Source organism: Ictidomys tridecemlineatus, chromosome 14, assembly GCF_052094955.1.
Source record: "Ictidomys tridecemlineatus isolate mIctTri1 chromosome 14, mIctTri1.hap1, whole genome shotgun sequence".
In the NCBI taxonomy this organism is placed as follows: Eukaryota; Metazoa; Chordata; class Mammalia; order Rodentia; family Sciuridae; genus Ictidomys; species Ictidomys tridecemlineatus.
Window position 1 is genome coordinate 50,314,697 of NC_135490.1, and position 72,089 is coordinate 50,386,785.

Genomic DNA, 72,089 nt, shown 5'->3' on the forward strand with positions numbered 1-72,089 from the left:
TCTTGTATAAGCATAGAACTTTTAAGATAAAAGCTACCAGCCTTTCAATTCTCCCCACCCCCCTACCCCCCACCAGGTTTTCTCTCCCAAACTCACCTGTTACCCCCATCTGGTCTCTCAGTTACCTCTGTTGGGTTCTTTTTCATCCAGCAACAAGAAACATGAAGGCAGAGATTGAAGGGAGAGGAAGCAGGAAGTGGACTAGCAGGAGGAGAAGCAGAAAACCTCACTCACAAAGACTGTAGAATTTAACAGTTCTCCCTCCCAGGACCCTTCTATCTTACCTCACAAATGACTCTGCGGAGCCTCGACACCAAAGCGGGCCCTTATGCGATGACGTCAGGCGCACAGCGTCTTCCGCAGCACCACTTCCGCTTCCGGCCTCTGAATTGCTGAGGTGAGCCCTAGTCATCCTTCAGCTCTACCCTTGGCCCGGTGATGTAAGATCCCAGCAAGGACGGTGCGGACCAGGAATTCAGAGGGACTGAGAAGTTTTAGTGACTGTGAAGTTTGAAGACCTAGTTCCTTACTCAGCGCCCCAGCCTCTAAAATTGGAAAGGTAACTGTTAAACTCGAGTTTCCAGTCATGTAAACAAAAAGTAAGGATAAAGGAACAAAGATACCCGGGCCTTACTCTTACAAACCTGAACATCAGAAAATAAATCAGTTACAGTTCATGTGAAAGGAAAAGAAAGAATTGTGATATGAACATGACCAGAAACTATATTACATCTATTTATTTGTTTTTCTTTGGAGAAAAATATTTAACCATATCTTCTGTAACTTAGGAATAAATTTAGACAAAAGAACTCAAGAATGAGGCAATTGTATTTAAAGGCTGGGATAAACCTTGGCACTAATTAAACACAAAGGTATGACTAAAGAATTTTTATAATAATAGATGAAATCAAAATTAAGTATCAAGAATAATCCTGGATGATATACAGTAATCCAAGATGTATATCATAAATGACATTTTTTCTTCCTGTTTTTCTTCCTGCCAGACATGACCTGCAGATGGAGGACTGCCTCCCAATTCATGGTACCCTCCTATCTCAGAAATTGGAAGTAAAATATCTTTGACCTTATTTCCTGTTGTGGTGGTGTATTGAATTTGTGCCTCCCATCTGAAAAACCAGGGACTATCCCAGGTCAAGTTTTCCTCAGGGCACCAAGGGGGATATTGAAGCTGGATGTCAGTGCCAGATGAATCATGATCATATAGGGCCACAAAAGCATCGGCCAGTAGAAACTAGTGCTTTTGTGAGGGACTGTGTTCAGAGGTCTGACAGCTATGCATCAGATCATCCTCCAGGTAAAAGAAATATCCTGTGAAAGGCACACTGGGACCCACCACACCAGTCCCGTTCATTTCCCATTAAGGCCCTGTTTAGCTGTTGTGGTACTGGACTCCCAGTGTAACAGGAGACTCTCAAGACAGGTGTTGACAAATTCAATGTTCCTAGAAGAAGAAAACCATAAGAGACTAATGTAGACTTTTTCCAGTCACTGTATAGTGGTGCTGAAAGCATAGTTTTGTCACCATCTGTGTGGTCCATGTTCCATCTTTCCCTGCAATACTAGGGTGTTCTTTTTATTTTTTCCCATTCTGGTTTATTTACATTAGGGTTGTTAGAAAATTTTGATAATCTATTTGACAATAAAATAATATTGTTTGGAAATTACTGGTCAGAAGAAGTTGAGGAGACTAAGTAAGACAATGGTATAAATTGGATTTTATTTTTACTTGTAGTTTATAAAAACCCACCTCAAGCAAACATAGGTAAAATGGGAAGTGAAATCATGTATTGGATCCCTCATTCTCTCTCTCTCTTTTTTTTAAAGAGAAAGAGAGAGGAAGAGAATTTTTAATATTTATTTTTTAGTTATTGGCGGACACAACATCTTTGTTTGTATGTGGTGCTGAGGATCGAACCCAGGCCGCATGCATGCCAGGCGCCGAGCAGTTAAATGACATTTGAGCTAGAGAAAGGGTTCTAGGTCGACAATTATTTTGGATAGTATTTTTTTTCAAGAACCATATACCTTTTTTTTTTTTTTGGTTAACTGAAAAACATACCCAAAGTGGAAGCTAAGTGTAGCTTCTACATTAAGACTACAGACTTTAGAAGCATGCCCAAAGTCTTTGTTGTCTCTCTTGCCATCAGTCAGGTATTTTGTAGGTTTCTCCCATGTTTCACCTTAATAACTTGGAATATTTTTCTAGCCTGTCAACATTTGGGGATGCCTAGTCTAGTGAATATTTTAGTACATATCCTTTATAGCTCAGCACTGGTTAAATGATCTAAAATATACCATTATCTTCAGCATTTTTATTACTTCATCTTAAATTAATTTTTCATAGACAACTAAATGAACCAACGTCATACAAGGCATAAAAGATGACACAATATTATTAAAAACTGCTTAAACTATTTGTATGCCTTTTAGAAATTGCCATTTTTCAAAAAAAAATAGTAAAGTGGATAGACTATTTTTTTAATGTTACAGCATATGTGTCTATAATTATGTTGACAATTTTCTAATATGTGTGTATGTTTATTTATATATATATGTATGGACCACATTGAAGTCAGAGTATTATATTTTCTTGTGTTCACTAACATAAACCTCTATAGAAGAACTGTAGAGAGAAAACAGGATGCTGGTCTTGAAGTCAAATGGAAAGGTGCTGATTTACATGAAATAAAATTTCTTTAGGTTCTGCCCCACTCAGATATTCTTGAACCATTTTAAGGGCTCTGGGGATCCTGTCTCCTAGGTTCAATCTTTTGTGCTGATAACTGCTCACATCTGAGGCACCTAGGCATGGTGCGTGAATAAGGACAGAGTCTTTAAGGGAAAGTGTCCCTTTCCTGTTTCCCCATAGACAGAGAAGGGGGAGACCCAGCCATTGAGAACAATTTATAGACATATTTAATGCCAAAAAAGTAAATCAGAATTACCAGTAGAGTAGATGGAAGGAAACAGGGGGAGGGCAGTGGGAAGGAAAGGGTAGGTACTAGGAACTGAATTAAAGCAAAGTATATCCCATGCCTTTATAATTATGTCAAAATGATTCCTGATGCTATAACTAAAAAGAACCAATAAAAAGGAAAAGACCCAAGACATATAGACATATTTAATGCCCAAAATATTTTTGGAAATGGGAAGGACATACTTGGAGTAGACAGAAATATGATATAATTTCCAAGATATCAAGGTGGCTATGTACTAGTAATAAAATAAATCCCTATAATTGCATCAAATAAAGGCAAGCAACCCATATGATAGCAGGAAAAAAACATGACTAGGCAATTCATAGAAGATAAAAGTGAAATAGCTGATAAATGTGTAAAAATGTTTAGATTCACTAATGTGCAGAGGAATGCATACTAAAGAATCCAATGAAATTCTACTTTGTTTTAGCCATCAGACTGGCAAATATTAAGAAGAGAATTGATACATAATTCCAATAAGGATGCAATGAAAATCATCTTGGAGAATAGATGTCTGAATCTCTTCAAACACATTTTATTAAATAAATCTTATAATAAATATGTAAATCATAAAAATAAGGCACATCAGTTAATATAAATAGCATTTTGTTTTCTTTGTATTATACAAGGCATCTATATCTATCTCTCTCTCTATATATATATATATATATATCTCCATATAAAGAATAAGTATCATTTCATGTCCAGCAAACAGAAAAAAAAGCTATTACAATATAACAATTACAACATTTAATATGAATAGGAGAAACTACTAGTTAGGAAAAAAAAGGGAACTGCTTATGATATTAACTTAACATTATCTAGTAAAACAATAGCTTCTCATATGCTATGATCCAACAATTTCATCTCTAGGAACAAAATCTATAACATTTGCACATATGTGCAGACAGACATATGGAATGATGTACACTGCTGCTTTGTTGATAATAGTAAAATCTTCTAGCAATCTAAGTTTCAATCAACAGGTGAATGAATAATTAAAAGCTCTACGGAGCTAAACTGAGTGTTTGAACATGAGTAAATCTTAAAAATATCAAGTTAAAGTATAATTTAGCATTAAAAAGACAAAAGAACCCACATGTTTAGGATATGTATTTATGTGTGCATATGTGCATGTACTTAAGTCTTGACATGTATGTAAAGTAATAGGAACTTGAGCAGGCAGGATTTACACCAGATCTGTGACAGCAGCTTTCTGGTTGATAGGACTAGGTCTGAAACCAACTATGTCTTTAGTGTTGTTTCATGAAAACATAAAACATTTCAAAATTGCAGTAGATGGAGTCTTTATGATGTTTATTTTACTGATTTATATGCTTGAAAGTTTTAATTAAAAATGAAATAAATTGCATAACCATGTGTATAACAGTAGCCCATTCTGGTAAGAATGGACATGTTCACCTAAATATCAAATGCACGTATGCTTGAATAAGACTGTGGGAGGGCATATGTCAGATCATTAATACCCTGAACTGAGAAAGGAGCATATATATGAGAAAAAACACTTGTGTAATGTGTAATATATATATATACACACACACACACACATATATACACATATATAAATAATTTATATATACCTATATGCCTATATATATGTATATATGATTTTATGGCTACAAAGAAGATATCTGGGTTTATTAATGAAATAAATTTTAAAAATGAATGAAAATGAGCAAGTAACATAAATAATTCAGAATAGAAGAAATATAGATGACATAAATATTCCAAAAGAGTGCCAAGCCTCATAGTTATTAAAATTCAAATTGAAACTAGAATGTATTGTCTCCCTCCTCCTTTGATTGAAGAAATCAAAAAAGTTATGGAGGAAAAAAAGCACTGGTCTAACATTTCTGAGGGGTGATCTGGAAGTACATGTCATAAGAATTTTAGCAGAATATTTAGAAAACCCTAAAACAATGATCTGTGTGTACATTATCAAATACGCATGATAAAAAAATGAAATAATGTTAATACTTCTTTACAGGAAATGAAAAATAATTATGATTCATCTAAGAAAATACATGTTGTGTGGCCATTAAAAGTTGCAATATAAATAACAATATATTTATGAGAAAAATGACAGTGTGATATTACTAAGTAAAAAATCATTAGATCATTTGAATGATCCTATTCTTTAATAAATCAATAAAATTCATGAATGCTTATTAATAAAACCATTTTAAAGTTTCAACTATATAATGTGATTACAGATTTAATTTAATATCTGTACCTTTTAGAATTTTTTCAAATTTCTTCATAATATGCATATATTCCTTATACTTTATAAATTAAGTATTAATTTAGTGATATGAGAATTAAGTTTAAAGGAAATCTTTTAGGTTTAAGAAAAAATAGAAAATGTGAAAGAAAGGTAAATCACTATGCAAGATATAACCAAGATGTTAGAAATCCACTGAATGAGAGCTATAGGAGAACGAAGACTCAAAGAAAATGAGAAAAACAGCATACAAACAAGAAATCTTCACAATGCAGGAGCATTCCTCCTGAGCTGACGAATAAAAAGTGTTCAAATCAAAAGTTCCCTCCTGACCACCTACCTTCATCAAGTATGAGGAAAGTTATTTATGTGTAGACACATACCGGTAAAATCTGAACACAAGTTGAACAGAAAGTTCACAGATTTGGGGAGGAAAAGTTCAAGCTACCATAGCTTCTGCCTTTAAGTTAAAGAGGGTAGGTAAATGGAAAGCACGTTCTTTTCTCACTTCAGTAAGATTGATGAAGACAAAGGAGAAGAGGCCAAAGGGGAAAAAAATACTGAAACTTCATGGAGAGTGGGAATGGGGAACTGCAGGGAATAAAATAAAATTATGTTATATCACTGCTCTTAGAGTAGAAGCAACAGTAATAAATACAAACACTATATCCTCTAAAGATTTTGAAAAGGAAATGCATCCATGGGGGGAAAAAAACTCAGTGTATTAAAAAGGAAATAAAAAAAAACTTATTGAAATAAAAACTCCAACAGCAGAAATGAAAAATTTAATAAAGACATTGGAAAGTAAAGTTATTAATGTCTCTCAGACCCGCAAGGTAGAATATACAAATAACCTGTGTTTCAATCCAGAAAGTTCACAATCACATAATAAAAGTTATAGATAGAAGAGAGGAAAAAAATGAGGGGAAATTATCAAAGAAAAAAATCTAATAATAAATCTGAGAATTGAAAGGCTCATGATACACAGGTGCATGTGCATGTGTGCACGCACACACACAGAATAAATAATTCTCTTTGAAAAATAATCTCAGAGGAGAAGTCGGGAAGGTGGCGGCGGCGGTGGTTGGCCCGGCCGGTTGGTGTGGCCCGTCAGCGCGCGCTCCGCAGCGTCCACGCCGCGGGGAGCCCAGTGGAGCAGAGCAGCGCTGCGGCCGCCGGGTCCGGCGCGGGCGGCGCGCGCTGACGGAGGGCTGCGGCCGCGGCTAGGGCGGCCCGTGGGACTGCGGGCCCCTGGCGCAGCGCCGCCCGGCTCCCGGCCCTGCCGGCCTCCTCCTTCGGCGCCGCGGCCATGGCGGCCAGCGCGAAGCGGAAGCAGGAGGAGAAGCACCTGAAGATGCTGCGGGACATGACCGGCCTCCCGCACAACCGAAAGTGCTTCGACTGAGACCAGTGCGGCCCCACCTACGTGAACATGACGGTGGGCTCCTTCGTCTGTACCTCCTGTTCCGGCAGCCTGCGAGGGCTAAATCCACCGCACAGGGTGAAGTCTATCTCCATGACAACATTTACACAACAGGAAATTGAATTCCTGCAAAAACATGGAAATGAAGTCTGTAAACAGATCTTGCTAGGATTATTTGATGATAGATCTTCAGCAATTCCAGACTTCAGGGATCCACAAAAGTGAAAGAGTTTTTACAAGAAAAGTATGAAAAGAAAAGATGGTATGTCCCACCAGAACAAGCCAAAGTGGTGGCTTCAGTTCATGCATCTATTTCAGGTTCCTCTGCCAGTAGCACAAGCAGCACACCTGAGGTCAAACCACTGAAATCTCTTTTAGGAGATTCTGCACCAGCACTGCACTTAAATAAGGGCACACCTACTCAGTCCCCAGTAGAAGGTCGCTCTCAAGGACAACAGCAAGAAAAGAAGCAGTTTGATCTTTTGAGTGATCTTGGCTCAGACATTTTTGCTGCTCCAGCTCCTCAGTCAACAGCCACAGCCAATTTTGCTAACTTTGCATATTTCAACAGTCATGCAGCTCAGAATTCTGCAAATGCATATTTTGCAAACTTTGATACATTTGGACAGTCTAGTGGTTCGAGTAATTTTGGAGGTTTCCCCACAGGAAGTCACTCTCCTTTCCAACCCCAAACTACAGGTGGAAGTGCTGGATCAGTAAATGCTAATTTTGCTCATTTTGATAACTTCCCCAAATCCTCCAGTGCTGATTTTGGAAACTTCAATGCTTCCCAGAGTCATCAGACAGCATCAGCTATTAGTAAAGTTTCAGCAAACAAAGCTGGTTTACAGACAGCAGACAAATATGCAGCACTTGCTAATTTTGATAATATCTTCAGTGCTGGGCAAGGTGGTGATCAAGGGAGTGGTTTTGGGACCACAGGGAAAGCTCCTGTTGGTTCTGTGGTTTCAGTTCCCAGTCATTCAAGTGCATCGTCAGACAAGTATGCAGCCCTGGCAGAATTAGACAGTGTTTTTAGTTCTGCTGCCACTTCCAGTAATGCATATACTTCCACAAGTAATGCTAGCAGCAACATTTTTGGAACAGTGCCAGTGCCAGTGGGTGCTTCTGCACAGACACAACCTGCTTCTTCTAGAGTGCCTGCTCCATTTGGAGCTACACCTTCCACAAATCCATTTGTTGCTGCTGCTGGTCCTTCTGTGGCATCTTCTACAAATCCATTTCAGACAAATGCCAGAGGAGCAACAGCGGCAACCTTTGGCACTACATCCATGAGTATGCCTGCAGGATTTGGCACTCCTGCTCCCTATAGTCTTCCCACCAGCTTTAGTGGCAGTTTTCAGCAGCCCGCCTTCCCAGCCCAAGCAGCTTTCCCTCAACAAACAGCTTTTTCTCAACAACCCAATGGTGCAGGTTTTGCAGCATTTGGACAAACAAAGCCAGTGGTAACAGCTTTTGGTCAAGTTGCAGCTGCTGGAGTATCTAGTAATCCTTTTATGACTGGTGCACCATCAGGACAATTTCCAACAGGAAGCTCATCAACCAATCCTTTCTTATAGCCTTATATAGACACTTTACTGAAATGAAACTTTTATGTGGTCACATTACATCTCTCTGCCTCTTGCACTGTTGTCTTGTTTCACTGATCTTAGCTTTAAACACAAGAGAAGTCTTTAAAAAGCCTGCATTGTGTATTAAACACCAGGTAATATGTGCAAAACAGAGGGCTCCAGTAACAACTTTAACCTGTGAATTGGCAGAAAAAGGTAGTGGTATCATGTATATTAAAAATTGGCTAATATTAAGTTATTGCAGATACCACATTCATTATGCTGCAGTACTGTACATATTTTTCTTAGTAATTAGCTATTTGTGCATATCAGTATTTGTAACCTTAACACATTGTTGTGTGAGAAATGTTACTGGGGAAATAGATCAGCCACTTTTAAGGTGCTGTCATATATCTTGGAATGAATGACCTAAATCATTTTAACCATTGCTACTGGAAAGTTACAAAGTCAAAATTGGAAGGTTTTATTCGTTCTTGAATTTTTCCTTTCTAAAGAGCTCTTCTATTGATACATGCCTAAATTCTTTAAAAATGTAGAGGGATACCTGTCTGCATAATAAAGCTGATCATGTTTTGCTACAGTTTGCAGGTGAAAAAATAAATATTAGAAAATATGCTATTGTTTTTGTGTTCTTGCTGCAATGCCTTTACCAAAGTGGCCTTAAATATGAGTAGTGAATTGAGAACATCTTGAATTCTTAAAGACTTCTAGTGACTAACTTTTTATTAAAAGGCCATGTAGAAAATTTATTAAAACTACTAGGATTGCTATATTCAGGAATATGTCAGTGGTAAAGCATTTAAATGTAGCTTGTCAGATTCACCGTAATTCTTCTACTTTCTTTGCAACTTCCTTATTTTGTGAAATTTGTATATAAAGAATTTGCATGTATGTGTTATTTACAAAATTTTTTAAAAGATTTGGAATTTCTCAAGACTGCAAAGGGCTTATTTTAACTATTGATTTTTTTTAATTTTAATTGCATTTGAAAGTATTGAAAGCAAACATGCATTAAGTGTGACATGATTGCACCTCAGTTGTCCCCCACCCCCTTTTCTGGACAAATTGATATTATTGATAGGACATGTGTTTATGTTCATTTTTGGGGAAAAAAGCTGGAACCCAATGTTACCTTAAAGTTTTGGAATACTTTGTTTAAAAAGGCAGTGATACTAAGTTTAGTTATATCTTTTTGTTAATATTCAAATGAACTTGTTTTAATATTTATATATAGTAATGCTTCATTCATCCAGAGTCTCATCAAAATGGAACACAACCAAGAAACTTGGAGTAATTTTTAAAATATGTGTCTGAACAACTTATCTAAGTCATAAAATCTATATGTTAGAGCTTATGCATTTGTTTTTGTGTGAGATTTTAATAATTTTGATTATTTGATTTCCTAGCTCATAGCATATTAGTAGTTCAGAAGTGATGGCTTGAAAGGAAGAAGGTAAAGAAACTGAACAGCATACACTGTTCAGGACTATTTAGTGAGGGGCAGGCAGCCCAGCCTAGAGAACATCAATATATCATTTTCTGATAATTATCTGTTGTTATAACGCTGTGTCACCAAGAAAAGGTGAAATTACATACATAGATATGAAATATATATGAAAAGTTTTATCTTAAAATGATTTTAAAAATTTTAAAAGCAAAATAATAATAATAATAATAATAATAATAATCTCAGAATCTGAACACCATTTGGAATTTCACCAGCAGTATTAGAAGGAATAAGACAATGATGAAGAATCTTTAGTATTCCATGGGAAATTATACCCAGTCAAAACAATGTGATAGGGTAATAAAGATTTTTTTAAAAATATTTTAGTTCTCAAAAAAATCTGCCTCTCATGTACGCTTTCTAAGGAGCTTCTCGAGATTGTCCTGCACTACAACTATAAGTAAGCCAAGAAATACGAAAGACACAGAATTGAGGAAACAGAAATGCTATTAAAGGGGAAAGAAAAAGAATTTTCTAGAAGACTGGTAGAAAGAGATTCCAGGAGGATGATCACATGTTCCTCTACAAATGCATGCCCTGGTTGGATCAGGTGGACAGAAAACCCCATGAGAAGGAGTGGATGTGTTGGTAGGAGGTGGGTAAAAAAATGAAGGAACTTTTGGTGTGTTTGCTTAAATCACCAGGAAATTTATAATTCTTTCAAGGAAGTTGAGACTGAATTGGTGGTAGATGGTAGTATAAACATAGGTCAAAGAGAAGGGAGAATGATAGGGAGTGGAAGAATTTCTACAATAAAGGAAACACAATCATATAATATTGCAAAGCTTAGCTATGGATAATATTTAAATGGTATTAATAAAATATTACACCTAGAGTTAACAATAAGTGTGATACATCTACACAGAAAGCATGGGGGCATTGTGTCTATGCATTGATACTACTTAAGGAAATTTATTAAAAATATTCTGTATTTTTCATACAAAGAAATCAATGGATTAACAGACCTACAACACCAAGAAATGACAACATAAGCATAGTGCTTAGGAATCAAATTCCAGGAGGAAAACCCTTATCAAAAGAAGTGTAATGTGAATAAAACAATCTTAGGGTAATTAACAGGTAGTTAGGTCAGATAATCAATATTCTATTACAAACCTCTAGCTTATTTGGTTTATTCCCTCAAATAAAATATATTTGATAGTCTAATAAATAAATTTAAGGTACTGTCATTGCAAAAAACAGTATGGTATTTCTTCAAGAAAAATAAACAAAGTTTACCATAAGATCCAATAATTCCATTTCTGAGTATAATCCCCAAATAAGTGAAAGCAGGCAGTCTGACAGATATTTGTATACTTATATTCAAAGCAACATCATGACAACAGCTAAAATATGAACACAACAGCAATTTTTATGAACAGATGAATACGTAAACAAAATGTGGTATATACATATGATGGAATATTATTCAGATTCAAAAAGTAATGGGAATGACATGAACTATGAAGAAACCATGCTGAGTGAAATAAACCAGATGCTGAAGGACAGGTATTGTATATTTCTCTTATATGGGATACCCAGAGCACTCAGATTCACAGAGAAAGAATGTGGGATGGTTATCAGGGGCTGTGGGGATGGGAGTTACTCTTCCACAGGTAGAGTTTGAGTTTGGAAAGATGAAAGGCTCTGGAGATAGATGGTGGTAATGACAGCACAAGAATGTGAGTATACTTCCTGCCACTAGACTCTACACTTAACACTAGTTAAAATGGTTCACTGTGTGTTATGTCTGCTTTTCCACAATAACAAAAATTTGCTTTCATAATCCTTGATTTTCTTCCCATTCTAATTTCCTGTTGATGCTTAATAGATTGTCCAAAACTTGGTGGCTTAAAACTTCATGAATTTATTATGTTAAAGCTCTGGGGGATAAAGTCCAACACAGGTCTCGCATCAAAGTGTTGATAGGACTGTGTTCCACATCCCTTTCTGATGCTTTCAGAGAAAAACCTATTTCCTTTTCTTTTCCCACTTCTAAAAACCATCCACATTCTTTGTGACCCCTTCCTTCACTTGAAAACCTGCAATGTTGCATGTCTCTGATCCACTGTCCTGTAGTTATATCTCACTGACTCTGATCTCAGCTGGGAAAGACTCTCTGGTTTTAAAGACCTAGGCAATTAAATTAGGCCCAGCAGGGTAATCTAAATCCACCAAAGTGGATGTGAGAGCCTATGCCAGAAGAGGAGGGCATCTGTACTCCAAGGTTACCCAGCATAGGATGTAGGAACCTGTGCATGGTAAGAGCCTGTCCTGTAACAGAAATAGTCTGGGATGTCTGGAGCTAAGCAGATTGAGGTGGGATGATTGTGGGGGCATGGGAGGCAGTGACCTAGTAAGGGGAATGGAAACTTGAGCAAAAGAGGGAGGTAGGCACTGGTGGGGTGAGGTATTGGCTTAGAAAAGCTTTTAATCAGCCTGAGAGAGGGAGGGGGAACCTACAATGGGGGCATCAGGTGGGACCAATGCCAAGCCAGGAGGGGATTGGAACCCAAAGAGGATAAGAAGGATGCTCAGATGATGGCAGGTTGACACTTGCCCTCCAGGAGGTGTCAGAGCTTAGGAGATGTGAAGTGGCAGCATCTGAGGAAGGTCAGGAGGTTTTGTTGGCCACTGAAGATTGTTTATATAAGGTACAGAGCTGTGTGTGTGTGTGTGTGTGTGTGTGTGTGTGTGTGTGTGTGTTGCCAGAGATTGAACCCAGGGATGCTCTGTTTTAACAGATTGCCAAAAACTTGAGACAGGACCTTATTAAATTGCTTGCCATCTTCTTGGTTCAACTTTCAGAGTAGTTGCGATTACAGATGTATGCCTGGCAAAGGTTGTTTATATATAAGGAGATATCAAATATATTAAGGAAAATTGGAGACACATTTCTTGTACTGAAAGAAGAGAGTTAAAAATCTGGAAAGAAAGGAGACTAGAATGGAACATATAATATTAGGAATTAAAGATGTTAGTATGAGCTCATGTTTTTTAGTGCATCTCTCAGTGTCAAAATAAATATAGGTTAAAATGTGCACATACGTTTTATACATGCATACATATATACCTATACATAGAAATGCACACACAAAACACCTAGATGTTGTGACCTAAGTACCATGCTCCAGTGAATAGAACTAGAGCTCCTTCGAGGGTTGATTAATTCCAGAGCTTATTGAAAAAATGTGTTAAATGAGTTTGGAAAAATCTTGTGCCAGAAAGTAAAAGAGTGCTTTAAAATGATTGGCAAAAGTGTCAAAGGGACACAGAAAACAGCTCAAAATGATGTTAACTGATCAAATGAAGATAATTCATGGATCAAAAAAAATTAAAGATAACATTTTGATTAAAATAGGAAGCCATGAATTTATGACAAATAAAAAAAATTAAAGCTGTATTCATGAAGAGGAGAGTATTTATAGGTTGTTAAAGTACCTCTTCCCAAAATATTTATTATGTATAAAATTCACTGGAGAAATCTGGCAGAAATATACCTTAATCAAGTGATAAAAATAGGACAGATTATGATTTTAAACTTGATCTTTTCATTGGCAAAACTTGAATGGGTTTGGAGCATTATATAGTGGCAAAGTATTAATAAAAATTACTTAATTGTGGGGATTGTACTGTGGTTATAAAAAAAAAGTATCTTTGCTTAATATTTTGCTAATACTCTGGATGTGATGTGTCATTAGTATGGAAGGGAGAAACTCAGAGATGCACCAGTGCTATTTCTATCTATGATATGTGTTTACCATCAGGCCAACATTGCAGTAAATAATCTTGAAATAATTAAGCTGCCTCTGGAGAGGATTAAGTTCACATTTATTTATTGAATTTATTCAATTCTCAGTAATCAAATTGTTAGTTACTATAATAAACTAACCAGAATCATTCAGTCTTATCATCAACAGTTTTCCTTTTCATTTGCCCAAATCCTAGGAGACAAGTCACATGTAAGATATTGAACCTCTTGGGAACAATATCAGAAGAATCATAACTTTCACAGAGATGGTTGTTTCCAGGCTGATTAATGATATTTCATGAAGTGCACTCAGAGGTTCAGGCTCCCCAGAATAAGCTGGTAGAATTGCTCTGAGCAAACACTTCTGCAGCTTTTCCCGGAGATTGAGCCAGTTTTCCCAAGTTATCATGAAGTGGATCACTCTGTGAAATGAGAAATTTGTTTTATGATTTATTATTTTTTGTAGTTTATTAGTTAATTTTAACTATTACATAAAATATAAACAATTATAAATAATAATAGGGTAATGTGATGTTTTGATACATGTATATGGTATGCAATATTTAAAACCAATTTTTCAGATTAAATATATCTATCTTCTCATTTATCATTTCTTTATGATTAAAAACATCCAAAATATTTTCTTCTAGCTTTCTGTAATGTACATTGTCATTATCTACTGTCATCCTGGTGTACAGTAGAACCTCAGGACTTCTTGGTCCTGTCTATCTGTAGCTTAGTACCTAATGATCAACCTTGCCCCATCTCTCCCCCCTACTCTCTCACCACTAACTACTACTGTACTCCCATCTTTTCTGAGATCGACTCCACATATGGATCACATTATGAAGTTCTTGTCTTTCTGTGTTTGGCTTACTTCACTTAACATGATGATCTCCCGGTAGATCCATGCTGTCACAGATGACAGGATTTCATTCTTACGGCTGAACAATAGTCCATTGTGTATCTGTACCACATTTTCTTCTCCAGTCATCAGTTGATAGGCACTTTGCTTGTTTCCATGAAATGAGATATTTGATCTAACATCTGGTCAAATAGGAATTAACTATGTAGAACTAAATGAAACTGATTAAAAATTTATAAGTAGAACATTCTTTTATAATATCATCATTTCAAGAATTTCTGCAATCATGAAATTGCTTGAGAAAAAATTATAAATATTTTATTAATATAATACTATAAAAATTTTTAGGGCTGGGGATGTGGCTCAAGTGGTAGCGCGCTCGCCTGGCATGCATGCGGCCTGGGTTCAATCCTCAGCACCACATACAAACAAAGATGTTGTGTCTGCCGAAAACTAAAAAATAAATATTAAAAAGTTCAAAAAAAAGAGAGCCTTATCTTAAAAAAAAATTTAAATAGTCAACTCATATAAAAAAATTCTCTCCAGACTTTCACCATCCAAAGATTTGCCAATATATAAATGAAAGATCCCCCTGATTTGTTTGTAAATCCTCATCATAAAACTAAGAGCATAAATATTCAGAATTAAAACCATTTGAAAATATCCATACACCAGTGGAGGAAAATCATTTAAAAATAAGTTCTTATAGAGGAATGAGAATTGGACAGAATTAAAATTTCATCAGAATATCTAATGTGGGCTGGATATAGCTCAGTTCGTATAGTGCTTGCCTCACATGTATAAAGCTCTGGGTTCAATTCTCAGCACTAAAGAAAAAAAAAAAAGAATATCCAATATTAGGAAGAAATTTTTTAACAAAATCTTCAAAATTTTAGGGAAAATTATTTTCTTTCTTAACCAAAGAAATTTTTACCAAAAGTAAAATGTGATTCTATTCCAAAAGCAAAAATTTATAAAACCAAAAACTATTGAAAGAAAAAATCTAAGGAATTCTCAAAAGAAGATTACAGAGGATAGGAGTAACACTTTCAAGTGGCGGTGACTCAGAAGCAGCAGTTAGTCACTTGAGCAAAGGCCTCCTGAAGCTAAATGCCTTGAGTACACAGATCCAGCTCATCTTAGATCAATCAAAATGGGTCCTTATACCTTCCTCAGTTAAGGCACAGAGAGTCTAAGTAGACAGCAAATTCTCTGAGCTGACAGGAGTCAGAGCTCAGAGCTGACCCAGGGTTTGACTACTCTTATATCCTGCCTTTTTCAGTATAATTGAGTGAATGAACTTAGCAGAAATTTGAAGAGGATTTACTTCATCTTTAGTCCTTGAAGAATTTTCCTTTGTATGGTAAACTGTAATGGCAAGGGATTACATGGGATTTTAGTGTAATCACAATTCTAGAAAAATGGTATGCATGTATACTTACAGATTTATAAGATTTTTTAAAGCTTAAAATCAACCAATAATTGTAGAAGTAATAGAAATTGCTAGATATCAAAAATTGCTAAAAGAGACGTTTGACTTTAGTAGCTCTAGAAAATGAAGTTAAGTGTAGGGGGTATAATATGATATGTTTACTTCTCCTTTTATTCTTTTCATTAATTTTTGCAGTTATTTGATAATGTGTATATATATTTATATATTTCAGGGATTGAACCCAGAGGCACTTAGTCACTGAGCAACATCCCAGTTCTTTTTATTTTGAGATAGGTTCTCCCTAAGTTGCTTAGGGCCCTGATTAGTTGCTGAGGCTGGCTTTGAATTTGTGATTCTCACCTTCCCAAGTCTCTTGAGATTACAGACTTGTGCCACCATGCCTAGGTATTTGAAATATATATATAAATGTATATATATATATATATATATATATATATATATATATTTTTAAATCTCATTAAATATATGATGAAATGGGATGAAACATGAAAAATAAAAGAATGATAAGTAATTTACTCAACTAGAGGAAAACGATGACAAGATCAGATGAAAGTTATGTGCTCAATAATACAATGTGAGGGATGATGCTCGTTAAATGTTGGGAGGGAAGTGGAGGGAGGGAAAGCAGATCAAGAGGGTGAAATATTGGCAGATGATCTCAATTTCTAAAGTTCAGTATTTCACTCCACTCTTCACTCTGGCTTTTTATACAATAAGAAATTATTGTTCCCAATAGAATGGTAGATTCATACTTTGCCAAAGTATGCTTCACCAAATACTTAATCTTTACTTCTGCTCTGCTCAGTTAGCTTTGATCTTTGGAGAAATAGAAAAGCCTTTAATGTACATAAATTAATTCTGTACTTCTCTCTCAGGGAATTTTGGAGCCCGGTTAAGAATGAAATTCCTTAAAAGTATAGATCCAAATAAGATGGTCAGGTTGCTATATTTGTTTCCATGGAAACCAGAGACCCTTCCTGCTGAGCACTTTCCTCAGTCCTCCTCCACAGGCACACATGCCCACTAATGGCATTCACTCTCTGTGCTTTTCCTGAACAAGGTGGTATTTCTGCATACAAATAAAAAGCAAGCAAAACCAAACAAAACAAAACATCTACTTACTTTTCTCAAATGCAGTCACGTTACCCAATCACAGGGTGCTAAGCCAATTAAATACCAATTGGATTTAGCTACAATTTCCCCTACCATTTTGATGCATGTGTTCATTAACGAGAAGAACTTGGAACAGAGGGGGCAGTTGTTACAACTGAACAGATGAATGCTCATTAAGCAGTGTGGTGAGCCGTTCCTGCGGACTGTGGTCGCCATTACATGATGGCGCTGGCTCCGTTGTGGTCTGTGAAGGACAACTCCATATCAAAGAGAGTTGGCGTGTTCCCAGCTCCTTATCAGAGAAAGTTGGCGTGTCATTTTCTAGCACCCTGTGAGAAGGGTACACGTGGCAGCTTTGCATTGGGGTTCGAGGTGCTTTATTAAGGCTGGGAGGGGCATCCGAGAGAGAGTAGAAGAATTATTAGAAGAATATCAAGGGCCTGAATAAACTGCTGAAAGAAGATTCCTGAGTCGCGTCTTCCTTGTGGGCAAGGGGGGTCGCGACAAGTGGTGCCGAGACCCGGGAGAAAAGAAACAAAGAAACACCCAGGAACCAGAACTTTCAGCAGTCAGGTAGGTGCACCGGTAAGTCCCAGGTAACGTGGGACCCGCTGTTAAAAAGCGGGAAGCTCCTCTGTAAAGAGAGGGCGCTACATCTTATAGCAATTGCACTCTGAATTTTTGTTCTCTTTCTGTGTATTTTCATTTTGTTTTTGTGTACTTTCACTTTCGATTTCTGTGTTTTCTTGTGTTGCGTCATGGGTGCCGTGACTTCAAGTCCACTTCTTCTGGCCTTAGATGGCCTTTTACGTTCCAAGGGACTGGAGGTGAAACGCAGTACCTTAGAGAAATTTTTACAGAGGGTAGATACAGCTGCACCGTGGTTTGCACTTTCAGGCAGCCTCACTACACCCAGCTGGGATAAATTAGGCAAAGACCTTGACTTTGCTCGTGAGCAGGGCATGCTAGAGGGCGGGGTGATACCCCTCTGGAAGATGGTCCGTAGTTGCCTTACGGATGGCAGATGCCAAGAAGCGCTTGTTAAAGGGCAAGAGGTTTTAGAACAATTGCATGAAGAAAAATCAGAAACAACAGAGAGTGAAGTGTCTCAGGAAGAGGGGAGTGTGTGGGGCATGGAGAACGGGAGGAGACTGTATCCAGATCTCAGTGTGCTGTGCACGCCCCCATGCGAAAGTGGGTCAGAGGCAGAAGATGCTGAGGAGGAGGAGATAAGAACGCTGTCCCGGCAGTTAGGGAGTTTAAGTACAGGAAACCGAGATAAGCAAGGGCTCAAGAACGGGCGGCCTCCCGATCCGCCTCCGTATGGCGGGGGTGTTTCAGGACGAAGTTTCCACGCCCAAACATGGAGGGCTGTTAACGCTGAGATGGGTCTTGCTTATCCAGTTTTTCAGGATGATAATAGGGGAAGATTTCATGAGCTTTTGGATTTCAAAATTGTAAAGACCCTGGCAGAGTCTGTGCGCACTTATGGAGTCGATGCCGCTTTTACACTAACTCAGGTGGAGAATCTGTCCAGATACTGCATGACTCCCTCTGATTGGGCTAGCCTCGTTCGGGCTTGCGTCTCCCCAGGCAAATATTTGGACTGGAGAGCATTTGTGCTAGAGGGCGCAGCAGAGCAGGCCACCCAAAATCATGCAGCAGGACACCCCCATTGGGACAAAAAAAAAATGCTTTTGAGACAAGGGAGATTTGCTACTGTTTCTTTTCTATTCCTTTACATCCTAAAGACTCACAGCGTTTTGCCTTCACCCTTCCCTCGTGTAATCACGAGGAACCAGATCAAAGGTTTGAGTGGGTTGTTTTACCACAGGGAATGTCTAACAGTCCTACGATTTGTCAGATGTATGTAGGGAAGGCACTTGCACCTCTCAGACAACAATGTCCTTCCATCAAGATTATTCATTATATGGATGATGTATTATTGGCAGCCAAATTAGAACAGTCAGTTTATGAGGCCTATAAAGACCTGGTGAAGTTGTTAGCTCAGTATGGATTACATATTGCACCTGAGAAGGTTCAAACAGGGGATTCTATTCAGTATTTGGGAGCGACGATTAAATATGACATGTTAAAACCACAAAAAGTTACTATAAGAACTCAAGATCTCCAAACTTTAAATGATTTTCAAAAACTGTTGGGAGATATTAATTGGATAAGAGGTTATTTACATATTCCTAATATCGTGCTCCAGCCTTTGTATGCTATTCTTAAGGGTGATCCAGATCTTACTTCCCCTCGTACCCTCACTAAAGAGGCCAGAGCGGCCCTTATAAAAGTAGAAGAAGCTATACAACATGCTACTCTATGCAGGCTCCAGAGTGATAGACCTTTCCAGTTATGTGTGCTTGCCACTATGCGGCAGCCTACTGGAGTACTGTGGCAAGATGGGCCTTTACTATGGATCCACCCACATGTATCCCCAGGAAAATCTTTAGAATACTATCCTGATGCTGTTGCAGCATTAGCACTTAGAGGGATTCAACAGAGCATTCAATTTTTTGGACAAGCACCTTCTTCTCTTATCATACCCTATTCTAAAGCTCAAACTAATGTTTTGTGTGCTACTCTAGACAACTGGGCCATTCTATGTTGCTCGTTTCAAGGGGATATTGATAATCATTACCCTTCTCATCCATTACTCCATTTTGTTAAAGAGCATCCTATCATTTTCCCTAGAGTAACTTCGCCCACTCCAATTCCGGGGGCTGTTAATATTTTTACTGATGGCTCTAAGTCTGGAATGGGAGCTTATGTGATTAATGACTCTCCCCCTGTCCAGCATCAATTTGCTCCTGGAAATCCACAATGGGTAGAACTACAAATTGTCATTGAAGTTTTTAAACAGTGTTCTTTTCCTTTCAATCTCATTTCGGACTCCATCTATGTGGTGCAGGCACTCAAAATTCTGGAGGCTGTAGGAGCTATTAGTGACACCCATACTGTGTCTGCTTACTTTAATCAGCTTCAACAGCTTATCAGTAGCCGTACTGCCCCTTTCTATCCAATGCACATTCGGGCTCACACCTCTCTTCCTGGCCCGTTATCACAGGGTAATGCCTGTGCTGACTCGGCAACTAGAAGCCAGTTGGTATGCTTGGCCTCCTCCTTAGAAGAAGCTAAATTGTTTCATCACAACTTTCATGTCAATGCTATGACACTGCGTAGACGTTTTTCCATCTCCAGAGCAGATGCTCGTCAGATAGTATTACAATGTCCCCATTGTGTCACATTTCTTCATCCTCCTACTTATGGTGTAAACCCACGAGGATTGAAGCCATTGGTTGTCTGGCAAATGGACGTAACTCACGTGCCTGACTTTGGTAACCTCAAATATGTACATGTTTCTATTGACACATACTCTGGAATTATTCATGCTTCTGCTTTATTGGGAGAAAAGGCACGTAATGTTATTACTCATTGCTTAGAGGCATGGGCAGCATGTGGTGCACCTGCATCCCTTAAGACTGATAATGGACCTGCTTATACGGGAAGACAGTTTACATCTTTTTGTTCTACTATGGGAGTACAACTTGCTCATGGGTTGTCTTACAATCCTCAAGGGCAAGGCATTGTTGAACGTGCCCACCGCACCTTAAAAGAAACCTTAGAAAAACAAAAAGGGGGAATAGGAGTTGACCACACTCCTAAAGAACGCCTGTCCTTAGCTCTTTTTACCATTAATTTTTTTGAATTTGGATATTCATGGCCGCTCTGCGGCCGATAGACATGTGTCCCCTCAGCCCTCTGTGACTGGCTATGTTAAGTGGAAGGATGTTCTTACGGGCCAATGGAACGGCCCTGACCCCGTGCTGACATGGGCACGAGGATCTGTATGTGTTTTTCCCCAGGATCGCACGGAGCCGCTGTGGATCCCTGAACGCCTGACAAGAAGAGTCTCGAGATCTACTAACCAGCAGCAGGAGGTGCCACAACAGTCCCATGATGAGGAGCTTCATTCTGATGAGTGCTCTGGCTCTGATGCTGGTGCCAACAGTACAGATGACACCAATGCAGTGGTGGGCAGTGGCACAGGCATGGCCAATGCCAATGCCAGTTCATAGTAATTCTAGTGTCCTCCCCACTCTTTTTTCTACCTCATGTGAGATGTCTGCTCCTTGTACCTCTCCTAGAGGGGACATGGAAAATATTTTTAATCAGTCTCAAGTTAATCTCACAGGAGTTTTTTGTTTCAGTCTTGGGAACACTAATTGTATTAGCCTTAAGACCAAAAATTTGACTAACTGGGAGGACCCATTGCGGTCCAGTCGAGTCTCAGGGAGTATTCTCAGTGCTGTATTGAGCCAAGTAGTTTCAGGGAAGCAATCAGGCTCAGGGACCCCCGCAACTAGCTCTGTTTTAAACATAACTACTTTAGCTATTATCTCCGCGGTATTAATCCCAATGCCTCCTTCTTCTAATAGTACTTGCAATGGCACTCATTTCAAGGCCCCTCCTTACTGTACCCCTAATTTTGGTTTTCCCCCAACATTTATGCCTTGTCAAGATCATTCTTGGGAGAAACATCAAGTTGCTAAAGGTTTCTCCTTTTCCCCCCCTCTGAAGAGATATGTTTATAACTTTAACAACAATGCCAACTCCTCTACAGGAACAGGTTGGTCCTGGTTTCAATGGCTCATTTCCAATGAGAAGGGGGCTTCAGCCGATATTTCCGCATTGGCTCAATTACTAGGAGCCAAAAGTTGGCTGGCTAATGTTTCTGGCACTACTAAGGAGAGTGAACGAGGTAATAGGCTTACATCTGTTTCGTTCAACTCTCTGTTACATTATGCCACATTGCCTCCTGCAATGGTCTGTATCCAATCCCCGTTCCTGTTCCTTTTAGCTAATCACACCTCATCGGGGATGCTGGATTGTTCTATTATTACCTGTTTCTTATCTGAGTGTTGGAATGGTTCTTGGACTGTAGCAGTAATTATGAAAATTCCAACTTTTGTCCCAATCCCAGTCACTGCGGATCCAGATAAATTTCCTATTGTAGAGCTACTTAGAGTCCGCAGAGATTTTGGAATCACGGCAGCTATAGTGACAGCCGTGGCGGCATCTGCTGCTGCAGCAGTTATGGCCGGAGTAGCCATGGCCAGTCAAGTACAAACTGCTGCCACTATTAATCAAGTTGTTCAACAAACGTCCACTATACTTGAATCGTAAAATGCGATTAATCAACATATTTTGTCAGGGATTTTAGCTACCAACCAGAGAATAGATTTTCTTCAAGCTCAGGTAGAAGAATTGGCTGACCTAGTACTTTTAGGCTGCATTGACCAACGTGCACATTTATGTATAACTTCTGTCAGATTTAATGATTCCAGGAATGCTTCCCACATCATTGGTGGATATCTGGCCGGAAATTGGTCCATGGAAGCGGAAGACATGATCCAGTCTCAACTAACCCAGATAGCTGTCTTGAATAGTACCCGTGTCGATCCCGTGACTCTGGGTCAATTCACCAATTGGATATCTTCTGCTTTTTCCTTTTTTAAAGAGTGGGTGGGAGTAGGCATTTTTGGTGCACTGTGTTGTTTTGGTATGTTCCTCTGTTTGTGGTTTCTCTGTCGCCTTAAGGCTCGTAGTGCTCAAGATAAGGCTATGATCATACAAGCTCTTGCTGCTTTAGAAACTGGCAACTCGCCACAGGTCTGGCTTGCGCATCTTAAGCACTAAACTTTTGACATGGTCATTGCACCCCAAGTTATTATAACATTGCACTGGGATTGACATGTCTTTCCTCGTTATTCTCTTAGTGTCAGAAAGCCCTTGCACTCTGCCGGTCTTGCTACCATTGCACGCAGATGGGTTTCTACACTAGTGCCTTTGACATGGTCGTTGCACCCCAAGTTATTATAACATTGCACTGGGTACCACATGTCCTTCTTTTGTCTTTCTCTTAGTGCTGGAAAGCCCTTGCACTCTGTGGGTCTTGTTGCCATTGCACGCAGAAGGGTTTCCACACTGGTCTTTATCTATCACTTTAAAGTCCGTGCCTTTCTTTCAGGGTGCTGCCAACTTGTTTGTAGTTGTACTTCTGCATGGCCACAGTTCAACCTCAGCTATTCCCTCTTACTCACCATCGACACGATACAGGATGCGAGGCAAGGCACTGCACTTGAGTGATCCATTGAGAAGAGGGACCTCAAGGGGAGCATGTCCTATTGCATGCGGGTTTGACGTGTCTCCGCCCCGCCCCACGAAAAAAGGCGTCGGCTGATATGGTGTCAGATCTGGGGAAGGCGCCCCCTGGGGCTGGCCCATACTATGCAGCCACTTTTGCACAGTGGGATAGGACCTCTACTCTCGCCTGTATTGTCTTAGTGAAACAAAAAGGGGGAGCTGTGGTGAGCCGTTCCTGCGGACTGTGGTCGCCATTACATGATGGCGCTGGCTCCGTTGTGGTCTGTGAAGGACAACTCCATATCAAAGAGAGTTGGCGTGTTCCCAGCTCCTTATCAGAGAAAGTTGGCGTGTCATTTTCTAGCACCCTGTGAGAAGGGTACACGTGGCAGCTTTGCATTGGGGTTCGCGGTGCTTTATTAAGGCTGGGAGGGGCATCCGAGAGAGAGTAGAAGAATTATTAGAAGAATATCAAGGGCCTGAATAAACTGCTGAAAGAAGATTCCTGAGTCGCGTCTTCCTTGTGGGCAAGGGGGGTCGCGACAAAGCAGCCCAAGGAGGAGGCCAGATGCCACAGTTTAAGCATATTCCCAGTCAGTGCCAGGGACACTCAAGACGTAGATCCAATCCAATAATTGGGTATTTTCCAAGGACAGAGAAATGACCATTAGTGCTACAACAAATAATTTCTCAAGGCTCAGGCAGAATTCAATACATCCTCATAGGGCTGGGCTTGGGAGAAAAAGGACAAAAGGAGCAGTAATACACCGACAGCAGCTGGCATTTATTGAACATGCTCTGAGTACACACAAATTTAAAACCCAGGAGGAAGGGAGGAGGATCCTTGGTGACTCCCTTTTGTAGATGAGAAAAACTGGGCATAAGAAAGTGCCTTTTCCTAAATCCACCCTCTTCTTCTTCCACAGGGATAATTTTAGTCTCTTAGTTTTTGAGTGAGACAATCTGCTAAGCTTCACGTTAATGTTATTGGCTTCTAGAACTAGAAAAAAGATTGTCGTGGTGTGGCATTTATTTGTTATAATAATACAAAAGAAGTTGAAAGGACAGGGTTTAAAATCATTGTAAGTACTGAATTTAGGTTTACAAACCTCACATGGTTTCGTGTTTAATTTCTAGGAAACTGAAATTACTGTGATATATAAGGGGCTCTCCATGTCTGCAGGTTTTGTCTCTGGAGATTCAAACAACTGTGGCTCAAAAATATTCAGGAAAAATTTGTACTGAACCTGTACAAAATTTTCCTTGTCATTGTTTCATAAACAATACAGTATAAGAGTGATTTCAAAGCACTTAGGTAATAGATATTATAAGTAATTTTGAAATCTTTAATTATAAAATTAAAGATTTAAAGTGTACAGGGGGAAATGCAAATTTCATGCCATTTTTATTGGACTTGAGCATTTGTGTATTTGAATGTCTGCAGGAAGTCCTGGAACAAATCCTTGGAGAATATCAATGTACTACTGTGTGTGTGTGTGTGTGTGTGTGTGTGTGTGTGTGTGTGTGTATGTACATAAATACATATATACACACACTATATTTCACTAAAATGGAAAATTCATTAGTATCACGTTGTGCCTCATCTCCTTTACCATTTTCTGCAGTAACATAACCTTTCCTCCACTTTACTTCTGACTTTAGTCCTGGCCTTCATCTCTGCTCTGTCTTTAAAATCTTAACCATGATTTAATAGTAGGAAAGTAGGATTGTCCAGAGAATTTCAAGGAGGTGCTAAAACCTATTAAGAGGGCCAGTTTAGCAAAGATGTGGCACTTAAGCAAAGTTCTTTCTAAAGAAATATATATATATATATATATATATATATATATATATATATATATATATCCATTCTTAGATTATGAGAGCTTCAGGGGGGTTGAACCTTTGCCATATAAGTATCATTGAAGTAGAAGTTATGTCATGAATGTTCCAGACAGAGAGTGGCTAGTATTGCTCTCCTATCAGCATTGGGAACACATGATGATATGAATGACTTCCGAAAGTTAGTCCAGGAAAATAGCTCCAACATGTATTGAGCATCTTCTACATCTAGATGTCTAGGATATATAAAGCTGAATGCATAATCCGGAATCCATCTAGAGACTCAAAAGTTCACTCTGATCTCATGGACTAAACATTTCTTACTACATACTGGAATGAAGTTTTTTCTAAAATGTAAGATAATAAATATTTTGAGATTTGCAGGCTACATACTCTATGACTATTTCTTCCTCCTTCTCTTTTTTCTTTCTCCTCCTTCTTTCCTTTTGAGAATATAAAACCCATTCTTAAAAAATTAGTCATACAAAAACAGGCTACAGACCAGATTTGGTACATGGGCTGTATACTTTCCTACCTCCTATCTTGGAGGCTTGCTATTCAGGGTGGTCCACAAATCAGTAGCATCAGCATTACCTCTGACCTTTTAGAGATGTAAAATAGCAGGCCTAATCTAGACCTATCACTGTGTGTAAACTATCACCATGTAATCAGTCAGCACAAAATACAGTGGTTTAAAGAGCAACCATATATAATTGTTAACAAGAACATGGATTTGCTGGGAGACTCTTCTGGCCTAGGCTGATTTCTTACATCTATTATAGTGAGCGGACAGCTCTGATTCTAGATGCTGTTTGACTCTAAGTTGAGGCACTTGGGTTCTCCTACAAGTGGCCTTTTATCCTCCAGCAGGCTGGCTTGGCCTTATTCCATTCTAGTTATAAAATGCCAAGCAAGAAAATGGCCAAAGCATGTTATGGTGTGATTTCCTCCATATTCTATTGATCAAAGCAAGTCACGGGGCAATAAACACTTGAGTAGAAAGCAAATAGTTTATCCTTTGTTAGGAGCTACAAAGTCACATTTCAAAGGACATGGACATAAGGAGAAATAAAGAATTGCAGTCATATTTGTAATTTGTCCTACCTATGATATCAGACTCTCTGCATATTAATAAGATCCCCAAAGATTCATAGGAACATTAAAGTTGAATATGCACCATCCTAAAATATTCTCACAGTTATCTGTAGATGTCACTTTCCCCCTCTCTTCTCTTGAAATGGTTCCATATTCATATTCTAAATATTCAGTAGTCAGGACTTAGAACAGGTATGAGTCAAACACCCAACATCAATCAGGAAGAAAGGCTGAACCCAAACTATTGCTGCTCAAACTCTTAATCACAGAATACCAGCCACCAAGAGACACAGTGCTGAGCAGCTTAATTTCCTAATCCACTCAATACTTGAACAAATCCCTTAGCTTTCTGACAGCTCTTGCTTCCCAACTCAGAGTGGTATTTTATAACCTTCAGTCTGTGAAGGAGGTTGTTTCTATTGGCAAATTGACATTTACCTTATAGTTACATAAGAACACAGTTCTCTCTATGAGCTATATGGGTGTCATAAACATGAAGACAGAAGTCCTCTGAGATCAAAGCAATAGAGGAAAAATGGTGAAGACTTTTCTCTGAATGTGATATAATGACTTTTACTTTTTTTCTTTTTTTTTTTTTACTGAAATTGACCTTTATTTTGTACTAAAACTTTTTGATACAAAGTAACATTTTAGTACAGAACATCCCAGGCTGTCAGATCCGTAGCCGCCTGCACACCGCCCATCACAGCCTGATCTGCCTGCAAAAACAGAGTGCAAGCAATGCCTCGAGAATGGTTTACACTTTTTCTCAGTTGTCTGAGCTAGAAAACTTGTACCTGGAAAAGAAAGGACAGCACTGAGGACTGAGACTTGTTTCTCTTTTAAATAGCTGTGCAAGAAAATATATCCCTTTTTTAAAAAAAAAATGTCAGTAATGACTAAACTACAATCTAGTTTCTAGAATTACAAAGAATCAAATCAAAGACACCTTGCTATTAAAATGAAATGTTAGGAACAGTATTAAAATATAGGTCCTACCCCAACGACACTTAGGTGGAGCCCGGTACAGTACCTATTAACAGGACACACATTGTTTAAGGAGGAACCACATCAAATCTTCAGCCAGACTCGGCCAGCATGGGAAGTGCAAAGGAAAGAAAAAGAGAGAAGCCCAACTGAGCCCAATGCTGTGAGTCCTGGGACCAAGATGAACAAGGTCGCAGGTTTTCTTTTTAGATATTCAATAGTGGCTACGCTAACCATTAAACTCCCCCTACAAGCTCTCATTCAAACATCTGAAACGTGAATGTTTTCACATCCAAAAGAACAGATGCGCCTGCCCTGCTCCACGAAGCTGAAAAAGGCCGTCGGGGCTCTCAGAACCTCGAGGGGAGCCATGGCACGCGTCCACCCTTGCTTGACACCCTGTCTAGGACCCAGCCCTGCAGCTGAGACAGACGGGGACATGATGGACCAGACAGAATGTTTAAATAACAAATACAGCTGGAGAAGAGACCCATGAGCGCTTGGGGGTTGGAGAAACAGGAGGGAAAGGCCAAGAGGCGAGTTTGTGAGGATGCCCAAGCTGCCCTCCCGGGTATGGGAGGAAAACACAGAACCAGCGAGTTGACCCCACCCAGGCACTGGTTCTGCCATCTCCAGCAGTCTGAGCACCTGAAGTGACGAAGTCCTTCCAGGAGAGGTACCGCCTCTGAGGAGCAGGGAGTCTGCTGAAGCTCTGGTCCCACTGACAAGAACCTCCTGAGGCGGGCAGCCCGCCCCACCCCCCAACCCCATGAGGTTCCAGGGTCATTTGGGGAACAAAAGCAACAGGGGGCGGAAGGGGTGGGGTGGGCACCAGCAGCATGGGGCATCCACGTAAACATAACCACCAGATACTTAGAAAAGGCTTGTAAACTTGTGATCTGAAAGGCTCTCGGTGCAGCATCACTGATTGGCTGGCTATAGGAAGGTGGGTGTTGTACCCCTCTATCAAGTCTTTTGCATTTTCTGCTTTGTTTTGTCTTAAAGCACATGTGAGAGGAGCAGTCTGCCGGCCTAGGCCCAGATCCGAGCTGCCAACCCCCTCTGTCTACAAAGGAGGGGCTTCTGGAGTCCTGGTTCTGGATCCTTCCCCGGCATGTCCTTAAACAGGCCCATCTCTGTTTTCGGTTGCTGGAGAAGAGCGAGCCAGTCTCCCCACCAGCGGGCCGGTCCAGTCGCCTCCTGGTGCCCACTTCCCCTTCCCCTAGAGCGGGCAGTTGGGGATCCACAGGACTTTACTTTGTTCTTGATTGACGGTTGCCAAGATCTAAGTGCAAATGCTTGACAGGGCTCCTCCCTGGACGACCCTTGTGAACTACCTGCTGTACTCCTGTTCCGTCTTCTGAGCTGTTTCGAACTGCTCTTTGGAATGCCTCTGTGTCACCTTGCCCCTCAAGTAGATGGGGTCTCTCTGCTCCTTGATGTGCTTGGCACTCTTGTAGTGGATGAAGATGACGATAGGGTAGATGTGCATGTGGTGCAGGCGCTCAATGGGGTGGGGAGCGACGTCCAGGAGGCAGTGCCGGTTCTTTTCTGTGATCTCCTTTATTGAAGCCACCGTGGTCACATCAAAATGGCCATTCCTCCGTTTGTAGTCGACAAACAGGCAGTCTTTAATGCCCCGCTCAATGGCCTGCTGGGAGGCCTTCATCACTTTCAACAGGCATCTGCAGAACTTGCCAGGGACCTCATTTATCAGCATTTCCTTCACCATATCCAGCAGAGGCCCCAGAATCAGGACAGGCCTCAGAGAGATGCAGTCCACCTTCTGGACCTGCTGATAGGCCAGACTCACTGAATCTTCAAAGAGCCGGAGGGAGTCGTTGGAGAAGGTGTCCAAGGCCAGGAGGTCTTTCCTGTCTTTGGACCCATTGCATTTGTGCTTGTGCTTCCTTCCAAAGAAGGACCAGCGAGCAGCTGCTGACAGCGTCTTGGTGGCACTACTGTCTTTGACCTCGGACATGCTGAGCCTCATGGAGAATTCTTGATCCATCACACATTTGCTGGGAATATGCCAACGCTGGATATTCTGGGCGTTCTCATCCAGCTGCCACGCCATCCAAGACCCAAATGTGCCCTGGGGCAAGGTGTCATCCACTAGAGAATGTCCTCCTTCCTAAAGCTCAGCTCATGCTCCACCTCGGCCAGCCGGTCATACAGGGCCCTGATGTAGAAGCTGTCACCAGGCAGGCCCTTGATCCTGGTGAACTCCTCTGGGCGGTACTACACCTTCAGGCGGACACTGTCTTTGGGCTTCAGCATCTCCACGTAGACCTCCTCCACCATCTTATTGTGCACATCCAGGTTGCCATACTCGAGGATTAGGTCTCCTGGCACCAGGCCATCAGGACCCCTGGCAGGACTGTCATCCTCTACTTCGGCCACAAACACTCCGTGCAGGTTCCCACCACACAAATGCACCCCAAAGTCCAGTTGGGACTTCTTGATGAAGATAATGCGTGGTTCCTGGGTCTTCTTGTTGGCATCTCCCATGATCCTGGAGCAGGGGGTGCTCTGCTTGGCTGGGGGTATGCCAGGACCCTCGTTCTGCTCCATGAGTGGATCAATGACAGAGGGGTGCTCTGGGGTGGTTCTACCACTGCCCTGGAGAGTGGCATGGGCACTGGCAGGGTCCAGATGGGAGTTGGAGCAGGAGTGGCTGCCAAGCTGGTGCATATGTGGGTTGTACTGGGCCAGGATGGTGATGGTGTCACACTGCTGCCCTATGATGAGCTGGGCCTGCTGCTCTGTGGCACTCTGCAGGTTAATGCTATTGAACTCAAGTAACTGGTCCCCATACTCAAGGCCAGCCTGGTGGGCAATGCTGCCAGTGGTCACTTTGGAGACGTAGATGCCACCCTTCTCTCCACTCACAATGGAGATGCCCAAAGGCTCTGAGCCCTTCTGTACCTTCACGTAAGGCCTGTCCTTCCTCCGTTCCCCGAGGGACGCAGGGTTGACAGCAATCCTGGGCAATGTAGAGGCAGAGGTCTGGGACTGGCTACAAGTGGACAGGGTGTCAATGTTGAGGGGCGACTGCGGAGGGGTGCTGCATTCGGAATGTGACAATGAACCTCTGTCAGAGCCCATGACAGACCTCGGCGTTAATGGGATCTTAATGCGTTCTGCCTTGAACTGAAAGTTACTGGAAGACCTGAGGCAGGCGCTGGAAGGCAGCGAGTTGGACCCGTGGGAGGCTCTCATCTCAGCATTGTCACTGCTGGCGCTGTGGCTGAGGTCCAGGCTCAGGCGGCCCTGGTGCTGGACACTGGGAGGCAAGCCCTGGGGGCCAGCATCTCGGGGCACAGGTGGAGAGCCGCAGGGGCCAACCCTATGGCTGCGCACAGTGTAGATGGGGTTCCGCAGGATGGAGCTCACAGCAGCGCTGGGGGTCATGCTCCAGGGAACAGTTCCCACGGATGGCCTGTTGGGGTAGAGCGGGGGTTCCCATGCCAGCTGGAATGCCCTGGTGAGTAAGGGGACCACTCCTGCACCTCGGGGGAGAGCTCTCCACTAGCTGGGATGCATTTCTGCTCCTCCAGGAATTGAGCAGGAATCACTACCAGAGCAAGCTTGGGCCAAAAACTAGGCGCAGACTTTGGCCGGCGGCGCTTCTGCCCCAGCTCATCTGCCTTCTGGAAAGTGAGGTCCTCATCACAGGACTTCTTGGCTGGCAGGTAGGAGGAATCCCCATCCCATTCGGGGTAGTAGCTGGAGGCGATGCGGACCCTGGTCTTGCGAGGGGGTGATGCATGCATGGGTTCTCCGAGGTCAGTGTCCGGGGACCGGGCACCTGGTGGGCTGGTAGATGGAGAGATGCCCACTAGTGTGGCCTCTGACTCAGAACTGGTTTCCAGTGTGTGCTGGAACTCGATGGAGTCGCTTCTCCTGGGGGGCTTTGGGGGGTGTCAGAGGCCCCATCCTCTTGGAGGGCTGGGGGAGTGAATAGGCCCAGGGCCTGGGAGCAAATAGTCTATTTTGGGGGGCATCTGGGGACGTTTAAAAGTGTTTAGGTCAAAGATAGACTTTCTTTGCTTTGGCTTCTTGTAAACGGAGAGCTTCTCCGGCCCTGCTGTGGAGCTGAGCACGGCCTTGGGCCAGGTCCCACCGCCGTTGGAGCCCTCAGCATGCACCTTGTCCAGAGGAGCATCCACCACCCCACAGGGGCCCACCTCAGTCTCAAAGGGCAGCAGGGGCCGCCTGCTCCGCATGTCCACCAGCCCATAGCCACGTTACCCAGAGGCATCAGAGTGGAAGGAGCTCAGGCTGTGCTCGAAGGTGCTGGGACAGGTCTGGGGGGAGACTGGAAAGGGGCCCCCAGGGAACGGTTTGTGTAGAAAGGAGGTGCTGCCTCGTGGAGGCCCCGGCTCCTTCCTGTCTTCCAGCCCAGCACAGAAGAGCTCCGTCTGCGTGGAACTATGGTGCTGCATCAAGTTCTGCTTGTGATGTGCCTGGGCCTCCAGGCCATGGGTCCGAAGACTCAGCATCTTATCAGAGTCCTTGATGTTTTCAAACATGTTTTGTCCGCTCCACGAGGAGCTCTGAGGGAACACCTTCAGGAGGGAGAGGGTCAAGGAGTCCTGGCAACTATGCAACAGAGATTCACATTCATTCAGGGACTTGTTGTCTAGTGCGATGCCATTGATCGCCACAATCCTGTCTCCCACAGCGAGGGACCCTTCTTTGGCAGCAGGGCTTCCAGGTACCACAGCAGCAGCATACACTCCACTCTCCAGACTGATGCCGCTGTCTTTCTGTCCACTGAGGTTTATGTGCAGGGATGTGACCACCTTCCCACCCAGGGACTTCCTCCTCCGCAAGACCATGTTGATGGCACCCTCTCCATTGAGGAGGGCCTTGATGGCCTGCTTCTTGTCCTTGTTGATGAGGTTTACATCGTTGATTCTCAGCAGCCAGTCGTTGACCCTTAAGCGGCCATCAGCAATGCTTCCTTTGTCCACTTTCCTGACAAATATGCCACAGTCCCCTGGGAAACAAGGCTCATTCACACCTTCTGCCATGTCAAACCCAAGTGCCTTCAAGTCAACATCCTCCGTCTCCATTTCAAACTCGACGACTTCTGTTTCCCATTCCATGGAATCTGCATGGATGGCCGAGTCGTGGGAGCTGTGAGCATCAGCTGCCGGAACCGGGCCTCCTTCTCCAACTGGGATTCCATCTGCTCCTTGAGCTCCTTAAGCTCCCGGCTGAAGTCCTTCTTCTGTTTCCGAGTGTCATCCAGGCTGCGCAGGGCCTTAGCCAGCTCACTCACTGCCCAGTCCCGCTCCCGCCGCAGGTTGTCACACAGTGTCCCGATGCTGCCGCGCTCTGCCGCAATCTTGTCCCGCTCCTGGAAGACCCAGTCCCGGCGGCACTTGGCCACATCGGCCTCCTGCAGGGCTTCCTTCAGCTCCTGGCACAGAGCCTTGCACTGCTTTCAAAGGATCTCCACCTCCTTGGCCCTCCCAGCATCCATTGTCACCGTGTCTTTGATCTGCCACAGCGCCTCCATTTCCTCGCTGGCCGCCTTCTTCCCAGATGTGCTGCTCTTGAGCTTGGACTCAGCCAGCTCCACCTCGGTCTTCAGCTTGTCCAGCTCAGAGATGACCTGGTCACGCTGGCTCATGATGAGTCTATACTCGCTGTACACCGCGTCCCGCTCCTCCTTGTACTTCCCGGACTTCTTTGCGGTTTTGACCTGCGTGGTCCTCAGCTCCGTCAGCTCTGACTGGAGCAGCTCCATCTCCCACTGCAGGTCCTTGTTCTGGGCCGTGACCTTGTTCAGCTCATAGTGAATGGCCTCGAACCTCCTCAGGGACAGGGCGCACTGGTGCTGCTGCTGGATGGCCCTGTCCCTCTGCTGGGTCAGCATCTCCGTCTGCTTCAGCAGGCGCTGGTTCTCCTCACCCAGCTGCTCCAGGCGGCTCAGGTCTGAGTTTTGAATGGCGACCTTCTCGCTGTACCGCTTCCGCAGGGCGTCGTAGTCCTTCTTGACCCCCTCCAGCTTGTCCATGGCCGCGTCATACAGCTTGTTGAGGATCTCTGATGACCCGTTGTGCTTCAGCTGCTGCTGCTGCGCCCGGAGTCTCCGATCTCCTTCTGGTCCTCCTCATGGAGCCGCTTCATGTCTTCCCAGGACTGCTGCAGTAGGTTCCGCTCCCGCAGCAGCTGCCGGTTCTCCCGCCTCAGCATGTCCACATCCTCCTTCAGCTGAGTCTGGTCACTCAGGAGCCGGCTGTGGAGTGTGTGGTAGAAGTAAGTCGGTCTCCTTGGCCACCTCCTGGCACCTCTTCAAGGCATTGGCCCGCACACACTGGATCTTCAGCCTCTCCTACTCAGGATTCAGTCTGTGGTAGGGCCTCTTATCAAAGGTTGTCCCGTGGGTCGCAAAGGCAGGCATTTGCGCAGCTCATTCCTCTCGCGGGTCATCAGCCGCAGCTGAATGGACAGGTTCTCCACCTTCTCAGTCGCCTGCCGGTCGGTGAGGAGGGGCGGCGGGGACGGCGCCTTCCCAGTGGTGCCCACGCTGCTGAGGGAGCTGCTGCTCTCTGAGTCCCAGGGCATGATGGACAGGACACTGTAGGTGGAGCCGGCTCCCTCGGTGGGCTGCGGCGCCCAACGACGCTGTTCAGGTAGAGAATGGGCAGCAGGTGAGGCTGCGTTTTCTCCAGCGCGGCGCGCAGGTCCTGGAAGTGGTCCCGCTCCTTGGCCAGGAGCAGCTTGAGCAGCAGCTCCGCCTTGGCGCCTCCGGCCTCCTCATCCAGTTGCCACCACTCGCCAGGGCTCAGCGCCCCCGTGGCCTCAAGCAGTCCGAGCACGTCTTCCACCTCCGTCACGGCATGGGCCAGGCTCTGCTGACACTGGGCAAGCAGCTCCCGGCGCTGGGGCTCCATGGTGGCGGGCCGCGCCGCCCCGCCCCGCCGGACAGCGCCCAGGCTCCACAAGGCAGGCGAGCGCCCGGGCGGCAGCCTTAGGGCGCCGGGAGCCGCGAGGCGGCGGGGGCCATGGGCCGGTGCTGGGCAGGTTGGGGCCACGGGGCGACGGGCGGCTCAGCAGAGGCCGCCTCCCGGGCTCCTGAGAGCAGCCAGCTTGGCTGCAGGGCTGCCGGACTAGAAGAGATGTCATTTACTTTCTACAAAACTTGAAGAGGTTCACAGGACAAATAGAAGACTGTTCATTTATGACTTGTTTCCTGATAGCTAACAGCACAGTGTGGAGAGCCAGACTGCCGGAGTTCAAATCCCAGTTCTGCAGTTGCCCCTCAATGTGTGACCTCTGGCAAATTACTGAATCTCTGTGTACTTTACTATTTTCCACATATAAAATGAGGGCATAATAGTCTCTACTATGTAAGACTTCTAAGGAGATTTCAAGGTGTTTAAAAGACTTGGCATTTTCAAATAACTATAAGAATGCCTTCCTGCATTGCTACTACTTTTATCATTGTTAATATCATTATCACTACTATCTTGACATAAAAGAAACAAATCTGTACATAGAACTATAAAAGTATCTTAAGTGATTGTTCATTTTTATAAAAACGTTGCTCTCCTTTTCTTGGCCACATATCCAAACTAGTTGTTTGGATATGAGAGGAGACATTTGGATATGATTAGGTTGTGACAGCTATGACCTAATCAGTGGATTAACCCATCCGATGGACTAATGATTGGAGTGGACTAACTGAATGGAAACTGCAGGTAAGTGAGGCATTGGTGGAGGAAGTTAGGTTAATGGGAGCATGCCTTGGCTCCTTGTGCTCTCTCTGTGCCTCTAGCTGCCATGAATGGGGCAGTGTCCCTCTGAAGTGCAGTTCTGCCAGAATGTTCTGCCTCAGGTTGGGCCCAGAGAAATGGAGTTGGGTGACTATGAACTGAGCCTCTGAAACCATGAGACAATATAGACTCTTTCTCCTCTCAGTTGTTCTTGTCAGGTATTTTGATCACAGTGTTGAAAAGCTGACTAACTTACCCATACTCTGTGTATTAGTCAGGCTTATGGGAACCCATAATATTCGAAATGTATGTGCTCATTTCCTGGGTATAAAGAAATGGCCTATTTTCCATAGTGAGTAAGAGTTATAAATCTTAATATATATAATTATGTTATTTGCAAATGTGGCAATTGTGTATACTACCCCTCTGAAATACAATGGTGTTATATTAAAATCATACTGGTCATAATTATTCTAAAGAGTATTCTTCTTTGCAGTTTGTTTCTAGTGCAAACTTTCCTTGAGATAGCATCATCTACTCTTGACTCTTGTTCATGTTGACCAAAGTGTTGATCTGTAGGTTACAAATGTATAACCTACAGGCAACATGCACAGCCTGAGACAAAGAAAAATAAATAAATAAAAGGGAGTACAAGAAAGAGGAACAAAGTTAGAAGGAAGTGAGAAGTGAGAAGGAATGTCAAAAGGCTGATGCTGATAAGCCATAGTAGTAGTTCATAAATCATTTACATCCTTCATGTTTAGATACTTAAATAGTCATACAGTAAGATATTTAATATCAACTACAGGTAGCCCAGTATAACTTTCCATAAGTATCCTTGGTATCCAGTACCCCTCTCAACAAATAGGAAAATAAGGCATCACTAATTCTCTAGCAAGCAAGTACCGTGCATAAAAAAGAATGTGTTATTAGGCACCATCAAAATAAGTGAATTGTGAAATCACAAAGAGTGCGGATTCTTCAATGAATGCTTCAGAGAGGTAAGGAAATAGTCCATGAGTCTGCAAATCTTTGTATGTCCCTCTACAGATGGACAAAAATAGGGAGCACCAAAAATTATATGGTCTTACATTTTCTTTTGCCACATTTTCTGTTAAAATACTATATTAGGAAAAGGAAAGGCAGCATCAAAAATATGTAATTTTCACCTTGAAAATAAATTGGTCTCAGTGATTTCCTACCATCTGTCCACCATATGTGAAAACTTTCTAACAAAAGAAAACCTCTAATCTCACAATTATTGTGTAAATTTATTTTTTACATAAATTTAAAATTCTATGAATTCAAAATTCACACGCCTCTGAAAGAGAAAACTTGGAAAACATAGAAAATTATAAAGAAGAAAATGAAAACTAGTCATAATTCCACCACTTTGGCAAGCATTTAAAATATTTTTTTGCGTAATTTATGCCTGCATTTTTAAGAAAAAAAATTAGGAAATAGTAATCATATGCTCCCTCTGGATTGATGATAAATGATGATCAAATCAGTTGTGATGAAATCACTGGTGATTAAAATTTGAAAAATGAACACTTTTTCCCTGTATGAATTTTAATAGATCAATGAAAGTTTCTACCTGTTTAATATACTGATAAACACTCAGAAATACAGCTGATAAACACCCATAAAAATGAACAAGTCACAGGTGTACAGAAGATGCATTTTCATGAGATGAACATACTCTCATCCAGTAGCCAGATCAAGAATTGGAACATCACCAGTGTCACCATCTTCCTTTTCAGTCATTGCACCCTCCCTTCTATGCTGACCTTTAATATCAGAGATGGCTTCTACCTGTTGGATCATTATATAAATTGAATCGAATGGTTCCTATTATTTGGGGTCTGGCTTTATTTTATCAACATTATAGTTATACCATATCTATTTTTAAAGACATTTTTCTGTATGTATGTAAAATATTATACTTAAATTTAGTGTGTGTGAGTGTGTGTGTATGTGTGTGTATTATGTGTGTTTGCCATTGTTTGAGCTGATAAATAATAAATAATGAGCTAATAATTTGAGATCAACTAGATCTTTAACAACACACTTGCCTGGTAAAAGTAGTTATATTTAATTCAAATTTGTGCTTTTTTTCTTATGGTTTGGTTTTGTCATTGTGAACATTGTTTACCTCTCTGAATTACAGTGGAGGAGAGTTATTTTGAACTTGAAATCATCATTGAGAGTCAACTGGAGACATGAGCGTAATACAGAAGTACATCCTATGTCATGATGTTTTTGGGCTGCAAGAGACCGTAGGCATTAAGTCTAACGTGTCAGGACTAGAGGCTCAGACAAGGTAAGTAACTTACTGATAAATAGCTGGTTAGTAGTACACAAAGGCCTTGGCTAGTAGTCTCCCTAGTATGCCTTCATATATCACAGTTTCAGTTTGGGCAGGTTGGGAAACATTTGTTAGAAAAAATATAATAATTAATTTGTTGGCTTCTCTAACACCTCTTGTTTAGCTTATTGGTTGGCTTTATTTCATTCTTTTCTAAAGGACTTATGATCCAGGGATGAATCGAACTTTATAGAATCTTTCCACATTGAACTGCAAGGTCAAAGGTTTCATCTAGTTCAACATTTATTTTAGAGCTGACAAAACTGAGACACAGAAATGGTAAATTTTGGCTGGAAAATTAGAAAAGTAGAAAAAGAAAATTAGAAAAGTAGAAGACAAGAGTCTTAGTTTTTTTTTCTTCAGAATTTTTCATTTCTCCCTAGTGCTAGTCATTGTTATTTTATTAGGGTTGGAAGCAAATCCCAACCTAAGCATTTCCTCCTCTTTGCTACTATTCCTGGCCCATGAGTAAACTGCCTCAAGGTAAAGGATGGTACTCTGTTAGATCAGGAGGCTTCTCTTCCCCCTCCCCTTTCATGGTGGCTGTGGGCAGGGACTTTCCACCTGGCTGAGAAGACCCAAAATGGCCAATCAGAAGCTGACATAGCAACTGGACCCCAACCACCAAGCTTCCTGGTGGGAGAAGCAATCATTCTGTCACTTCAAATCAGCCTTGACCAACCAGCAATAGACACGATCCCCCAAACAGTTTGGCCAAGCTGCTATTGGCAGCTGCAATTTAGATGACCTAGGGCCTCCTACCTTCAGTTTCCCTTAATAGCATTGTTCTTGCCTTGCCCTGCCCAGGACTTCCCTGGCCCTCACCCTTTTGCTGACAGGTGAACCTCGCCTGGGTGCACTCCCCAATAAACCTTCTTTTGGTGCCTCATTCTTGGTCTGTGGTTCCTGATCTCAAGTGCCCCTTTCTGCTTTACACTCTTTGTCTTAGAAGGATGTCTGGACTTCAATGTTGAGCTTATGCTAAATTTGTTGCCATTTTCAGACAAAACCCAATATGCAAGGTGAAAGAACTAAGGCAGCATTATTACTAGAAGCCCTCTTAGGGGGCAGAGGGATTTAGGAAAAAGATCAGAAAAATAAACAAATATCTAAGAGGGAAGAATATTTAGAGAATAGCACAATCTTATCCAAGGCATTCTTTCTTAAAACATTAGGTTCAAGGGCTTAGTCTGTTACTTTGGGAGGGAAGGGCTCAAGGTGCTCTTCTGAAGAGTTCCATAGGTGGAGCAATCCAAAGCCACACTCATCCACCATCTTGCTTTCTATCCTCTTACCATAGAATTTGAAATATGGAGAAAGATCTTTCTCTATTCTTGTAGAATACTCCTTTCTTTTTTTCTTGACATGTGTTAGAATATAATTAAAAATTTTAAATGTACAGTCATAACTGCCATGCAAACATAAAAATCTCAAAGTTGAATTCATCAATGAATACATTAATTAATGAGGAAACAAATAAGATGTTACAATTGATTCAATTGAGAATTAAAAAGCACACATCAGGTATTCTAAAATAATTTATAAATTGATACAAAACCATTATATATAAAAGGCAATCATCAACTGCATTATACTGGTTACAGTTCATTTGCATTTCTATGGGCAAGACTCATTTATATTATTTTCCATTTTTTTTCTTTTACAGTTTACAGAGTTGCTCAAAGACAATGAAAGAAAATTCAAAAGGTACACTGGAGAAGATTTGTCATACTCTCCCCTCCCATTTCAAAGTTTTTTGTAATTATTCCTAATATGTATCCTTATGTATCATGTAAAGTTTTGTCCTTCTGCAGTCATTTTGTAACCAAAAGAGCAGACACTGCTTACTAGCTAAAGAAAAGCCAAAGGATGGGATGAACCAGACTTACTGCTAAGGAATGAAGACATAAACAAAGTAAGTCTCCATTATTTATTATGATTATTCTGCTACTTCAGCTGATGAACAGTACTGTTTTTTTAAGGAAAAATTTGCAGCATTGTAAACAGGAAATGCCCTATAGTTCCTTTAGAAAACAGTGTTGCTTCAGGACTATGAGACCTGGAAGTGGCACTTCAAGAATTTTTGGATTAATGGACTTGGAAGACAGTTTCCTTAAGACTGATATACCTAAGTCCTGGTGAACAACGTATGTAGTATGAATGTGAAGTGCTCTGATGAAGCTTTATAGGAATAGACCTCAAAAGGAGACCACAGAGAATAGCAAGATTGACACTGCATGTTTTCAGAAAGATCTATTAAAGAACATATGTCCCCCAAAAAACAAATGCCAATTTGTTTTCTTTGATATAGGGAGGCTGATTCATAGTGGGATAGGGAGAGGGAGCATGGTAGGAATAGAAGAACTCTAGATAGGACAGAGGGGCTCAAGGGGAAGGGGAAGGGTGGGGACATGGGGTTATAAATGATGGTGGAATGTGATGATCATTATTATTCAAAGTACATGTATGCAGACATGAATTGGTGTGAATATACTCTGTATACAACCAGAGATATAAAAAATTGTGCTCCATATGTATAGGGAAGGGAGGGGGCAGGGGGTTAGCAAGGATGGTGGAATGTGATGGACATCATTATCCAAAGTACATGTATGGAGACATGAATTGGTGTGAACATACTTTATATACAATGAGAGATGAAAAATTGTGCTGTATATGTGTAATAAGAATTGTAATGCATTCTGCTGTCATTTATTTTTTAAAAACCAAATACAAATTAAAAAAGAAATGTAATGCATTCAACCATCATTTATATATATATATATATATATATGTATATATATGTGTGTATATATATATATATAAATTAAAAATAATATGCAGGTGCTAAATCATAATAAGGCAGAGGGAACTAGGGAAGAATAGCATTACCTTAAATTAAGTGGAGGGAAGTGATGGGAGGGAAGGGAAGGTGTTGTGGGGATAGGAAACATAGTAGAATGAAACAGACATTATAACTGTATGTATATATATGTGACTACATGACCATTATGATTCAGCAACATGTATACTCAGAAAAGTGAGAAATAATATCCCATCTTTTTTTATGATATATCAAAGTGCACGAAATGCATTCTACTGTCATGTATAACTAATTAAAATAAATAAATAAATTAATTTGAAAAAAGAAGTTTATCACTAATTAAAACAAATTTAAAAAAGATTAAAAAAAAGAACACATATCCTGAAGGACTTCCACAAATAACGGAGTGAAATTTAGAAGAGGGCTGAATGTCCTGCATTGAAAAATAAGAGTTGGATCTATTGAAATATGTGACTCATTTTATAAGACCTAGGAAAATCCAGGTTGTATTTTCTTCCTTTTTTTATCAGAGATAGAAGCAAGGATATTTTTCTACTGAGTTATATCCTCAGTCCCTTTTTTTTTTGAGACAGGGTCTCAACAAGTGGTTGAGGCTGGCCTCAAACTTGCTATCATCCAGTTTCAACCTCCCTGGTTAGTGGAATTACAGGTGTGCACCACCATGCCCAGCAATTCTATTATCTTTTTTTTAAAAGAGAGGTAGAGAGAGGGAGGGAGGGAGGGAGGGAGGGAGGGAGAGAGAGAGAGAGAGAGAAAGAGAGAGAGAGAGAGAGAGAGAGAGAGAATTTTTTAATATTTATGTGGTGCTGAGGATCGAATCCAGTGCCCCATGCATGCCAGCACCACCGCTTGAGCCACATCCCCAGCCCAATTCTATTATATTTTAATGATATTTGTCTTGCAATTAACCTAAAGTAATATATTCACTTGTTGGAAATTTTGCTTTTTTTGACTCAAATTTTCTTACTACCTGATGTTTATAATATATATATCTCAAACTCCTCCTTTTAGATAATGATAAAAATGAAGTTTAAAGAACAGGATTAATCAATCTCCATTTTTTTCTGTATATGAAATTCTCCATCTGTGCCCATGCATAAATTAGTTACCCTCACATCTAGGTCACCCCAAGGGAGCCTGAGATATCACAATCAGAAAGAGGGGAAGGCTTGAAAGTTTAGCTTAGGCTCATGTTGACAAATCAACCCAATATTTAAATGAAATTTTAGAATTAAACTGAGAATTTCTTTTCCCTAAATACTCATTAAAATGGAAAATCAGCAAAATAGATGAGTTTAGCCAAATGTTAAGAAATTACAGATTTTATTTAGCACTCAAGAAATTAAACATTTCTGGGGGACCTCCATCTCAGCAGCTTTTTTCTCTTTCACTTAAGACATAGTCTGGCATTGAGACTCCTCAGATATTTTGCATTCAGCATGCATTTTTATTTAGTAGTTGATTTCCGGGAATTGAACTTATTTAATGTCATGATTCAAATCCAAAGGATTGGTACAGGTTAAAGTTCAAAAAATCCAGTTTTGAATATTTAAAAATCAAAAGAAAGAATTGCCAGCCAGTAATATTTGATCTAGTAGTTGAATATATAGATATATAGAGTATTATACAAGTAAGAACAATCCAACAATCCAATTCATTTTTCTTCATAAATATTTTAACATTTATTAAAAAGTAAGATTCTTGAGAGGTGGAGTGACACATACCTGTAATCCCAGTAACTGGGGAGGCAGAGGTTGGAGCTATCACAAGTTTGAGGCCAGTTTAGCAATTTAGTGAGGCCCTATGCAGCTTAACAAGACTTTGTCTCAAAATGAAAATAAAACAGGCTGTGCGTGTAGTTCAGTGGTAGATCATTCCTGGGTTTAGTCCCCAGTACCAAAAAAAAAAAAAAAAGAAGAAGAAGAATGAAAAAAAAGAAAGAAATTCTCTGCTAGTCTAATGGCAGAGACTGAAACAGATATTGTTGAGATTGTCAAGGCTCCTGATAAGCATATGAAAAGAAGGTGGATTGTGTGAGAGAGAAATACAGAAAATATAATTACATAACATATTATTAGATGGAGAGACATGTCAAAGAAGCAAGCAAGGTCTGCTTGAAATTTAAAAACCAGAGAATTTATAAAGAGTTGAGAAAATCCTAGTCATCATCTTGAAATGAATCTTTTTTTTATATACTTATTTTTTGGTTGTAGAGGGACATAATACCTTATTTTATTTATTTATTTTTATGTGATGCTGAGGATCAAACCCAGGTCCTCACATGTGCTAAGCAAACGCTTTACCACTGAGCCACAACCTTAGCTCCTTGAAATGAAACTTTAAACAATTTTTAGGATTTGGACCATCAGAAATGTTGGCACAGTCTTGCCTGGAATTCTTAATAGCATTAGCTAAGGATGAACACAAGGAGCTTGTGGACAAACTCAGGAGAAGCATTCATGTCAATTGTTTAAACATCAGCTAGAAAAATGTTGGGACCATGATGTTGATTATCGTGAGTCATGTGAGATAAATTCAGAGTGTCCATGGGTCCCAACGAACACATTTGTACAATATGATCTGCATTTGAGACAGATATTTCTAGCTATGATGCAGTTTGGCTGAATGACAAAAAAGTAAGAAGAATAGATGGTAAATGTTTTATATACATGTCTATTCCATTGGCATTAGAACTTATCCTAGTCAATCTTTCTTTTATTTTTAAATAGTTTCACATCTTCTTAAACTTATCATGATTAGGAAAATAAATAAATATTAAAATATTTACTAAGAAGAAATAGAAAAATATTTGATTAAGGTCATTTCAAGGACTTAGTTAATTTCTAAAAAGTCAAATGTACATGTTTTATGCTTCTAATCTGAAGCTACTATTAACATTCAGAAAGCACAGTACTGAAAATTGTGAAATCAGATCATTAGCTCATAAATTAAAGAAAGTACATTTGTAAATGATGTTTACAGTCACCATTCTGTAGCCTTCAAATCCATTCATCATTTCTTAGTAAATACTCATAAAACAGTCTTAGATATAATTATGACTTAAAAATGAATCAGGAAACCCAAAGCATTTTCCCCCTCTTATAAATCTTTTTAATGATGGTAAAAAGTTTTAATTAAATACATGTTCATGCTAAAAATAGCAGAGGAGTCAGGAGTGGTGGCATATACTTGTAAGGCAGGAGGATCACAAGTTCAAGGCCAGCCTCAGCAATTTAGCAAGGCCCTAAAAACTTAGGCCCTAAAAACTTTTATTCTGTCTCATATTAAAAAAAATATATTAAAAGGGCTGGTGGTTAAGCACCCCTGGTTCAATCCCTGGTACAAAAAAAAAAGAAAAAAGAAAGAAAAATTTAAGTCAAAAGAAACTGTGAGGAAGGCCTAATAGATTGAATAGAGATGAAACGGAGATGGAGGAAAGTGGTAGCTTGTGGGAATGGAGGTGTCATTAAGAGGTTTTCATTAGAAACATCTGAAGAAAAAATATTTCAGTACAAAGAAAAATCCCAAGTGGATAAAGTGGTAGGTGAGAAGTGATAGCAAGAAAATAGATTAAGAGGGGCTGGGGTTGTGGCTCAGTGGTAGAGCACCTGTTAGCATATGTGAGGCACTGGGTTCAAACCTCAGCACCACATAAAAATAAATAAAATAAAGGTATCATGTCCCCCAGAAAAAGAAAATAAAATACATTAATAATCATTATAGAGTTAATAAAGGATTGCACATTTGTAAAATGTATTCCTTCTTACAATGAGAGAAAAGACTATAATTGTATCAATATTAGAGGTGAGGTAGAAATGAGAGGTGAAGTATAGAGATATTGATTAAATTTAATTAGAAAAATATTGATTAAGCATGTGCATAGTATTAAAATACTTTCAAGAAGGAAATAAAACAACTTTAAACTAGAAAAGAATGGAATAAAAGGAAAAAAAAGACGAGGGGAAAAAAGATGTGAGTCCCAAATTGTTAATGATTGCAGTAACCATGATTAGACAATACTCAGCAACTAAAATCTCAGACTGTAATAAAAAGGAAACAAAATCCTGCCATTTTTTACTTTTTTACAAAATACATTGGACAAATAAATAATCATAAACCATGTAAATACTCATCCAGTTCTTGCTACATGCCAAATACAATTCCAACTCTGAAAATAATGCCAAGAAGACTTATTATTTTAACCTCACCAATAAGTAATTGAGGAACACAGTGGTTAATTATCTTGCTTGAACTTACACAAGTAGTAACTGGCAGAATCAGGTTTTGAACCAAGACAGTCTAGCTTCAGAAATTTGCCTTTATTTTTTTTTTTAAAACATAGGCTGTTGAAAAGTATAAAAATCTAAGCTTCTGCAGTAATATTATAAGAGGAAAAAAATTAAGGTGAGAATTTTAAAAAGGGAAAAAATGGTATTTCCTCCAAATATTTCCCGATTATAAACATTATAATTCATTAAGAAGATATGTCATGAAAGACGTATGAATTCCATAATCTTTAAAATGAACAGGTTCTGGTGAATACAACCACAAGAAAATACAGTTGGTGTATAATCAAACTGCAAGAATGTAATTCATTTTTCTATATTGGATAAGAGACACTAGCTTGTGTTGCATGTGTTAAAAATGATTATTGTAAATGCATCTGCTGACTTTTTTTTACCAGCTCTTATCTATTAGGCCCATCCTAATGAAAATGCAATTTTTCTATTCAGTTGACACCTAACTTAGCTGTATGATGTATTCCTTGGCAAAAGCAGTATAAGTTGAAATGGCATATACTTCTTGTGGCACAAGCTTTTTGAGCCATTGTGTCTGCCCCCAGCTATTTTCCTTCTGACATAGCACCAAGCATGTCTCAGAAGGACAGCACCTTCATCATAATTCCTAGGTGAATATCCGAAGCCATATCATATCTTACTAGCCACTAGCCACATTATACAAGCCAAAGGAAAGCTACTGTAGTATAGTCATTGCAATTTGAGGGTTATTTGCTATAACAACATAAATCTGCCCAAGCTTATTCATGATACATTACACAAGCAAATAACCCCCAAATCTCAGGGCTTAAAAATAAGGTTGTTTTTTTCTCCTGTTACATGAGCCAGTATCTCAGTAGGACAGCTCTTCTCTACATAGTCAATATTTAGGGTATCAGGCTGAGAAATGCTATACCATGTTTTGATGTACATTCTCTAAGTGAAGCCCCAGGCATCACAGGAGCAAGGGAAGATAGCCAGAGAACTAGGCACTAGCTCTTTTTTTCTTCCACTCACATTTCATTAGACCAAGCAAGTGACATAGTTATGACAGACTGTAAGGGATAGGGAAAGGGACTCTTCCAGCCAGGTAGTAAGCAGGAAACTAAGGAAGAGTTTTGCCAGTTTCAAGCCAGCATTATCAACTTGGCAAAACCCTGCATCAAAAAAATGAAAATAAAATAAAAAAGACTGGGGGTTTAACTCAGTAGTAAATTGCACCTGGGTTCAATCTTCAGTATAGCCAAATTATAAATAAATAAATAAATGAGCTAATTAGTTAATTTAATTAAATAAAAAAATTAAAAGAAAAAAAGAAATAAAATCTTCCAAGGAGTGGGTACTCAGCATTATTTGTGAATATATCACATCAGTTCATTGTCCACTAAATTGAAAGGCACAGAATCCATATTTTCACAAAAACATGGAACATTTGAAAAACTTGGGCACATATTAAGAAAATAAATGTCCCAAATTGAAAATTATTGTGGCATGTAGACTAAACATTAGAGATGTTGAATGAAATATAATTAGAAATCATCTATGCAAAAGATACAATCTTATTTAAAAGAAAATATTTAAAACCTCAATTTTTATAACTAAAGAGTTAAAAAATAAATTAAAAATGAAAATCAATAAATATTTAAAAGTAGACAAAGGATATAATATATGATGAAATTTATAGTCTAGAAACATAAAATACCTAGGAGAAAATATATTGTATTAAGTAATTTATTTAAATAAATAGAAGTGTTATTATATAGGGGCTGGGGATGTGGCTCAAGCGGTAGCATGCTCGCCTGGCATGCGTGCGGCCCGGGTTCGATCCTCAGCACCACATACCAACAAAGATGTTGTGTCCGCCAAGAACTAAAAAATAAATATTAAAAATTCTCTCTCTCTCTCTCTCTCCTCTCTCACTCTCTCTTTAAAAAAAGAAGTGTTATATAAAAATATTTTTATTTAAAAGTATGTTGAAATGAATCCAAAGAAAGAAGAAAATTATAAAGAATAAAAATAAAAAGTGTGCAAATAGACATAAAAAGAGAATATCAATAGAAACATTTTTTTAAAGACTAATAAATAAATTCTTAGGATGCATGGTCAAGGAAAACAAAAAGGACAGAGGCAGAAACAAAAATAGCAAAAACCATAGCAAGAATGGAAATATGGGTATAAGCAGAAAGATCTACTGTATAAGAATATAAGGCTCTTGTATTAATAATTCATATAATGTTTTTGGTCTTCTTGCAACATGTTTTCAGGATGAATTCAATAAGCAGTCAAAGATTTATCACTTAAAAAGTACCAATCATAATTTACAGATGAATTCTGTGTAGTAATATGAAAGAACTGAGGATTAGATAATTTCCATTCTTTTACAGTTGTTCCAGAAAACATAACAAGATATATTACTACTCAACTCATTTGACAGGCTGGTATAACCTTAAAATCTCAACAAATAAGAAAATTAAAATGCAGGAGAAAATGTTTTTAAATTTATTGCAGACAACATACTCATCTACTTTGAAACTTTAAAAGAATTAACTGGCAAAACATTAGAGCTATAACATGATTTGATATATAATCAATAACTAAAACCTGATAGCTTTGCATATTCTTGGAGGAACTAATTCAAAACTGTAGCAAGGGAGGAAAAAAGATTCCATTCACGGAAGCTACAAAACTGACAAAGTATCTTGAAATTAACTTAACAAAAATATATTAGGCTTTTATTCCTTATAGAGAAAATATTAAATTTACTGAAGGAATTAAGAGATCTTAATAGAAGGAAGAAAAAGAATCATAGTTCAATACTCAATACTATGATAGAAGTGGCACTTCAAATCAGTGGGGAAATAAATTATTCAATAAATGTCTCTAGAAAAATTTAAAATGTTATAAAAAATAGATCCCTACATTACACTATTCAAAACAATAAATTCCAGAGGGATTAAGGACATAGACACAAAAGCAAAATAAATCTTCTAAATTTTCTGAGGAAAAGGCACAAAACTTTATGTCTCTTTGTAGGGACTATCTTAAATCAAGAAAGCAAAAATCATAAAGGATAAAAAATGCACACATTTGTAGTCAGAGAAAGATTAATTTTAATGTTGATCATGTTTAAGATTTAACAGTGTACTGACTTGTACTCATTCAAGAGTCACAAGGGTCCTTAAATGTGTTCATATCATCAGATATTTATGTGAAATATACATTGTCATGTTATTTTTCAATCAGTTAAAATTAAGAGAGGGGAAATCTGGTTCATTGTCTGTTTTTATAAATAAAGATTTATTAGAATACAGCCACTCTTATTCCTTTTATTAGATTTTATTTTATGTCTTAGTGACCTAAATATAAAATTATTTTTCTTCTTCTATTAAGTTGAGAACTTTCACTTTTTCACTTCTCATTGGCACATCCAAATTACCAGTGTCACTACTCTTACACATTGAAGTCATTATTAACTAAAATAAAAGTTAATGAAACACAAGAAATACCGTGACAGTCCATCTAATAATTCACACACCTACTAAGTGATTAATGGGTAGGCATATACAGCATATACAGAAGGAAAACACTATGTGAAGGGATTCACTTACTGAGCAGTATAGAGTGAAAATGTATTCAATTTTATCATGATACTCAAACAAGCATATAATTTAAAACACAAATTATAAATTTTTTTAAAATGATTTTTACTCTGTGTTTGATTGTAAAACTACAGAAAATGAAACTATGCATAAGGGCGACTACTGTACCATGAATCAATTATCCCTCTCACAAGAGGCTGACAGGTAGTCATTGGTTTTAAGTTTGTGTTAAATAAATTACTGTAGCAAAGAGGGTGTGATGGTCTTAATTGGCTTGTGTTAATTGTCTTGAAGTGAGTTAATTCTAAACAAACTGCTTTTTGTTACACATTGGAGGAAGAATGAAATGGAATGAGTGGAGACCATAAAAAGAAATTAGATACTTGACAAAGGATATAAACAGATAATTCTCCCAAAAGATACAAATCAGTAAACTGCAACAGAAAACGGGTAGTAGTGTGTAATTCTGTTCTGTTTAATGTAGTTGTAAGATCCTTGCTTAGCATCTGGACAGCCATCTTAAATGACAGCCGCCATTTTAAAAACAATTCACTTTCCTGCCCAAGGATATTTTTGAGAAAAGCTCACCACTTCCTCATACCAACCCTACCCTTATCCGCCCACATTTGCACCCACCTGCCTCTAATCTCTAAGCCTACCACATAAAAGTCCCTAACCCCAAGACTGTTTTGCCTCTCTCCATCTATGGAGAGATGTGTATTTATTTGTCAGTCCTTACAAATAAACTGTCATGTGTACCTCTGCCTGGTCTCAATCTTTCTTTTCTTGCTAACTCTTCTCCAGGTTCCTCACTTTAATCTCAGTAGTTGTCAATGGACTTTTTTCATTTATATGTGGTGCTGGGAATCAAACCCAGTTCCTCACATATGCTAGGCAAGTATTCTACCACTGAGCCACAACCCCAGCCCTCTTCTGTTGAGTTTAAAAATCATTTAAAATATCCATAATGAAATATTAGCATTTTAGAATTTTCCACTATGATTGTGAATTTTCCTTCTTTTCCTTTATCTATCCAATATTGTTTTGTGGTGAATTGAACATTTGGTGTTAAGTTATTACTTGCTTTTCTTGCTTTTAATGATTTTAGTCTTGAAGTCTACTTTGTCAAATATTAATGGCATTCCACATATTTTTCCATGCTAGGATTTGCTGTATTTATATTCTCTCATTTGACTTTTTAGCCTTATATATCAATATGTCTTTTTTTTTTATTAAAGAGAGAGTGAAAGGAGAGAGAGAGAGAGAGAGAGAATTTTTAATATTTATTTTTTAGTTCTCGGCGGACACAACATCTTTGTTGGTATGTGGTGCTGAGGATCGAACCCGGGCCACACCCATGCCAGGCGAGCGCGCTACCGCTTGAGCCACATCCCCAGCCCCTCAATATGTCTTAAAGCTTGTAAACAGCATAAAATTGTGTTACTTTTAACAATCAGTTTATCAGTCTTTGATTTTTACCTCTCAAATACAGTTCATGTACAATTACTGCTAGGAGAGGGAGAAGGATCTTATTATGTATGCAGCTTCCCTTTGTCCTGTTTTTGATATTTTTTTCCGTATTTTCCCTTGTCTTTTCAATTTCTTTTCTTCTCATTAAATTTTTTTCTTTAATTACTAAGTGTTCTATATCAGTTATTTAACATTTGCTTATTTTAATGTACATATTAAACATGTAGAATATTATTGACCAAACACTTATTTATAGTTTCTTTCATCCCACAAAGTAGGGATTCTTGTTATTAGACAGTGTATATGTTGCCTAAGTATTTGCTATTACTTTTGCTTACCATTCATATATCAATACAGACATTTCATCTGGCTTCATATGCTTAAACTGTGTCCTGTAAGTTGTCTTTATGTAAAAAGTGTCTTCTGTTACACCACCTTTTCTTTCTTTATAAAAATAAATATTTTGTGCTAACTCATGAAAGATGTTTTTCATGATATAAAATTCTAAGTTAACTTTCATTTCTCTCAGCACATTGTAGATACCATTCACCTCTTTCCAGCTTTCTTGCTGGTGAAAAGTCAATCTTTGGGTTATTGCCAATTATGATATTCTCTCTCTGGCTATTTTTTTTAGGTTTCAATTTTCTTTGGTGTTCTATTGTTTTACTTTGATGTGTTAAAGTAAGGATTTATTTTTATTCTTCTTGCTTGAAATATACCAAACTTCCTAGCTCTAAGTTCTGCTTTCAAAATGTCTTAGAAATTTCAGCCATCTTGTCTTCAATATCAGTTCTTCTCTAGGTTGTTATCTTTCTCAAAACTATGATTAAACATGATTTAGATCTTTTGAAGCTTTTTCCTTGCCTCTCACTCTCCTTTTATATTTCCAATTTGTTTTTGTGTTCTGGATTTTTTCTTTATATATTTTCCTAAATATTTTCTCTTCAACCACATCAACTCTGGTATTTCAACTCTACCCTGAGATTAAAAATTCAATTATGTTTTCCATTTATAGCAGTTATCTTTTTTCAGATGTTTAATTTTATAAACATAATCTCAAGCTCTTTTATAATTTTTAAAATTAATAAATGGAGTTATTTTTAATTTGGAGCCTAGATGAGGAAATCTGAAGTATTTGTCCTTCTGTGACAACTATTGCTTACTTTGGCTTATACTCACTCATGGTGCCTTTTGTCCTAATCTGTTTTATGAGTTTGAATGTGAAACACCCTTTACTTGGAACTCTGTGTGTGGAATTCTTCAGTTTCTTCAGAGAGAATTTGCATTTGCTTTCTATCAAATATGATATTTACTACCAATCTGAGATCACTTTAATTTCTCTATTTGAAATTTTTCAAACCAAATGATAACATGAATGCAAAATGCAATTGTGCATGAGGCCCAGCATATTAATATAAAATATTAGAACCTGTATTTTTCTATATGGCACAAGAGTGCAAACGGGTCTTCTTCTGCATGAGGTTTTATTGTTTTGTGTTTGTTTGTTTTTATGCATAAATAAATGTTACAACTTTTTGACTTTCAAGTTTTATTCTCAGATTTATTCTCAATTTCCTACCTTCATTGGGACCACTGAAGTCATCCAGAGAATCTCTAGGTAGTCAATACAAACATTGCATGAAAATATCACATTGGCTCTTGTTTACCTTGGGTTCTATGGATTTCTGATTTTATGCAAACTCAACAATAGATTTTTAAAGTTAATTTATTTCTAAGTTTAGTTCCATCAAATAGGTATTTTTTCCAGAATACCTAATATGTGATGATGCTAGATTTAGAAACCCAACTTAATATCTCCAAGTTTAAGGATTCCCTTTGGTCCTTAAATAATTGAATTACATGGTGTGTGTAATCATTAAGTTATGGTGAAAACTCTTGGGTAGGAAATTGATGATAAAATAGTATCTCCCAAAAGAATATCTTTGAAACTGGTGCCTTATAAAATGCTGATTTTTATTATGCCCAAAAAAGTGTTTGACCAAAAATTCTGCATGTATTTTTCCTCCCTTGGAGAGAGAGACTTATACATATTAACATAAGGTACTCTGATAATTCCTATAACAAGATTGATCACCTGATGAAACTTTTTAACTAAATATTTTTCAATCACACTTCATTAAAGAACCTATTTCCCCCCTCTGAGGAGCTCTGATATTTATGGATCGTAGTTTGAGAAACCCTGGGGTCAGGGAATATAGACATTAATCCAACTATTTAAGGAAACCAAATAGAGTTTCTCTCACAGAGATTTAACATGTGTGGTAAAATAAAGATCATACAAAGAGTGTTTCTTAGTATGTGGGAAAGTTCTGTGGAGCCAGGCTATCCTTACTATTTTGTACAATCTAGAGTTTAGAGGTATCATCTCCAGGTGCTTCTGTGATGACATAAGAAATCACTCAAAACATTAAGAAATAACTTAGGTCTAGAAGGAAGAGAGGCCAAATGTATGTAAAAGACACTTTGCAAGAAATTTGTACTGATAAACCTGTTTTGCACAACCAAATTTTTTTTTCTTTTGTAATGATTGAAAGCTTGAATTTGGGTCTCGAATACCTGGGTTTAGGTTCTATCTTCTTCTCTCATTTAACCCCTTTTCTATGCATCATATCACCTCCATAAAATGGGCTAATTCTTTCCTGTCCCTACTTCCTTCCAGAGTTTCTGTGATAATTGAAATCTACATATAAGAATCACATTAACCCATTCCAGGGCTTTTAGGGCTTCAATTAGGAAATTCATACATGGCCAATTTAACAGGGATACATATTTCTCATCATAGAGGAGAATTTTGATCTAGGAGGTTCAAGTCAATCTTAAGGTTTTTATGTTTTCATTTTTTTGATTGTACGTTGAATAGTAATGAAGGGGAATTCATAGAAAATTAAAGGACCTCAAAAGGTAATCAGGAAGAAATAGGGTTTGAAGTATATGCCATGAGGAAATAGGGTTTGATGCAGAGTAGAAAGATCATGACTGTTCATTCTACCTGCACTAAAAGGCCTTTCAGAATGGAAGGGCTGCATAGGCCACAGGGGAGGAAGCACTAAAACAATGGCCCTTAGCTGTCTTCAAGCACCTGTTGAATTAGAGACTGAATGGAAGGTAGAACAGCTCAAAATAAGAGGCTGCCTTCTTCTAGAATCTTAAGAGTTGAGAAACTACTAATCATGGAAATTGAATAGTAAATCTCTGGCCATGTGGAACATTTTTTTTTAAGTTACTGTGGCCTTTTGAAATACCACATATTGTTGTGGAGTAAAATCACAATGTCAACAGCAGTTGTAAACAAGTTTTGGTCAATTCCAACAACAAACTGAAAGTTTCTAAACAGCAATAATAGCAAGCAGAAAACAATGAAACTGTAATTAAACAGGTTGCCACTATCATTGCATTTCTCCCTGCCTCCCCTCGCCACTCCTTCCCTTTCCATTTTCTCCATACCACTTACTACCTTCTGCCATTCTGTATGATTAACAATGTGCTTATTATTTATATTCCTACTAGAAGGTATATTACATAAGGACAGGAATTTTTGTCCATCTTATCCATTAATTTGTCCCCAGTGCTTGTAAAATTGGCTGACATATAGCACTCTGTAAGTATTTAATGAATAAATAAATGATTTCACAACAATAGAATTTCATAGTTTATGAGACAGGGGAGCATTTGGCTTTCTTTTCCAAATAAATAAAGTCCCCAGATAGTTTCAGGCATAAGAAGCAGGATTTGTTCCTCTTATGTCAATTTATGTGTATACAATACAATTCCACCGAGTATAAAAACCCAAACAAAAAGAAAGCACCTTTCTATTTCTGTCCTTCAAATCGTGAACACAGCAAATTTTCTATAGCTGAGATTTCATGAAAAAGTGAGAAAGAAGGGACAAAAGCCCTAGTCAAGGTAAACAAATACAAACAACCAAGCAAACTTTTTTTTCATCTATTATATGTCAAGCTAAATTGGACTCCGTGTATTATTTTAATTAAAAATAATCCTGTTGAGTACAAGTGAGAAAGAAAAAATGTAATCATTGGTCAACCTGCAAATTACTTTAAATAGTGTTTCTGGAACCTTAATGCTGATGGCATATTCTGGTTGTTAATAGTCCACTATTTCAGAGAAAATTACTCTTTGCCATTTGCTTAATTTTCCACACAGCACACATTGACTTATTCAGATCTAATGGTTCTTGGATAGAATATGAACATTGAACTTCTTCCAGTTACATACCCAATATTTCTTATGTGGCAAATTGTATCTTTAAGAAAAAAATATGGCTAATTTTCTTTAACATGTTTTTGCTACAAGATATACACGGATCAATTTGAATGATTTGTGTTTTCTACTTACTTTCATATTCCCAGGTAATTAAATATGGTGAAATTTCAGTTCACAATTATTCTTGGACATCTGCTGAAAACAGTAACCACCCCCCAAAAAATCACTGGCATTCTGTTATTTGGTCCTACTTTCAAGAAAAAATTCAAGCCTCCAATTTTTTGCCATAGATTCTTTTGAAACTCCAGGGTTTGAATGGCTTTATATTATGTGCTTCAGTGAGCACTGGAGGAGTTGGAGAAGGAAGAAGAGACAGTAATTGCCCATGAAAAAAAATCTAAACCAAGTTTTCAAGATTTCAAAAGATGAAAAAATAAAATGACTGCAAAATATCTTCCAAATGTCTCACAAGTATAACAACTTTTAAAAAATGAAATAGTTTTAAAGTTTCTCGCCATCTAAGATTGCTGGCAGCTGGATCATCAGCCAGCAACTGGAAGTTTGCTGGCAGCTGGAAGTTTGCTGGGGCAAACTTTCACCTTTCCTTTTCATTATATTTAATAATTCTCTTCAAGATAATGTAAATTGTTAAGAAAATTTTTTTTTTTTTTTAGTGCCTTCTGGAATGTTACACAATTTTTTCTTTAGCCATTATTGCCAGAATTCCTATCTTCATCACAGTGCCGGTGAAGACAATGTAAATTGTTAAGAAAATTGTTTTCTTTTAGTGCCTTCTGGAATGTTACACAATTTTTTCTTTAGCCATTATTGCCAGAATTCCTATCTTCATCCTAGTGCCAGTGAAGACAAAGATAAAACTAATCTACAGCTTCTGCAATAGCCATCACTGAACTGCTTGAAGAACTTGCCTAGACTATGTGTCACTTGTATGCATTGTGAACTCACTTGTATGCATTGTGAACTATCTGTTAGTGCATCAATTTGTGGTAGTGTTGGGGTATTTTTGCTGATGATGTCATCGGTGGTACAATTTTTCCAACAAGAGCCGTCAATTGGCTTGGTGTATCTTCCTCCTTTCTGCTTGTCATGATCATTCAGCTAAAATTTGGGGGCCAACAGAGGTGAGGCAAAGAACCTCCCCCCCCCCGCTGGTACAAAGACCTCTCCACAGGTGTGGCTGTACACTGGACCGGTAGTCAATGACGGGTGAGATCCAATTACAATGGGACCAACCTAAGACAGGAGGCTGACACCTTGAGGTCAGCTCATCCGAAGACGGGTAAGGACCATATGTAGTATTGGACAACCTAAGGCAGGCACGGTCCCTAAGTCACATGCTTTCTGTTTAAACAGAGAGGGGGAGATGTTGAGAGCCACAGCCAAAGGGGCCCCAGCAAACTTCCAGCTGCCAGCAAACTTCCAGTTGCCGGCTGATGATCCAGCTGCCAGCATAAGATCACCATGTTCATGATATCTCTATAAAATAATACTGATGCTATGGAATGACCAAATTCGTATCCATTGTTAACTATTTCTCTACAAAATTGAGGTTAATGAGATAATAGACAAGATGGATCTTAGAAAATAGAAAGCATACTTAATTGAGAAGTCTGAGGTAACAGAGCCAAATATGTTTATTATAGCTTCCCTCATAGAGATACAAATTTTATCTGAAGTTATTTTTTTTTCAGTTTCTGATCTTTGTGTTTTATTGTCTTTATTCAAAATGAATATCTGGAAGTTATAAACCCATCAATGCTGTTTGTATTGAGTTCAACCCAGGAGGATGGGGAAGCAGAGGAGCCCTTATGCAGACAGAGAGCGAGCAACTCAATCCCTTCCTCAAATATCACTTAAGAAATGAACCCCAGTTCACAGCTAACAAAAGTAGCCACACTTTAAATGAGAAATATGTATAAAGACTTAGACTGAGAAATTAAAAAATGCTGAGAGCTTTAATTTGATAAATCTGCCTAGAATAAAGAAATGATAACAAAATCAATTTACACTGAATAAAACAGATGGAAGTGATAGAGGTACTCATTTAGGAGCTGTGCAATTTACTTCTCTAGGAATTAGAGAATTTACAGGATTCAGTCATCTTTGAAATCCAGGTTATGTCTGTTTTGCAATAAAATTGTATGTTTTGTGTTGTTGTGCTAATAGTGTGATGATCAAGTCAACAATTTTTCCTGGTTCTCTGTGTATGACATACCTGTAAACAGCTAGGCAAGAAGGAAGCGAGATAAAATCTCCATAAAAAGATCACACATATTTTTTGTTTTTAATCTTTTTACCTCTTCATCAATTACCTTGCCCCCGCCCCTCTCTCATGATGATCCTTGACCTGTAACTACACCCTCCCTCCACACTTTCAGTTTTGGTCATCTGCTCTCTGACCACTGTCTTCTGTGCTTACTTTCCTTTACATCTTAACTCATAACTGCTCATAAGGTCCTAATTGCACCTTTCCCACCTCCCTCTGTGGGCACTCCCTCAATTCACCTCATTCCAACTCTGAGAGCTTCCACACTTAGACACTGAAAATTTCCCCCATGAGATGTTTGCATTTGCCTCTTCTTGGATTGTTCTGATTCCATATATCCACATGGCTCTGGAATGAGCCATCTGTCATTCCCAAATGCAGCCATTTAACACAATCAATATATAATGTCTCACACAGTTTCTGAGAGTCAGAAATCTGGGAGTGATGTAGAATCTGGGACTGTGGTTCTGCCTGAGGGTCTGTTGGAGGGTTGGGGTTGTGGCTGTGGAAGATATGCCTAAAGCTGAGCAATACGCTTCCAGGTCTCGCTGGCAGGAGGCTTCAATACCTCCCCTGTGTCCAGTTGATAGGACCTGCTATATTCTAGGGCTCCACTCCAAAACCACCTTAAACACAGGGTTTTTTTTCTGTCCATCTTATATAAAATTGGAAGGCCTTCCCCAAAGTATTTTTCTGTTTCATTTTCTTCTGTATGCTTACCAGTTATATGTGTATTTCTTTAATTTTTTATCATATATCTCCCACCCACAACTCCCAGAAAGTAACCTTTAATAGGAGAACAATATAATTTCATTGTTTTGTTTGTTTTTACTTTTGTATCTTAAATACTTAGGACAGTGCATGATATAATATTAGGCAAAATCAACAAATAGTTGCTTGAAAGAGCAAATGATTTAATGAATACTAAAATAACACACACTCATCTTACATATTGTGAAGGTAAGGTAGCTATTGAAAGCTTCTACCTTTGGTTGGTTCTACCTCAGTTTCTCCTTGTGTTCCTTCTTTGGAGCAAGAAATCCTCAAGAGACTGTGAAATTTGCATTGGTGCTATATAAGTGCACGTTTACCTTCAGGTAAATAGGTACTTTCAACTACTTACATGCAAAGAAAATAATGAATCTCATGGGTAAGTGGACAGTGTCTGTTCAGGGATCAGGGTCTCTTTGGTCATCTTACTCCTTGAGTTTTCCATCAGCATACATACTGTAAGACAATTGGGGTTTGTTTTTGTTGTTGGTGGTGGTCGTTTTGATGTGTGCTTGTGTGTGTTGCTTCAACTTGCTCTTTTAAATGAACAAATTTCTGGCCTGTTTATCTGTGAACACAATGCTGACCTCATCCACCTCTCCAGATTCTATCTCTGTATGTCACTGGAAGTGTCTGCCATAGCTGTATGATTCTGACTATTTGTGTGACCACAGACTCTTGAGATATTTCTGAATCTGACCACTTCTGATTGAGCACTTCTTTGCTCTTTCTCACCTCAGAGCATGCCATACCCATTCAATTCACAGTGAGCATTCCAAGTAAAAGATACTTATAGAATGATTCTACTGATGGGAAGCAATTATTTTTTAAAAGAAAAAGCCATGTAGAATAGCAAGGACAAACATATGCAAGGTTCAAGTCTTAGTTCTCTATGTAACTATCCAGTTCCTTTATAGTCATGGATTTTAGTTCTCCTTATGACCAGGAATTTCACTGTCATGTCAAGTGTTTAGTACAATTAGCATTGAGATTCTAATTGATCAAAAGTTCTCTCCAGTGTATCCTAACATCTATGGAGGGACAGCTCTAGGGAGACTAGCCTGTGTATGGAACTCAAAATCAACCATGACAAGGGTCTCATTTTACCTAGTGAACTCCTTGGCATCAGTCTATCATCAAGGTTACCACTGGGTCAAATAAATTTTAATTTCAGTGTCCATACATTAAAAGAAAAATGCAAAAGCTTTTAAGAATTCAAATGTTGGCAAGCCAAGTTTTATTTTTTTCTCTTCTACTTTATAACAATTGAGGAATTAGAAATGGAAAGAGAAAAAATAATTTTACTTTTTCAAACAGACCGTCAACACAAAGAGTGAAAGAGTCTCCAGATTAAGAAGTCAATTTCTAGAAGCTAACTAAGATTATTTTGTTGTGAAGTTCTTAATGATAGAACCAAATTTTAAGAATAGGTGTTTATTTGCCTATGATTTAAAGCTGGTGGATTTCTGAAGCACTTTCAGATTTAACCTTTCCATCTACTTATTCAATCTCATATTAAAGGTATCTGGTCTTTACCTGGACTTCATGAGAATATAACACTTTTTTTCTAGTCACTCATACATTGCTTTGATTCGGTCCAGGTGGAAACCTAGTTTGTTTGAATTCTCCAATAACGGAGAATTAATTATCTTCTTAGGAAATGCACAACATATTTGAAGATATCTCAGTATCAGTTTTTGCTTTGCTTGGCATCAAATATATTTTGTTTCATTCATTGGTCCTTATTCTACCTCTTGAGGCTAACAGGGTCAATCTATAGCAAATCTCTTCCATGTAAAGACTTTTGATATTTTTTCTAGTCATATTCTGTACATATTTTTTCCAATGCTTCCCACTCTTCCTCAGATGACTTGGTTTCATTCCTAACAGCTAATAATTGCACAAGCTTCAATTGAACATGCCTGTTTTGTTCTTTTTTTATCACTGTCCTAACCAATTATCACAAACTTAGTTGCCTAAAACAACATACATGTTTCGTCTTAAATTTCTGTAATTTGGAAGTTTGACATAGCTCTCACTGGGCTGGAGTCAAATTGCATTAGGGTAAGATATCTTCTGGAGGCTAGAGGTTCAAGGCCATTTTCTTGTACTTTCCAGATCCTAGAGACTACCCATGCTTCTTGAATGAAGTCCTTCCTTCTCCATCTTTAAAGCCACCAATAGTCGTTTAATTTATTCTGGCAAGAGAAAAGTTACTATTGTACCTGAACCTCATCCTTCCTATCCTAGAGAGAGAGAAACAAGAAACAGAAATAAATACATGGCCAAATTTTCTTATGAACTTTCTAATTTGAACCATTAATACTATTCACCTACAAAATGTATTTATTTATGGAATATTTTTAGTAGAATATTCCTGATCTCCTAGAATTGGTTATAATAAATAAACATGAGATTTGTGGATTGATGGTGTATGACACTTAGAAACATCAACTCTAATTTTCTCAGACTAACGTGGAAAGACTACATGACAGTCAGCTATCTGTGTGTAAGTGATATTATGTTCCATATGTAGGAACCTCAGGTGATAATCTGAGATAGGTATTTCTTGGATCTTGACAATGGTAAAGTGTATACAATTGTGACTTGGAAGGACCAGGGAACTATTTTGAGGGTTGCAAACATATTTTTGTATTGCCTACATCTGTTGACTACCCATATTTTTGGAAGTAGTAAAGTTTGAAACTCCCTGATTCTTTTGAGTCTGACAATATGACCATTGTGTTACTTTAAATATTTAAGACAAAGAAAAATATGTAAAAATAGAATTTCAGACATTAGGATTCCTTCTTAGAACAATTGAATTCATGTAATCCATCCACTGTCATTTCCCCACTGTATGATTGAAACTTAACTCCGATCAATTGCAATAGCTATAAGATCTTGTGGGTATTATTGAATCCTGTAGGTAGTTTCAACATTAGAAGTAAATAGAAGAAAATAACCAAAAATATGGTGAAGTAGGTAATAGGAAGAAAGAGAAATAGAAAGGTAAAAGAATGAAGAGGGAAAAATATTTTAAAAGTTGGCCATTTGGGGGAATAGTAGGGCCTTCTCAGGATTTGTCACAGGTGCTACTGGGCTCTAGATCACAGGTGCTGCTGCACACAGCTAAGTTATAGCAGAGATGACCAATACTAACCTAAAAAGTTTCCCCTAAGCCACCAAGTTAAGCCAATTCAACTTAAGGAGAACAACAGGTTACTCAAGAGGAACACAGAAATTATTCCCAAAGTAGAAAAATCAACTTTCTTGAACTGATGTGAATAATAGCACTTAACAGAAATGAGTGGAAATGAATACTTAGTTCTGGTAACCAAACTTACAAAGTGTTAAAGATGGACCTGAGCAGAATCACCAACAAGATTCAATCCTGCATTAGATCCAGACAGATGAATCAGGGCAAAATATCCAAATGGTTTTCAGTCAGAAGAAAAATGTGTCCTGTGAATACAATTAAAACATAAAGGTGAGAAGTTTAGATCTTTTTTCCATATGGGAAGGAATATTTTGATAAAAATAATAACATACAAGGTTCTAATGAATTATTTCATAGTGGGTTATATCCTTGGCCTTTGATGACCCTTAGAAGGAATTTGTAGATTAAGGGTCAAAGAGTGATTTAAATATAATATCCACAATTTAAATTTAATTCAGAGTATCCCTTATTTTATTGCACAATAATGGATGTTTTATAATGAATATTTTATGTTCTCTGAAGGCTTCCATTTCACTCAACATAGCATCTGAAACTCTAACCACGTGAACATGGCCCTTTAAGGTCTGGCTCCTCATTACTCTCTGACTTCATTTCCTGCTACACATCCTTATTCTGCTCCAGTCATGTGGGGTGTCTTGTAATTTCTTGAATATGTTTGCTTTTTCTCTTTCTGTTCCTTTTTCCTATGCATTTCCCTCAGCTATTCATGTCCATATGTTTTTTTCCTTTCCTTCACTTTCTTCTCTGCTCAAATGTCACTTCATTAGAAAGAATGACCATGGTAGCTAAAAATATCACCCTCTCAAGTCTCCACTTTTTATTCTGTCTTATGTATCTTTGTGGAGGTTATCACCATCTTACATTTATGTTTATTTATTTATTATCTGTTTCTCCACCAAGAAGATAAGCTCCCTAAGAGTAGTGACAAGTATTTAATTGCTGTATGTCTAGAGCTTAAATTGATAACCTGATATATAGTATCAGATCAATAAAACTACTCAACTGTATTTGGCATTCTCAAAAGGGTTATCTAAAGAGAATTTGATTATCCTAATACTTCTTCATGTCAAAGTGTGTGTGTGTGTGTGTGTGTGTGTGTGTGTGTTGCAAGCTCCAGAATCCTCTTCACATTTGGTTTATTTGTTCTGCCAGGTTTCCTTGTACAGTACATGGATAGAAACAGAAAGGGCAGGACATTATTGGCACAGATATCACTGCTCCCCCCTGAAGTTCAAATATGAAAAATTATTTCATGATAAAAAGAATTGTAAGTATTTCAAGTGAATGTAATGTATCCCATATTCATCTGAGGAAATAAAGAGAACAAAAGTATCAGTGATGAGTTTTGAAAGCTTCATATGAATTCCTCCTAGAAGGTTTTACATTGATCTTTCTAAGGCCAAAAGGCTAGCCGGAACTAAACAACATTTTAAAGACTCATCATATCTCACATTGAAGGTCTCTGTCCAGAGCATAGTAATATATATTCTAGTAGTTTTCTAATACTTGGAAAATGGGATATGTTCTACTAATCCAGGACCCCACTTTAAAGATAGGAAAATGGAAGTTAAGTGGATTCAAATAGCAATTGGAACCAGAGCTTTGCTGCCACACTTCATTACCCTTTCCTTGTAAACTTTTCCTGTAGAGTTCTCCACTAGAAATTGCAGTAAAGCCAATATACTTTAAACATTTTCATAGGAATGTTTCCTCTGTGTGCGCAAATAAGAGCCATCTAATTCATAAATCTTGGAAATCACAAGCCTCAGAAAATTTGTTATCACTTTTATAGCAGCTAGAGACTCAATGTATGTCAGCCTTCTCTCGGAAGTGCTTATGAAGACAGCCTAGAAAGGTCAGAGCTCTCTCCAGGAAGAGAAAAAGACAAGTTCCCGGGACTCTGTTACAGAACTCATTTCTAAGAAAGACAACTAAAAATCAGAAGTATGGAATCACAGAACATAACATATAGAACTTAGAGTCTGGTCCAGTCCCTTCATAGGTCTCAGAATAAAAACAATTTGCCAAAATTAAGGGACAGATTGGCTGTTAAAGATAGTCTTCAATGCCTACATTTCCTCTTTGAATACAGTGCAAAGTCACCACTAAGAGGCAAGAAAGAAATAAAACTATTTTTATTCATAGATGACATGATCATGCAGAAAATCTAAAAAAAAAATACACAAGAAAACTCTTGGAACTAAAAAGCAATTAGTTCCAGGAAGGTTGTAAGGTACAAAGTTAATATATAAAATCAACTACTTTCCTGTATATCAGCAATGAACAAGTGGAATTTGAATTTAAAATATAATAACATTTATATTAGCATCCAAGTGAAATGCTTGTGTATATCCCTAACAAAATATATATAAATCTAATATGAGGAAATCCATAAAATTACAATTAAAAAATAAAACAAGGTAGAACTAAGTAAATGACAGAAATTCCATGTTCGTGGAGAGGAAGACACAATATTGTCAATTCTTTGCAATTTAATCTATAAATTCAGTTCAATTACAATGAAAATACTAGTGTTGCTTTGTAGATATTAAGAAACTGATTCTAAATTTTTTACGGAGAGGCAAAAGACCCAGAATAGGTAACACAATATTGAAGGAAAATAACAAAGAAGACCAACACTATTCAACTTCTAGATTTATTACAAAGCTTTAGTAATCATCAATATTTGCAAAAAATTAAAAAAATAGATCAATAGAACAGCATAAAGAGGCCCAAATAGAATCACATGCAGTTAAGTGACCTTTGACAAAGGCAATACAATGGAGAAAATGTATTGTTTTTAACAAATAGTGCTAGAACAACTGGACATTCATGTTAAAACAAACTAAAAAAGAATATAGTCACTCACTGTACACCATTCAGAAACATCAATTTTAAGTGTATCATAGGTCTAAATGTAAAATACAAAAGTATAAAACACCTAGAAAGTAAAATAAGCAAAATCCTAATTGATCTTAGATGGGGCAATAACTTTTTACATATAACATCATACATATGATTGATGAAATAAAGACTTGATTATCTCAACTTCATTGGAATTGCAAACTTTTGTTTTGTGAAAGACACTGTTTAATAAATGAGAAGACAAGCCACTGATTAGAAAAAAATACATAAATGCAATTGAAAATACTGTTATTAATAAATATAAAGAACTATAAAGTCTCAACAATAAGAACCAAAACGACCCAATTAAAAACGTGCAAAAGATTTGAGCAGACACCTCACTATAGAAGATAAACAAGTGGAAAGTAAGCCAATGAAAAGATGTCCAACATTGTGTGTAATCACTGAAATGCAAACTAAAACAATGAGATAACATTATATATCTGTGAAAATAGCTAAAATACAGAAAAAAATGCTGTCAACACCAAATGTTGGTGAGGATGTGAACAATCATTTGTTGCCAATGAGAATGCAAGATGGTAAGCCTCCAAGGAAGCTGATTTTATTTTTTACAAATCTAAATAGTCCTACCAGGTGATCCTGCAATTGTGGTGCATATTTATTCCAATAAACTGAAAACTTATGTATGCACAAAAACCTACACTTAAACATTTATAGAAGTATTATTTATAATTGTTAAACCATGGAAATGACCTATATTTCCTTCAGAAGATAAATGGATAAATAAACTGTGGTGCATTGTAGTAGAATATTATTCAGCGATATTAAGAAATGAGCTAACAAGGCATGAAAAGACATGGAGGAAACCTAAATGTATGTCACTATGTGAAAGAAGCCAATTCAAAAATTCTGTCTGTTGTATCATTCCACTCTCTGGCCTTGTGATAAAGCCAAATCTATGGATATAGTGTAAGGATCAGTAGTTTCTAGGGATTAGGGGACTGAAAGGTCCTAGTGTATGCTGCTCTGATGGAATACAGTAGACTGGGTGGCTTAGCAAGAAACATTTATTTCTCATAGTTTTTGAGGTTCATAAATTTGGGCTGTGGATGTGGCTCAAGCAGTGGCGTGCTCGCCTGGCATGCGTACGGCCCGGGTTCCATCCTCAGCACCACATACAAAGATGTTGTGTCTGCCGAGAACTAAAAAACCTTAAAAATTCTCTCTCTCTCTCTCTCTCTCTCTCTCTCTCTCTCTCTCTCTCTCTCTCTCTCTCTCTCTCTCAAAAAAATAAATAAATCCAAAACTAAAACTCTGGAAGATATGGTATCTCTGGGATCTGGTGAGGGCCTTTTTCCTAATTTGCAAATAACCATGTTTTTTCTCATTGTATCTCATATAAAAAAAGGGGGAAGGAGGAAAGAGAAAACTCCCCAATAATTTTTTATAAGGGCAGTATTCCCATTCATCAGGGTCCCACCCTTATGATCTCATTATCTCCCAAAGGCCCCACATGGAAATACTATCACATTGGGATTTTAGGCTATACTATATAAATTCTGGGAAGACACGTCCAGTCTACAGCAGGAGAAATGAAGAGGCACTGCACAGAGGACTTTTTGAGGGGAAAACTACCCTGTATGATACTACAATGGTGGACAAATGTCACAGATTTGTCCAAACTCATAGACTGCACAGCTCCAAGAATCAATAATAGTGTAAAATGTGGACTTTAAGTGGTAATCTGTTAGTGTTAGATGAGATTCTCTCATCAACAAATGGACTATTCTGGTGGAGGAGGTTGATAATAGGGAAGCTCTGCGTGTGTGGAGCCATAAGGGTATAGGGAAATTCTTTCCACTTAATTTTCCTGATGATACAAAACTACTTTCAAAAATAAAACCTATTTTTAAGAAAAGATAAAAATATAGTGAAACATTTTAATTGGTTCTGCATTATTCTGAAAATATCAACACAACTTGACAAGAAAAAGAGACACAAGAATCATAAAAGAGGACACATTATATATATCTGCAATGATGTTTTATATACCTGAGAAGTTCCAAGAGAAATAACTTGATATTTAAAATTGGCATAAAATTATTATATGTCTGAATATCTAGCTTGTAGAGTGTTTTCTCCTTTATTTTCTTACAAGTTATTTGTATTAATAATGCTTTTTATTTTTTTTCAAATAATTTTCAAAAAAGTCAGTTTTTTCTATTTAAAACATTTTTAAACTGTTTGTAGAAGTAAATGGCTTAATTCACAGAATAACCTAAAATAACTAAAATAATAATGGTGTTCAAATTGCTGTTATGTGTACACATGTATCAACTTTCAATGTATCTAATAATCTAATGATGACACTTTAATTCACATTGTAGGAATAATGTGTACTTAGTGAATTGAATTTAGAACAAAATAAATGTGTAAAGAATAAGCAACATAGTACAAGTCAGGGTCCTGGAGCTCAATGTTTTGGATTCAGACCATGTGAACCATGTGAACAGAGTTGATGTTTATCTCCTCAGTTTGATTCTCAGGGTCTCTAAAAGGGAGAAATGATATCTAGTACATAGAGTTGCTTTGAACTTTAAAGAAGAAAATGCTCAGGTCCAAGAATATAGTAGGCCCTCACAAATTATCACTGAAAGAAAGAGAGGAAAGGAGAAAGAAATGAAATAAAAATAAAAACGAAAGAAAGAATAAAACTGGTCTCCTTGTATCAATTTCTTCCTAGTCTGCTATATTTCATAATACATCTGTATTTCCCTTTCTAGAACATGAATTGATTAATATGTTCCTTGGATTTAAAAATTAAAAAGCTGAAACCTAATCAAACAAGACAGATACTCCTTCTTCTTCCTATGAAAAAGTTCGGACTCAGTAGCTCTTTGAACAGGTAGTCCCTTCTGTCTGGAATGGGCTCGTGGGTGTCTTCAGGAACATTCCGTGTTTTCCATAAGACTTCACTTAATTTTCCTCTGACCTTCCCCAGTTACTACAGGCAGTTTTCTCCCCTGTGTCTTCCCCGGTCTCCCACAGCATTTTTCATGTCTCTCATAAAACCTGGTCACATTTACAGTCATTTTGAAAGGAGCTCTTTTTAAATTTTTCCTTTGTGTTTGTGATAAGTAAAACAGTAAATGACCCCCTCAACCCTAACTCACTTGTGCCTTCATTTAACTTGCTAAGACCTAAGTTTTAAAATTATCTAATTTAATATTTTCTTTCTAGTAACCAAACATAACATCAATTTCAACATATATAACTATATGACACATTTTCTTCTGTAAATAGTTCAATACATCTTATATGATTAATGTGTGATCTATGAATATTTCAAACCTCTCATCTTCTACATCTCTCTGTATTAGTATTTCTCACCAACTGACTCCATTCCATGGCCTCTAGCAGAGCTCATGAGGGGAAGTGAGTCTGTAAGACTCATGTATTCCACAGCAGCCAGATGCCTTTCTCTGCTTCTTCCCCATCAGCTAAGGTGTGAAGTGCTTCAGTCAGCTGCCCATCATAACATTGATATGCCCTCATTGCAGCACCACTCAGGGTCTGAGACTTCTGAGTCCAGGTCTTCTCCTGGGAACTTAGGGTCCTCCTCACTTCTACTAGCAATGAAACCCATGGGTCAGATTCCTCACCCCTTACTACACCATCTCCAAGGCAATTCTTCAGTCTCAAATAGTGAAGGAATTGATTTAGTCTTCTATGGTTGAAACAAATGTGTGAAGAAGTCTTGCCATTTTTTTTCAGATTTGAGATCAATGAGGCTTTGTGAAAACATTTGATGCTATAAAGCAAGGAATTTGGGGTTCTAGAAAATATTAGATTCTTTGAATTTGAGTTCTCTGACTTGGCCAGATCAAGCCATAAGTAATTTTAAGAAGAGAAATATAGGAATAGATATTGAAAAACATAAATCCTTTAGCAGAGTGCATCATCACCAGCAAGAGTCAACTTAGTCAAGTAGTTTTTCTCCACCTGGAGTCCATGGTATGTTCCCACAGTACCAGCTTCTATTTCCTCCTTAGATCTCATTACTTTATACTGAAATTAATTTTAAATAATTAATGTCTATGACTTGTATTGCAAATGACTTACTGAGCAGAAGACCATAAATTAAACAAAACAGCACCAAACAAGTTGGCATTCTTTCTTATGCTCCAATAAGTGGGCTGATCCAAGAGATCATGAATACTCAGCAAATTGAGTTCATAATGATTCAATGTGTAAATATTTTGGGATAAATATTGCATTGAAAATTACCGAAATTTCAACAACCTAATACTAGTCTCAGAGGTCTTTATGTTTCCTGGTTCTATATAGGTACTAGTATAAGAAAAGGAGCTGTTACATTTAGAGAATTTTCACATCACATCATTTGGTCATTTCCAAACTCTACCTCTCATAATATTGGACAGGATATCAGAGATAATATGACAGAATGAAAGCTTGCATAGTAAGTACAATGACATTAGTCTGCTAGAATGCTACTTTTGGAGTTTACTTAAGTTTAAAAACTCAGGGAAGTGTGGAGCCCTTCAACCCCAAGTCAGTCTTCTGTTAGTTGGCTGAAACAATATAATAATTATAGTACCATACAATGGTAATACCGTAGAAAGGAAAAAATGGGATAAATTATACAGCAAAGTTAGCAATTGCATTGACTAAGATCAATACGTTTGTTCTATTTTAAAAAAAATATTGTTTAACATTTTTCTAAATACACAAGAACTGTAGAAATAAGTAGTTCATCGCTGTGCAGAAACAACTCTGTATTATTAGATTCTGTGACATCGAGTACGTTCACAGTTTTAACAGGCAGCATCACTGTCTAGTTCTGGACACCTTTAACACCCAGCCTTATTAGAATCCTCTATTTTTCACTCGGCCAGCTATCCTTAGCTTTTTTCTACTTGTTGCTACATCATCATGAGATGACTAATCCCCTTCTGGTATCATATCATTTGTCCCAAATTTGAGCTATCTTGGCTAAATTCAAGTTTCCACACTAGAAAAAGAGGGAGAAAAGAGAGAGATAGAGAGAGGTGGGGAGAGAGTCAGAAAGAGAGAGAGAGGGAGAGAGAGAATGTTAATGCCAGCTGAGTTAGTTCCCTGCAAAGAGCTTCTTAAGAAATACATCCTACATGCATCTCAACTCAGAAGCCATGATTGGGTCACAGGACTACTTTTTATTTCAAAAGATCCCCCCCCCCGCCACGACCACTTTGAATTGAGCTAACACATTGCCATTCTAAATAAGATTAAAAATTTGTTAGTAAGGAAGAGAAGTAGAACAAATATCAGAATAACTACCAACATTAGTTGTTTCTGCCACAGGGGTATACCAAACTCTCACAATAGAAAACTGATTTTTATTTTACCAAGAAAAAAGTAGGGAGTAGGATTTTTATTTTTCTTTAAAAAATATTCCAGGCAATTATGTTCATTTGTGAGTCATTCTAATTTCAGCTTCAGTATTCAGTTGAATGGCAGGACAATCTGTGTTTCTCTTGATTTCCTTCCCCAATAAAACATCTGGCTACCTACTAGAATTTTCATTAAAGGAGCACAGCAGGCTTCAACATAATTCATCTCTAAGTCTTTTTCTGGCCAGTCCTTGTATAAAACAGTCTTCTCTTTAATATGAATCTGATACTCTTTCCCTGGCATGAGAATTATATTCAACTGGTATAATGAAGGCTTGTTTTTGAACAGAGGGACCTTTTGCCAACAAGATGAGAGAGGTGGGAGAGGATGGATAGTGTATTGTTAGAGGTTGTACTATTATTTTCAAACCTCTGAGGAGAGAGGCTCAACCTTGTCAGCTTTGATTTATGTTTGTTCATTCTGTGATTCAATAGGTAGGTTGGGTGAGCTTTACTGAAATGTTTTGTTATATATTTTTCTACTATGTGCAATAAAAAGCAGCTGCACAGCCTGTCTCACTTTCCCACCTAACCCCTGTGAAGCACTGAGTTTTCAGTGAGTGGACCTGGCGTATGGTCATGGCATCCGTGTACCCTGTGAGATCAAAATGGCTTGGAATAAGCCTAGGGGTCCTTGAGATCAGATTATTAATGGCAAGTTTAAGATATCTATTTTTAAAAGCTTTAACACTCATTTGTAGGGCTGATGAATTTTGAGAAAAATCAAAATTATTCTTCATGAATGTTTTTCTACAAATATTAATCACAGTATCCTATGTAAAAGCAAATATAAAAGTATATCTTACTTGAGAATATAAGAACAAAACCTGAAGTATAATCTCAGTGTGAACTGGTAGTTTGTTATTTTCTTTTCTTGTTTAATGTCCTAATTAACTAAAATCAATATGTTAATTTTTATTTTCATGTAACCAAATGTGTTAATTTCACCCTTTATCTTGCTTGATTTTGTGTCCTAATTATGAAGATCTTATTCCCTTGAGAATTACCAAAGACCCATATTTATGGGACAAACTTTATACAAAGAATAAGTTACATATTCAACTTTATCTTTCCTTATTGGTAAACTGTTATTCCCAACCTATTTTTAAACAATCTAACTTTGTTTTCCTACTATTATGAATATCATTGCTATCAAATATCCTCTTCTCATGTACTTTATCAACTATGGGTTTGTTTGATAATTAAATTTATTTTTATTTCTGAACCATAAATTTTGTATTATCTTATATTAAGCTGGATTTCACATATGATTTCAAATCTATGTTTTGGTATTTTTTAATACTTCTTGTATTTGTGGCATAAAGTCTATGTAATTTGGGGAAATCTCTGTGCTCTCTTTATGCTGCACATTTACCTTCCTCATTCTCCTCTAGTCTGGCATCACACTTATCTACATATTGTATGCAAGTCCTATATGTCTCTTAAGCCTGTTCTATAATTACCATACCTTTCTTTTCATGCCTTAGTCTGTTCAGTTCACAGTGATCTGTGTTTTGTTTTACTTTCCAATATGCATCTTTTAATTTCAAATAGTATATCAATTTTAGAAGATATTTCAGTTGTCAAAATGTCATCATGTGAACTATTTAGAATATATGTACAACAGTTTTTAAACTTCATTTATAATTATACATTATGGTGGAGTTCATTTTGATACATTCATAAATGCATATGACATAGTTTTCTCCATTTCAATCCCCAGTACTATTCCCTTGCCTTTCTTCCTCTCTCCTCCTCACCTCCTTCTTCCATTATTTTGGTTTTCCCTTTATTTATTTATTTATTTATTTATTTATTTATTTCTGAATTGGTGTATTATAATTATATGTAAAATTGGAATGCATTGTATTATATTCATGCATGCACATAGCATAATTTGGTTAACTTCATTTTTTCTGTTTCCCTTCCCCTCAGTGGTCCCCTATTCTATTCTCTTGCTCTTTCTTCTATTTTTTATGAGATCCTGTTGTATAAATTTCCCTTTCTTATTTTTTTTAATCCTAGGGCACCTAGGATTAAAGTGAAATAAGCTAAGTGAAATAAGCTCATCCCCCAAATCCAAAGGTTGAATGCTCTTCCTGATGTGCGGATGCTGACACACAAAAGAGGGGAGGGAAAGAATAGAAGTTCAGTGAATTACACAAAGGGAAATGAAGGAAAGAAAGCAGAAATAAGAATAGGAAAGATAGTAGATTTAATGGGACATAACTTTTCTGTGTTCATATATGAATAAATAACACACTCAATATAAATACAGTATATTATACTCTAAAGTCATATATATCTAAAAAGAATAAAAAATAGAATGATTATTAAAAATACTTTTCCCTCTAGTTTTCACATAAGAGAAAAATCCAACCTTTGACTTTCGGAGTCAAATTTATTGCATTTGGCATGAAGTACAACAGTTGTTTTTGAATCCATGCCTAACACAACACAGGGATCACTTGTGGGCTTGCTTCTGTTGTATAGTTTTTCATTTGTAGCATATCATTTACATATATAAATATGTAATGTTATTTATACTTGTTTCAATATGTTAGTGTTTGCTTTACATATTATAAAATGCATGCTTAATACATCACACTCTATCTTGAAATTCTTTGCCATTTATAAGAAACTTCAAAGAATGTATTTCCATTTCTTCCTGTCTCTTGTAGTATTCCAATTTTACATATAAATATGATAAAAATTATAGAATTAATTTCTAATATTCTTTCTTTAAACAATTAGCTATGTTTTAATGAAATGTGAAAACTCAAGCAAAACTTGTCTTTTCTGTTTTTCCTCATAATAAGTACTTGTGGTCCAATAATTAGTTTATGTAGATTGGTGATTTTCTCAGTGGTGATTTTGACTTCTTAGGAGATTTGGTAATATCTATAGGCATTTCTGATAGTCACCTCTAGGCTTGGGTGGAAATGATGCTCCAGTTGTCTAGTTGATAGAGACAGAAATGATGATAATACTCTGCAATAGCAATGACAGTCACTTCCACAAAGTATTATGGGTTCTCCATAATAGCTATGTTCTGACATTAAGTCAATAGTCACAGGATGGAGAAATTTAGGTTAAATTCATGCATCCACACTAAATACAGAAGGGCTGTACTGTAGGTTGTCCATTAAGGGATAATCTCAGTTCTTATTTGTCTATAAAATTCTTAATTTCACCTTGATTTTTGAAGTATATTGTCACTAGGCATAGAATTCTACATTGAGAATATTTTATTTTAGGACCTTAAAGACCTTTTCCATTTTGTATAATTTTTATCAAGTCTTTAGTTATTATTCTACTATGGGTAACATATATATCTTCACAGGCTATTTTGAGATATTCCCCTTTGTCTCTGGGTTTCAGAAATTTGAATATTGTATGCCTTGATTTGATTTTCTTTCTGTTTATCATTCTTGGACTATATTGAGATTTTTAAAGTCATAAAGATACTATCAAGTTTGAAAAATGTTTTGCATTATATCTTTCAATATTTTGTTTCTGCTCTCTGAACTTCTAGAACTCCAACTACATTCATGGTAGACTACTTTCTAGTTCCCTACTCATGGATTAAATGTATCTGTTATTTCATGTGCCTATTATTTTTCTTGTTCAATGCTAAATATTTGGAATTATACGTTTTTGAGTAATGGGTTTTGTTGCATTATTAAAGCACACTGGACTTTAGCCAATAAGCAATGAAACTATTGACACAACAGTTTATCTTATAAAATTTGTTTTAGATTATTTTAGGACAGTTTTAAAGTAATCCTCACTCTAGAACTAGTTTAGTATTATCATTTTTGTATCATCCTTTAAAATTCTCTGTTGAATATACCATGTGTCAAACAAGAAAATGTGCAGGTCTGCATGAATTTTGAAAAATATTTTGCTTATATTTCTCATT

General features: G+C 38.1%; 2 pseudogenes; one reads left to right on the forward strand and one right to left on the reverse strand.

Annotated features, from left to right (window-relative positions):
• Nucleotides 1-6,498: 6,498 nt before the first annotated feature.
• Nucleotides 6,499-8,869, forward strand: LOC144370383 (arf-GAP domain and FG repeat-containing protein 1 pseudogene; annotated as a pseudogene).
• A 19,375-nt stretch (nucleotides 8,870-28,244) lies between these two features.
• On the reverse strand, nucleotides 28,245-33,933 carry LOC144370384 (disks large homolog 5 pseudogene; annotated as a pseudogene).
• Nucleotides 33,934-72,089: the final 38,156 nt, after the last annotated feature.